At 33.9% G+C, this 72,089-nt stretch overlaps 1 protein-coding gene and 2 long non-coding RNA genes across 4 annotated transcripts; all 3 read right to left on the bottom strand.

Moving 5' to 3' along the window:
- Positions 1–187: 187 nt before the first annotated feature.
- On the bottom strand, positions 188–11,437 carry LOC103101544 (uncharacterized). Its single transcript, XR_008911060.1, has 4 exons — positions 10,923–11,437; positions 1,954–2,953; positions 1,602–1,739; positions 188–358 (listed from the first exon to the last, which is right to left on the bottom strand). It is a non-coding gene; the product is annotated as an uncharacterized LOC103101544 (long non-coding RNA).
- Positions 11,438–22,177: 10,740 nt separating this feature from the next.
- Positions 22,178–57,752, bottom strand: LOC130453618 (uncharacterized). The gene is made up of 11 exons (XM_056793266.1): positions 55,780–57,752; positions 53,940–54,047; positions 53,368–53,473; positions 51,484–51,566; positions 44,260–44,347; positions 42,046–42,256; positions 38,775–38,864; positions 38,528–38,639; positions 37,630–37,726; positions 34,656–34,835; positions 22,178–23,461 (listed from the first exon to the last, which is right to left on the bottom strand). Exons 2-11 carry the CDS (start codon positions 53,957–53,959, stop codon positions 23,360–23,362), a joined length of 1,089 nt encoding a protein of 362 aa, XP_056649244.1. The 5' UTR covers positions 53,960–54,047; positions 55,780–57,752; the 3' UTR covers positions 22,178–23,359.
- Positions 57,753–68,574: 10,822 nt separating this feature from the next.
- Positions 68,575–70,426, bottom strand: LOC130453619 (uncharacterized). 2 transcript variants are annotated; one of them, XR_008911059.1, is made up of 3 exons: positions 70,339–70,426; positions 69,987–70,124; positions 68,575–68,745 (listed from the first exon to the last, which is right to left on the bottom strand). It is a non-coding gene; the product is annotated as an uncharacterized LOC130453619 (long non-coding RNA). The 2 variants fall into 2 exon arrangements; XR_008911058.1 differs by lacking the exon at positions 70,339–70,426 and having other exon boundaries at positions 69,987–70,296.
- Between the last annotated feature and the right edge of the window lie 1,663 nt (positions 70,427–72,089).

The raw sequence follows: 72,089 nt of genomic DNA, 5'->3' as shown, positions 1-72,089 counted from the left end.
TATTCCTTCAGTTGTACTGAGGAAATTCCATATCCATTTCCTACAAAAATGAGAGCATATGTGTATATTATAATCAGTTTATTCAGAAATACAGTATAATATGTGTAATGCTTATTATGGATGATATTAATAATTTTTCAACAATGAAAAATTATTCTATATCAAAATAATATGTTGAAGTAGTAGATTAAAGGTAAATATCATGTAATTATATTTTTCTCATTTTTGCTGTATCTTCCAGAATTATCTTTTTGATATATTTAATTGTTAGATTGTATTAATTTTTTTCTGTCTGTTGAATTTTCTTAATTCCCTTAAGGATTTTCTTGCGATCTCTCTTCTTAGTGATTCCAATGCACTTTGGAAAAAAAATGAAAGCTGTTACTTTACATGCATGCATTCAAATGAATATATTTTATAACTCTTTACATAATGAACCTGAACATTAAATTAAGTATCCTTTCTGAAGAACTCAGATTTTACAACACTAGGAAAATATTCAATATCTCTGAATGAAGTAAAAAAATTACATTGTAGAACTCTAAAATGCATTAAGGAATTCACATAAAAACTATCTTTTATAGGAAGAGTGTTGGTACTTCTTATTGGTATCATAATTATACTTGAAGCTACATTTCTCATCTATTAATTTTTATTTGCTTAACTGGTTGGGAGCCCAGAGATGGTTGCATTTGAAACACTATGCATTTTTTTATTATTTTTAATTGCATAATTTTCATTTGTCTTCAAATTGAAGAACCCAGAATATCAGAAATTTATAGCTTAGAGATACTTAAATAGAATACATTAGGAACATTTTAGAAATAATTGTGAAAGAAGCTATATTTTAAAAAATCCTCCTAATATTTTCTTATGTGGCAAATGAATCCAAGTAGAATATATTTCAGGGTTTTTTGTAGTCAATTATCATATTCCTCTAGTACCTCTAGTCAATGACAAAGATGTTATACTAACCAATATTTGATATTTAAAGCTTAAAATATTGATATTGTATTTACTATAAATGAAATGAAAGCTTGCCATTTCCCATGATTACTGTTTTTTAATCTGTTTCAGTGAAGTTAATCTGCCTGGTCAAAAATTAAAATATTGCTTTTCTGCTTTCCAGTGTTTGTTAATAAATAGAATTCTTAAAAAAAAAAGAATGGTGGCTCAATAGATTGAGAACCAAACCTAGAGAAAAGAGGTCTTGGTTTCAAATGTGACCCCCTAGAAGTATGATGCTTAGACAGTCACTTGCCTCACATTGCCCACCCCTTAAAATTCTTTTTCTTTGGAAATTTATATGTTATATATTCTAAGACGGAAGGTATAAGGTTTCAATAAATAAATAGAAATAAAAAGGAATGACCATATGGCAGGAATACTAAAAATAAGGGGGAGCAAATCACATTAAAAACATTTCTTGAAACTACATTCAAAAAAGTAGTTAACATGTTTTCTTTAAAACCATAAGGTTGTCAAATAGGCCATATATAGGAATCCCATTATTTGTACTGTTTTTCATCCAATGCCCACCATAAAATAAGTTAATATATAATTGTATGTAGCATATATAAAAAGCCAATTCTGAAGCTTACTTTTAATGCATCATTGTCTAATTCAAGAAGTTCTTGACTGCTTACTCTTTTATAATCAAATTTCAGAATATATTTTTTCATTCCAATACTCTTTAACCAATGGCCAACTTGAGTTTCTGTCCAGTCAGACACCAGCAGCTTTGGGGTATAAAAGAAGCAGAGGCGTCATCAAATAGCTAGAGATCAAGAGAGACAATATTTAAAAGCTTAGATTGGCCTATGCTAATATAACCCTTGACAGTGAAAACTGCGAAAGGGTCTTAGAGATTATTTTAAAAGCTCATTCCCTAGTAATTAAAATGGAGATACGCACATAAATCTTTATGACAAATTTCACATAATGAAAATTTACCTTTAGGTCAGTTTCTTCCTGCTTGCGCACATTCTGTACTTGTTTATCATGTTTTTTAAAACAAAAGAAACTCCGCCAATTGTATCCTTGGACATTGCTAGAATCATCCAAGATTTGAGAGGGAAATAATTAAAGCATAAAATATATTCTATTATGATGCAAAAAGTTACCTAAAGAGAAACACACTATAAAAATTCATAAATTTCAATTCCATAAGAAAGATAAAGCCATATGTTAAAGGAACTTTGGTTTTTTATGGGGCACATGTCTATGTTGGCATATATCGAAGACAATAGGTATAACCTAACTTGACTTTTATGTTAAAAAAAAGAAACAAACAAGAAATGGAAGTCAATTAAGTTAAAAGTTTTGTGCATGTGGCATGGTATCATCTCTCTCTACCGCTTCCTCCTCTACATTAAACACAACTAATACATGATTTGTCTTGTAAGGAGTTGAAGTTTCCCTGATGTAGATTTGGAAGTAACACTGGATGCCAACTTGTGCCATCCCCTCATTTTATATAGATGAGAAATCTCAAACGTATTGATCAGAAATCACATAACCTCAATCACACAAGTTGAAGTGACAAAGCTCCAATTTGACCCTAGATACACTCTATGTCCTATATTTTTTCCTCTATGTTGGTGTTGTCAAACTCAAAAAGAAATGGATCTCTTGGGGCCACATCCATAGGTTGTGAGTTGGATACCTCTATGCCAGAGTCCATTTGAGGAAGATGTGAACAACTGAGAAACCATACAGAAATAATGAGGTTCTTTTATATAAAGGAAAAACACAGCAAAATGGTAGCCAATTGGGGTAAAATCCAGCAGAAATAAATCATTTTGTCTGTTAAGAATTTTGTTATCCATTTATAAAATGCACATCTCTTAACAAAACCAGGAAAACTGCATTGGAGCTTTTCCCATTGCAGGTTTGCCACTGCTGATCTCCTGTTCTAGTAATTCTTCTACTTGTTCTTTTTTAATTGTGATATCTAAGAATATGAATAATTCAATGAGTAGAACAGTATAAGTTTCTTCTTAGGTTTAACCAGAGGCAACAGCAACCTTTAATTGCTTCCTATTGCTAATGACCCTCTATATTATCATGCAGAGGTAAGAACATAGAGCATTGGATTTAGAGGCAAGACACTTGAAGTCTTAGCAGGGGAGCTAGTCATCTATATGTATTCTCTGGGCTTCATTTTCCTCACCTACAAAATGAGTGGATTAAATAGATAATTTTTGAGCTTTCTCCTGAAAAACTGATCATTTGGAATCTACAAGAAAATATTAGCCAGCTGCAAGGGCAGTTTAAAACAAAGCTAGATTTAAGAAGATAAAAGGATGATTCAGTCAATAAAAAATATGTTCCATCAATTGGTGGTGGTGGTGGTGATCCTTCATTTCAAAGAATACCAGTGACATCACAGGGTAATATCTTAACTTATGTGTGAATTGGATTTAAGTGAGTTGCCCAGAGTTGTCAGCCTCACTCTTTCTTCCAGAGTCATCTAAATCCTGTGGCAAGACAAAAGTCAGGATAATTAAAAATCACCTGAATGATGTCAGTGTCTCTAATAGCCGTCCAAGTTTTAAGCACTCGAAAGTGTTTGCTTCAGCCACCTTCATGGCTTCTGAAACAAATTTTGCCTCATCAATCTGTTCTGGCAGGAGAGGTCTTCACAAGCCTAGAGTTAGACATAAACCCAAGCTTAACCCATCTGCCTGGACAGTTTTAACAGGCTGCTGCTGAAAACTATAGCTTGGAGCCACAGGTAAGAGCTGGGAAAGAGGTAGACACCAAATGGGGATAAGCAGCCCTGAAAAGCATTCAGCAAGCTCTCACAGTAGAGGTTCTAACCCTCCCTGAACACCAACTGAACATATCACCATAATAATGGTACTCAGCAGCCAAAAAAATAACAGCCCCTGAAGTGCATCATCCACTTCCCACTGTGACTCATTCACCCCAGACTCAAAAGGCTGAACCAGATTGCCTACTGTTAGCAATGGCAATGATGCTCCAAAAGTTGTCATATTCACAATACCAGACAAATTCAGGTAAATGATGACACCCAACAAAGTGATTTCTAATGAACCTTCTATATAGATAGGTTGTCTAACATCTATATAGGTTGTCTAACATCTATAGCTAAGAAAGGAAGCCATCTCTAACTTATTTGCCAACAGTTAAATTTAGATGGACAGTCATATAGATCTAAAGAGATAGATACAGATATATCTAAAATAATATTCATTTAAAACATTCAAAAATATATTTTCCATAGTACTAGGTTTGGGAAAATTATAGCTAAAACAAATTATTTGCAAATTTCATATGGAATCTATTATTTCATCTATGTCAGTGATTAAAATGTTTATTAATATCAAACACTGATGCTTATAACATCATCTCTGTTCTATAATATCCTCTCTGTTCCATTCCAACCACTTTTTCATGATCTTTTCCTCTTGGCACCTGGGCATTCGTTGTTCCAAATTCACCAGTACTTTTAAGCCTTTGCCAGAGTCAAAATAGGATCCATTTCTCTTTTCTCTATTGTGTCATTTTTGTTCTGAAAGAACTGTATTCTTTAAAAAACTTCACTGGTTGGTATGTGGAACTCATTCTTTTCAGAATATGTATATATGTATATGTATATGTAAATGTATATATAATACTTCTTTATTTAATTTGTCCAATATCTTTTCCAAGCATTTCTCCTTTGAAACTATGTACACCGAAAGGTCAGATTGGTCTTCTCACAGTACTACTTTTCATATGAGATTTAAAGAACATGAGTAGTTAAGTAAGTTGTTCAAAGTTCCAAACAGCTAGTAAATGGTATAGTTAAATCTGCAGAAGGTGAAATAGACTGAATCTTCCCCCCACCTCACTTTTCTCAAAAGAATCTTGACCTGCCTCACTTTCTGCATAACTCTGACAAAGGTCTCTGACAAAGGTGAGTCTCATTAGAAAGGCAGCTAGAGACTCAAGCTAGAGTTTACACATTCATTTTAAGTAGGGAATTAGAGTGAGTCCCACGCTTAATAAAATCTTAGGGTGACACAGATTAACTAGGGAGAGAATGTATTCCATTCCTTCTTACAATTTGGATTCTGTAATATATCTTTAAAGTGACAATGCATTCTTTCTACAGAATCTTGGCTTGTCCATTTACTAGCTGGGTGTACTTGAACAAGTACTGTCTTATTTCCAGAATCTTCCTGTTTTTGTTTTCCATAAAATCTGGAAAATGATATTTATGTAACCTCCTCCACAGCGTTGTCATGAAGATAAAACAAGATAATAAGCCTTACAGAGAGTATTTTACATTAAAAGAAATCAGATGCATGTGACATTTTATAATGCACATCTCTTAAGAGTATGGCAGCGTTGATCTTAACTATAAGTAATTTATAAATTCATGAGTAATTTTCTGTTTTTGCAATCTTTTCCCCACTCACTAGCTTCAGTTTTTGCACCAACCTAGATACCATTTATATGTGTATTTGTGTTTTGTCTGTATGTGTGTGTATGTCTATATGTTTCTTTTTCCCAGAAAATTTACTTATAATCAGGCAGAGTATAAACTTGGTGGTAAGGCACATGGGATTATTCTTGGCACAGAAACATATAAGCCAAAGGTAATCATCATCTCTGATTCTTAGGTTCTTCTTGTAGTAATAGGGATAATAAAGTGTTCTATCTCATCCTTGAGTGTTATAGTTCAAAAACTTGAAAGTCTTTGAAAAATGCACATTCTTCTTTTTATAGATAATATATCTTAAAAAAAACAAATCCTAGGTTTTGAATAAGTCAGCAATCATTAGTAAGTGCCTCAAGTGTTCCAGGTACAGCACCAAGGATACAGAAAAAGACAAAAAAGTCAATCTCTGCTCTCAAGGAGTTCTTGGTAAAAAAAAACATTTTCAATGTCTATGAAAAAAATCTTTAAAATGCGGAAGGCATTCTATGCTCACACATGCATATACGTACAGACATATAGATATGTGTATGTATATATGGATGTATATATGGGTACATATGTGTTTATGTACATTTATGTGTATAGATACCTCAGCAGCTTCCTTTCTTTAGAACTGCCCTCTTCACTTTTATTCAGATTTTGCATGAAGACAAAAGTTGCATGCTGAAAGATAAGATGTAGGAAGAAAAGGCACTCCATTTCCTCAATGCAAAAACAAAACAAAACAAATTGCCTCAAAACAAAGAAAAGTTGGAGCAACATCTCACTGTAGGTAAGAGAAGAGAGCAATCTGATAGTACTGGCAGATCCTGGAACCCAGCTGGAGTCACTCTATACAGGTAGAGAAGGTAAGGAACCTTCAAACTCTCATGTGACATCAGAGCCTTGGGACTCCAAAGGAGTAAAGATGGAACTAGAATTAACAATGAACTATCCACTTCCAAATGGCAAAAGAATCTTGAGGTTACAGGGATGCAAGAAGGGGGAATTAGAACTACAGTGAAGTAATTTGCTTACTTACATGTGGTGGGGGAAAGCCTGGGGCAGTAGAAATCAAAACAGGGAGCCTTCTCCACCCAGGCTACTTGGTAGGGGCAGTGAAGCAACATAGTGGGGACCAGACTAACCCACAAAACAATGGGGGAACTGGTAAGTCATTATGCTAAATATAGTTGGATGAAACAGTTGCCAACCTCCCCAGAACATGCCAGTACTGCTGTCTCCGTGACAGGCAAACCACGAGGAACAAGGGCAGCTAGTCCTACACCAAATACCAGAGAAGAGTACTCTGTAATCTTAGAACAATATACCCTTTTACTCCAGGAACAGAGAAGGATCTCAAAAGATAAATATGGTTACAAAGGAAAGAAAAAAATGGAAAAACAAGTAAAAAAAGAAAAAACTGACCTGGGAAATGTACTTTAGTGACAAGGAAGATCAATATATGGGCTCAGAAGAGGACAACAATGCCATAAATTAAACATGTGAAGCCTCAAAAGAAAGTGGGCAAGGAGTTTAGATCTTAAAAAGAATCCCTGGAAGAAGTTAAAAAATATAAGGGAATTAATTGAAAAACTCAACAGCTGGGGGAAAAAAATCATTGAAGAAAAAAACTTCCTAATTAATTGAATCCACCAAATGGGAATAGAGACCAAACAACAACAATAAACAAACAAACAAAACAAAAAAACAAACCCAAAACAAAAAAAAAAACAAAACAGAACCTGAAGGAAACAACCCTTTAAAGAAAAGACAGTCAAGTGGAAAAGGAAACCCAAGAACTCAAGGAAGAAAACTCCTTAAAATTAGAATTGGACTGATAGAAGTTAATGAAACCATAAGCAAGAAACAATAAAACAAAATCCAAAATTAAAAAAAAATAGAAGAAAGTCTGAAATACTTCAATTGTAAATATGACCAGCCTAGAAAATAGACCCAGGAGAAATCATCTGAAGATCATCAGAATACCTGAAAACCATGATCAATAGAAAATCCTGAATTCCATATTTTAAGAAGTCCTCAGGGAATATTACGATATCCTCAAACAAGAGGGGGAAATAGAAATAGACAGAATCCACCATTCTCTTCCTGAAAGAAAACCCAAAATAAAATACCCCAGTACTACTATAACCAAATTCCAGAACTTTCAGGCCACAGAAAAAGTAGTAGAAGCTGCCAGAAGGAAACATTTTAAATATTGAGGAGCCATAGTCAGGATTCTCCAGGACATAGCAGTTTTTACATTAAAGGACTGGAAGGCACAGAATATGGCATTCTGAAAAGCAAAGATTCAAAGGACTGCAACCTAGAATTATACACCGAGTAAAACCAAGATTAAACTTCCAAAAGGTAACAACTGCTCTTTAATGAAATAGAGAAATTTGGACTTTTCTCATGCAAAAAAGTTGAAAACAAAATTTGATGACTAAATTCAAAACTCAAGAGAGGAATAATACATGATAGTTTTGCGAAAGTTGAATTGAGTTCATTCATACCTGGCAAGATGATCATTGAAATAATTAAGACATCTATAATATTTCAAAGGCAAGCTAAAGCTAAAGAATCTAAAATACTTAATATTGAAAATAATACTTAAGATTAAAGTATCTAAAATACTTAATATTGGAGCAATAAAAGGGGTATGCATCAAAGAAAGGAAGCTAAATAAGATGGGATGATATTAAATGGGAGGGAATGGGAAAGAAGAATAAATGGAGAAGAGAGAAAAGGAGATCTAGAAGGAGGCAAACTATTTCTCATTAACAGGCACATAAACAGCAAATCCAGTGGAGGAGATGTGCTTTAACTCTGATTGGACCTTACTCTCATCAGAACTAGCTCAAAAAGGAAATAACAGCCATATTCATCTGTAGAAACTTATCTTACCCTATAGGGAAGTAGGAGGTTAGAGAGAAGAAGGTGTTGAGGGTGAACAAAAAAGGAGGGTTGAATTGGGGGAGGTGATAGTCAATAACAAAACATCTATGAACATGGAAAGGCTGAAAAGAGAGAAAGAGAAGAATAAACAAGGAAAATAAGATGCATGAAAACACAATTAGTAATATGGAATGTGGATGTGAATGGACTGAACTTACACATAAAACAGAAAAGGATAGCAGAGTTGTTTAAACACCAGAACACCACATTATTCTGCCCACAAGAAACACATTTAAAACATGGAGACAACACACACAGAATAAAAGAGGCTCGAGTAGCATATACTATGCCTCAAATAAAGTAATAAAAGCCAGGATAGCAAATCTGATTTCAGACAAATCAAAAGCAAAGACTGATCTGATCAAAGGAAATAAGGAAAGAAATATCATAATGATAAAAGGTTTGATAGATAATGAAAATTATATCATTATTAAACATTTATGCATCAAATGGCATAGCATCCATATTCATAAAGGAAGAATTAAAGAAGTTACAGAAGGAAAAATAAAATAAGAATATTACTAGTGGGGAATATCTCAACCTTCCCCTGTCAAAAGTAGATAAATCCAACCAGAAAATAAACAAGAAAGAAGTTAAGAAGGTAAAGAGAACTTTAGAAAACCCAGACATGATAGACCTCTGGAGAAAACTGAAGGGAAATAGAAAGGAATGCACATTTTCTCAGCAATATGTGTGACTTTCACAAAAATCAACCACATAAGTGGTCATAAAAGCCTCACATCCAAATGTATAGAAACAGAAATATTAAATCCATACTTTTCAGACCAGAATGCTAGAAAAGTGACACAAAATGCAGAAGACTAAAAATAAATTAGAAACTAATTTTTAGAATTAGAAACAATCTTTTCCTAAAGAGCAAATGGATCAAAGATTAAATCATAGAAACAAATAACAATTTCATTAACAACATTTATGGAATGCAAACAAAATTTATGGGATGTAACCAAGCACTACTTAGAAGGAAATTCATATCTCATAGCTTATATTAATAAAATAGAGAAACAGAACATCAATTAATTGGTTAGGCAAGTAAAAAAACTATAAAAAAACAAATTAAAAACCCATAATTAAACGGCAATTTGGAAATCCTGAAAATCAAGGGAGATATGAATAAATTGAAATAAAACTATAGAACTAACAAATAAGAAAAAAATTTGGTTTTCTGAAAAAATAAATCAAATATATAAATCATGGCTTACTTAATTTAAAAAAGTATTTTAATTTAATTAAATTTAAAAGATTTTACTGAAATAAAACCAATGAGAAAGGAAACAACAAATCTAGGAAACAACCAATGGGGGGGGGTATATAAAGTATCTGACTAAAGCATCATTTCTCAAATATATAGAGAACCAAGTCAAATTTATAAGAATACAAAACATTCCCCAATCAAGAAATAGATATCAACAGGCAGTTCTCAGAGGAAGAGATTAAAATTATTCAGTTATAGGAACAAATGCTCCAAATCACTACTGATGAGAGAAAGTTAAATTAAAACAATTCTGAGATATGTCTTCTTAACTTTCATATTAGCTAAACTGACTTAAATGATAAATGTTGGAGGAGACATGGGAAAAATGAAACACTGATATGCTGTTGGTGGAACTATGAACTGATACAACCATTCTTGAGAGCTATAGGGAACCATACCCAAAGACAACTATGCATACCCTTTGAGCCGGTAGTCTCATTACAGGCTTAGTATCCCAAATGGATCAAAGATAGAATAAAAGGAATTAACTGTACCAAAATATTATTGGCACCTTTTTTTGTAGTGGCAAAGAATTGGTAACTATGGGGTTATTCATCATGTGGGAGAAGAATGAACAAGTTGTTCTATATAGTTATAATGAAATACTATTGTACCATAAAAAAACAGTGAAAGAGTGAGTTCAGAAAAAAGTGAACAGAACCAGAAGAACAATGTATATAGTAACAGAAGTATTTTGCCATGATCAACTGTGAAGGACTAAAACCATTATCAGTAAAGTAAGTCTCCAAGATAACTGCAAGGGATTCATGAAGAAAATAGTGTCTGTAGCCAAAGACAGAATTTTAGAAGCTAAGGACAGATCAAAACCTGACATCTGCTCCTATAATATAACCTTCATGAGATTTATATTGTAAGAGTGATAGGTGTCTTCTATCATCTATGGACAGAAATAACATGGAAGTATGTATAACATGAAAGTATGGGTATATGCTCCTCTCTCCTATTAATCATCTTGTCTGGGAGCGGGAGGAGGGTAAGTAGCAAATCTGAATTTTAAAATGGTAAAAAAAAAAACTTGTCCAAAATTGTTTCTCCATGTAACATTTAAATTTTTTTTTATTTTAAAAAATTTTTTAATTTAAAATTAAAATTGTACAATTAAAAAATTAAAAATATTTGTGTTAATAGACCAACAGAATGTTTATCAGCTAAAATTCCATATTTACATTATAACCTCTGCTGCCTCTTTTCTTGACACTAATTGATTCCTTTCAGCCTAATCAAGAATCAAACTCTTACCTAAACTGATATCCTCTGCGGCCAATAATTGCCCTGTTGTTATATCTTCTTTTACTGTCTCCTCAGGCTGATTTCTGATATTCACTTCAGATATGTTCACGTATTTTTTAAGTTTCTCTATCAAGTTGTTAGTCTGGAATTTGTGCAATCATAATAATTCTATTAATTTCAATTTATTCAATCCTTTTTTTCTCCAGCATTCATAACTATTCCATAAATAACTCATTTGTACCTGCTAGCCACTTATCTGGCCTCTCTGCTCTCCAATTAACCCCTTAATACTATACATGAAAAATACTTATACACAAATTCCATGAATAGGTTGTCAGGGAATAATAATCAAAATAGATTTAAGGATTAACATGAAGTTAGGGATAGGGATAGACATTCTTATAGAGGTCGAAATGGGGATGGGAAAGGGAAAGGGGATAGGAATAGACATAGTAGATGAGGTTAGGGATATAATTCAAAGGCAAAAAGATCTCCCAGTGAAGAATTAACTTTTTGAAGGAAAGTGTCACTTCCATTGCTCTCTAGTTGCAGAGAGTTTCCCAGAGCATTAAGATGTTACCAACTTGGTGAGGTTTAGACATCCAGGATGGACATTAGAAGGAGGACTTCATTGTAGGTCTTCCTTCTTAATATTATAAAATGAAACCACTCTCTGTGTGTAGTATTGTATATGAAAGGGAAAAGACAGATTCTGTCTCCAGGGAGATTATAATTTTGTAGAATGGACTAGTAAAGATGTTCAAAGACAAAATTAGTGAAAGTGCCATAAGAACTGGGAAATTACAGGGACCAGACCATTTGCAGTTAGAATGATGTTAGGAGAGTTTTGATAAAAATGTATCCTGTTCTTTGATAGAGGTGTATATATAGATGTAAGTTACACACACAGAGACACATATATAAATGTGTGTATGTATATATTTATACATCTTGTCATGTGTATATAGAAAGAAAAAAATGACCTTTATTAAATGCTTTTTATGTGTCTGGTCCTTTGCTAAGCTGTGAGTATATGAGATTTATATGCATATATGTATATATAATAAGATTTATTTCAAGGTACACTGGATATTAATTGTAGAACCCTCTGGTTTCAGTTTGGAAGTCACAGAATTTAGATTTTATTCACAAAGAAGAGGGAAAATATGTGAGCCAGACACTGGGTTTTTAATCATAGATACAGTTCATATATATATATATATATATATATATATATATATGAACTGTACTCTCACACTTTCATCAATTTCCTTGAGGTCTTTTTTATATTTCTGACCTTCTTCTTCTATTATTCTTTTCAATTCCATCTCTTCATTTTTTAATTCCAGTTCTCTGCAGAAGAAAAAGGGATCGTTGGGAAAAAAGACCTAAAAAATAGATCCAGAAGAGACAATTTAAGAAACATTGGACTACCAGAAAATTATGACCAAAGAAAAAAGTCTGGATATCATTCTACAGGAAATTATTCAAGAAAACTGCTCAGGCATTCTTGAACAAGAGGATAAAGTAGAGATTGAAAGAATCCACAGACCACCTGCTGCATTTAATAGCTAATTGACAACACCAAGGAATGTTATAGCCAAGTTCAAGAACTTCCAGATTAAGGAAAAGATGCTACAAAGAAACCATTCAGATATCATGGATGCACAGTTAGGATACACAGGAACTGGCTGCATCCACTCTGATGGACTGCAAGGCAAAAAATATGATATTACAGAATATGAAGAAACTGGGTCTACAACCAAGAATCAACTACCCAGCAATATTGATTATAGTCATGCACTGGAAATTTTGGTAATTTAATTTTAAAAAGACTTCCAAGCATTCCTAAAGGAAAGACCTGACTTATACAGAAAATGTCATACCCCAAAACAGAACTCAAGAGAATCACCAAAAGGTAAGAAAGAAAAAAGAAAGAAAACCAAACTTTTTAAGGGACCCAATGAGGTAAAAATGATTTGTATTTCTATAAGAAAAGATATTGATAACACTTAAAAAATGTTATTTTCATCAGGTTAGCTAGAAAGAGGGTACAGTGACAAACTGTATAGGATGATATGTCAAAATGTATTTAAAAAACTAGGTGTAAACATAGGTTAATACTAAGAGAAATTGGAAAGAGATAAAATGGGGTAAATATATTTTTCATAAAGAAGCTCATGGGGGAGGGGGAGAAGATCAATTCAATGGAAGAATGGAAGAGTTTGGCAACATGTAATACTTAAATCTTATACACACTGAAATTGACTCAGAGAGAGAACAATCAGATCCATTGGGGCAGAGAATTGTATTGTTTCTTATGGAGAAGTAGAAGGATAATAAATGGGCATGTGGGGAGGGGAGCTACACAAGAGAGGGAGAGGTTGGGGGGTCATTTAAAAGGCACTATAGTAAGAGGGGAATAAATAAGAGGGGAGGACATTGGAAAAGGAGTAACATTAGGGAGGGGAAAAGAGAGAGACTGACTAAAATCAAAAAGTTAGGGGGAAGGGTAAGAAGGCTATTTGGAAAGGAAACAAGACTGATAGTTGGTGGGGGAAGGGGCAACTGGGAGTGGCAGTTGGGTCTTGTGACTAGCCCTTATTCCTGCCTGGTTGTTACTTCCTTCCTGGTGTTGGAGGTGGGAGGAGTGTTGGCTTCCCAATCCTGATTCCGAGTGCCTCTTCTCAATTCAGCCCAAAGACACAGGCCCAACCAGTTTCTGAAAGTTAGAACTGTTCTTGTTTGCTTTCTATCTACTGCTAAGATTCTGAAATCAACAAAACTAGCACAGAAGATGGGAGTGGGAGAAACCCTCTGCCAGCCATATTTCCAACAACAATTCAGCAGCAAGACTTAGAAAAAGAAATTTCATTTTAATTGCCCTAGACAATATAAAATATTTAGCAATCTACTTGCCAAGACAAGCAGGAATTATATGAACCCAATTACAAAACACACAATTAAAACTAGATCTAAATAATTGGGAAAGTACAATGACTCATGGCTAGGATGAATTAACATAATAAAATGATACTTCCTACCTAAAAATTAATTTACTTTTTCAGTACCATATTAATAAAACTACTAAAAAAACTATTTTATTGAACTCGAAAAAATAATTACAAAATTCATCTGGAAGTACAAAGGAATATCAAGGGGACTAATGGGGGAAAAATGTGAATGGTGGGAGCCTACCAGTACCAGATCTTAAACTGTACTATAAAGCAGTGATCATCTCAACATTATGGTACTGTCTAAGAGACATTGGAGACTCAGTGGTATAGATTTGGGGTAATTGATCAAATATTGGGTTCTTATAAAAAAAAAAAAAACCTAGGATCTCCATAAAAGATAACAGAAGGAAGCCTAGAATTAACCTTTTTATAAACCATAGAAACAGGATAAATTTGAAAGAAACATTTTGAATGTATTATATACCAATAAAAATAATTCTAGCTCCATATGGTAGAGATTCTTAATTCTATATACAAACCACTTTTCTACTTTGAGACATGCTCACTTTATGTAATGCTTAAGTTCAGAATAAAGAAATATTTTCAATCATTCTATGACACACTAGATGAATAATTTTAAATAAAAAACTAAATAATTGAATTTTTCACTTAAAATGCCCAACATTAGATCTTGTGACAGAGGCAGGCACTAAACAAAAAGTGCCAGGCTGAAGAGTGTGTGGATCTGATCACTTCATTGGGGAAGGGGCACCAGGAACAGGAGGTTGGAATCTTGAGGAAGAGAAGGTTATCTTCAGAAGAGCAATTGGTCTTTCAGTGGGGAGAAGCTGAAGAGAGAAGGTGGAATAAGACTTTATCCTGAGGGTTACCCACTTTTTCCTGCTTGTGACAGGAAATTTCCCCCCAACACTTCTCAATTGAAGGGACTGAGAGAAGAGAAACCTGAAAAAAGGCATTTTGATTCTGTCAGGCTTTACCTCAGCTCCTATTGCCCTGTTTCTGAACTGTGGCCAAGGGGCCAAACCCAGGGTCAGTCAACTTGACTAGCAGGGGGCTCAGGCTGCCAAAGCCTGAGTTCCCCCAAACTTGAGTAGGGAGAGAAAAGGGTTTTATTTTTATTTATTTTTTAATTTTTATTTGGTCATTTCCAAACATTATTCATTGGAAACAAAGATCATTTTCTTTTCTTACCTCCCCCACTCCCACCACCTCTCCCACAGCCAACACGCAATTCCACTGGGTATCACATGTGTTCTTGATTCAAACCAATTTCCATGTTGTTGGTATTTGCATTAGAGTGTTCATATAGAGTCTCTCCTCAGTCATATCCCCTCCACCCCTGTAGTCAAGCAGTTGCTTTTCATCTGTATTTTTACAACCACAGTTTATCTTCTGCTTGTGGATAGTGTTTTTTAGATCCCTGCAGATTGTTCAGGGACATTGCATCTCCACTAATGGAGAAGTCCATTACCTTCGATTGTACCACAATGTATCAGTCTCTGTGTACAATGTTCTCCTGGTTCTGCTCCTTTCCTTCTGCATCACTTCCTGGAGGTTGTTCCAGTCACTATGGAATTCCTCTACTTTATTATTCCTTTTAGCACAATAGTATTCCATCACCAACATATACACAATTTGTTCAGCCATTCCCCAATTGAAGGGCATCCCTTCATTTTCCAATTTTTGGCCACCACAAAGAGTGCAGCTATGAATATTCTTGTACAAGTCTTTTTCCTTATAATCTCTTTGGGGTACAAGCCCAGTAGTGCTATGGCTGGATCACAGGGCAGACATTCTTTTATCGCCCTTTGGGCATAGTTCCAAATTGCCCTCCAGAATGGTTGGATTAATTCTCAACTCCACCAGCAATGAATTAGTGTACCTACTTTGCCACATCCACTCCAGCATTCACTATTTTTCATAGCTGTTATGTTAGCCAATCAGCTAGGTGTGACGTGATACCTCAGAGTTGTTTTGATTTGCATCTCTCTGATTATAAGAGATGTAGAAAACTTTTTCATGTGCTTATTAATAGTTTTGATTTCTTTGGCTGAGAACTGCCTGTTCATGTCCCTTGCCCATTCATCAATTGGAGAATGGCTTGGGTTTTTGTACAATTGATTTAGCTCTTTGTAAATTTGAGTAATTAAACCTTTGTCAGAGTTTTTATGAAGATTGTTTCCCAATTTGTTGTTACCCTTCTGATTTTAGTTACATTGGTGTTCTTTGTACAAAAACTTTTTAATTTGATGTAGACAAAATTATTTATTTTATATTTTGTGACTCTTTCTATGTCCTGCTTGGTTTTAAAATCTTTCCCTTCCAAAAGGTCTACCAGGTATACTATTCTGTGTTCACCTAATTTACTTATTGTTTCCTTCTTTATATTAAAGTCCAGAAGTCTGTGAGGAAGGGATCTTGGAGTTTGGACTTCCCTGACCTCTGAACACTTTTGATGGGATTAAATTCAGCTGGGTTGTACTGGATATGTCCTGAGGCCAAAACCTCCTGGAAGGCTAGAGCAATATGTGGAGTCTTTGTAGCTCTGTCCAGGTTGCCCGCTCGGTGCTGTAAACCTTAGAAATTCTCAGAACCTACTTCATAAGGTTAGGATTGTAAACCTTAAAAAATTCCCAGAAACTACTTCATTTAAATGTTATACTGTCCGAGTTTATTTGAGCAAAATTTGAGCCAAGACACAGGCAATATAACATTTAAGCGATTTGCCTAGGATATGAGTAACTGAAACTAGATCTGAACTTGTGTCTTCTGACACCATGCCCGGCATGCTAACCACTTCTTCCCCTAATTGCCTCCAACAACATAAAGGGTATAATGAATATTTAGATGTCAGGGGGAACTTTTTAGTTTTTTTGTTTCTTGGGAATGTATGCTTGAGAGTAAAATATTCAAAGGGGATAGACATTTTAAGTCACTTTTTCAAAATTATAATTCCAAATTGTTTTCCCAAATGGATATGCCATGTCAAAGGTAGAACAACTCATTGTGCTAATTTTTATATATCCTCTCCAAAATTGGCAGTTCTGACCTTTTGTAATGCTACCTCCTGAGGTAGAGCCCCCATTCTGTTAATGCATACAATTTTATTAACGATTTGCAATCATGTTTAATAAAGTTGATGATAACTTACAATTTTTCTTTTGAGAACTGTAGTTTCAGTCCCTTGATGAAGGATTTTCCATCATGAAATAGTGGTTAATCTTAGGCATTTGGGGTACTTTTCTTATTTCAGAAACATTTATTGTGATCATAATGGAAAGCCAACCAAACAGATCCATCTATGAACTGGCATAGGTTGATCTCCCTGCAGGCTGTGGAGTATTTGCAAGGTATTTGTTTTGAGTCCTCTGACAATGTGGTGAAGAGGAGCCTTTTTGATGGGCTGTAGAACTGGGGTATACTCAAAAGTATCCAATGGGAAACATGGTCAAGGCCCTTCCCTTCCTGTAGAGTGTGTGAGGATGGCCAGTTGCCATAGGGCTCTCAGATCATGTGATACCTGGATTTGAGCTAAAGTTGGGAGTACATGCCATGCTGTGACTTTTGTCATTTTGTGTCTTTTTTGCCTTCTTTTAGGTGAAAGAGAATGCAGATGGCCAGGCCTTGTGCATTTTAAAAGTTCAGAAGCTCTAGCCACTTACAGAAAGTCTGGGGCCTGGGGTCCAGGCTGGGCTATGCTTAAAAGCAAAAAAAAAAAAAAAAAAAAAAAGAGAGAGAGAGAGAGTCTTCCATTGTTCAGTGAGAGATTTGTAAGTAAATTTGGTGGATCAAATCCAAGTTAAGTATGATCTCATCCTTGCCTGTGATTGTGTTGAAATAGGAGAAAACGTGTTGGGGTAATATTTGGAATTCTTTTCTTACTATATTGTTGAAGCAAATATCTCTTACCAAAGTCTAATTGATGTTCATAGTGTTAAAGTAACCAGCTCCTAATCACCTAATAGGGTAAACGTAACACACTGATATGATGGCTGAAGACTTTATTATTAAGGGATCATACCAGGACAGCTGGGTTTTTCAATGGTTAGAGAGCCAGACCTACAGACAGGTCCTGCATTCAAATTTGGCAACTTTGCCTAGACCTTACTGTTCTTCTGCCTTGGAACTTTTTACTTAGTATTGGTACTAAGATATAAGGTAAAAGTTTAAAAAGTATAAAAAAGGATACTACCCCCTTAGAACTCATAGTGAGAGATGTAGCTGGCCTTACTGTGGGAAAATGGGGTAATGAGAGGGAGGCCAGAGGAAGGGAGTGATAGTCATATACATCAGGATATTATATATCACATATATGTATTTGCATACATATTTTAAAATATATTATATACCTTTTTAATGTGGCTAGGGATAGAAATTTGAAGGCAAGCCCACAAATTGGGGAATGGCTGAAAGTTATGTGATGGAAATATGATAGAATGGTATTGTATTTCAATAAATAATGGAAGAAGGTTTGAGAAAATAATGGGAAGACTTGTAAAGTGTGAAGGAGAGACAAGTAAACAGAGCCAAGGAGAACAATATGGTAATGACAAAAACATTGAACAAATTAGGAATTCTAATCAGTGTAATGACCAACCATCATTCAAGATGCTTAATGAAAAAGCATACTATTTGCCTCCTGATAAATCAAAGACTCAAGAGTACAGAATAAGACATTCGTATTTTTTCAACATGGCCAATATAGAAATTTGATTGACAATATAAATTCATAAAAGAGTTTATTATTCATTTCCCACATTTTATAGGAAAAAGAAAAGACAATTTAAAAAATTTGAAATAACATAAAACAATTTTAAGAGACATAACTTGGAAAACCAACATGACTTTTTAATTGATAAACTTTTAGGTAAAACAGGAAATGCAATTGGAAATTGTAAGGATGAAATAACATACTAAAATATCTGAAACGCAGCTAATAAATAGAAAATATAGAAAAATGAACTATGAAAAATTAGAGAAAACTAAGTAAAAAATCCACTTTGCAAATGATGAAAATAATGCATAAAACTACAAGTTGATTTTTTGAAAAAGATGAACAAATTTGACAAATCATCAACATGATTAGAAAGATGGAAGAAAATCCAATTAAGAATCTAGAAAATATAATAAAACACAAAACTGGAATCAAATAATTTCCAACTTTATATGATTTTATGATGATAAAACTGAAAATACAAAATAGAGAAAAATCTTCGAGCATGTTAAATATCCAAACTAACAGAATCCCATATAAAGTTCTTTAATAATCCAATTGAGAGAAAGAAATCAAAGTATAAATGAAATGCCATGCCAAAGTGGGAATTCAGGGGATATTGGTGAAAAATTCCTAGTCCTGAATTGAGTCAAACTTTCAAAGAATAATTATAGTATTACTATACACATAAAATATTTTCAAAACATTGAGAAAGCACTATTAAATTTCACTGAATAATTATAATCCTAACACCTAAACAAGGGAAGGAAAAATTACAGAAGTCCAGACATTTAATGAAACTTAATTTAACAATTTTTAGTAAAATTCTGTCAACAAAATACAGTGATTGATCCAAAAACCAATCTGTGGTTAAAAAAATTAGATTTATGGGGGGAATACAAAAGATAGTTTAACATAAGGAAAAGAGTAAAGACAATCATATAGAAAAGAAAAACGACCTAAACCACATAATTTTTTGATATAGAAAAAAGCCTTTGTCACAATAGAACAAACATTTATGCTAAACCACCCTTCACTGACTATATATACAAAATTTAATTTTCAGTTTTTTAATCGTTAGAGTATGGCTTTGGTGATTGCTTCCATATAACAGTATGAAGTCTGGACTCAGTATTTAATTTACAGACTTTATATTTCCCAGTCTTCATTCATTATTTCCCTTTATATATATTTTTTTAATTTGAGTTGTTATAATTCTATTGAATTTCATAATGTAACCTTTAAAAATCTGATTGACATAGCACTAGAAATTAGTTAAGTAGAGTAGCACTGACACTTGCCCTAAATTATGATCACCAGTCATGAATAATGAATATTCCCTCCAGCTATTTACAGTTTTCTTTTCTTCCTGAAGGATCACTTTATAATGTTGTTTATACAATTAGTTTGTATATTTCAGTAGTTTGATCCTAACATGTTATTTGCAGCTATTTATAGTTATTTACAATGTGATTTTTATCTCTTTTACTTCCCATTGAATCTTTTTGGCTATTATATAGAAATAGAATTGATTTTTGAGGGTTTACTTTGTAGAATGGAAATTTGCTATAAATTCTCATCTCAGTTACAATATCTCCTGATTTTTTAGGATTGTCTAAGACATCTGTCAGTTATAAGCAAATAAGAATAACTAGATATACTCCTGTTTTCATCCCTTTAGGTCCTGGATTTGTCTTTCTTCTTACTATTGTATTTCCAGAAAAATTTCAAATAGTATTGGGGAGAATTGGTATTTTTTCATTACTCTTATATTTATTGGGATAGCTGCTAGTGTTTCTCAGTTTCATATGATGCTTATTTATTAGTATAGATTATTGTATATATGTGTATACACACTTAAATGGAAATACATATGTGTGTGCAAGTATCCATATTAAAATATTCCCTATCAGGAGGAAGGGTCCTGTCCAGTCAGTTTTATGATTACATCTAGGCTGCTCACTTAACATCAATGGATGCCTTACATGTTACAATGTCCTTAATGAGGATAGTTTTGGGATATCTCTTAGCTCTAATTTCATTGCCCTCCAACGTGTTCTGTTCACCCATGTCCCAAAGCATAAGTGCTGCCTGTGCCTATGTATGAATCCTATAGAGGTATCCTTATTCCACTGAGCTTTTATACCTTTATGAGAGAATGAACTGAAATTTTAAGGGGGAAAGTTTTATGAAGTTATTTTCATTGTTATTTAAAATATTTTGATAGAAATTTAAACTAAATTCTATAAGAGAGTGATGAATATAAAACTATACTTTGTAGCTCTTAAAATATGATTTGGAGAGGATTATGACAAAAAAGTAAGGTAATAAGGAGATTCTCATGAACAATATGAATCCTTACAGGAAATCTATAACATGTACTGATTTTTATATGCATTTCTTTTGTTTATATATAGATTCTGAAACAAAAGTAACAGAGCATCATGAGGGCTTGACTAAAGCCTATTGAGTTCTCTGGGATTATGAACTAATAAAGAGTACTTGAGACAGATTATTTAAAGCTGGTGGCAGTGGCAATGAAAAGTTGAAAAGGAAAAATAACTAAATATTTTGTTAGATTAGAATGATTGCTTTTTACATTATGGTCATATGGAGGAAATTCCATATTGGTTCTTATAAAAAAGTATACGTGCATATTATGACCATTTTTTCATATGTTATATGTATGATACTAACAATTATTAACCTGTGCAAAAATTATCCTCTATCAAAATAATACTTACTTAAAAATGAAATAATTAAAAGTTAATAATGAAACAAAAGAAACATAGAAGTGAAATGATTAAAAGTTAATAATAACAAAAGTAATGGTAATAAAATGATTAAAAGTTCATATAACAAAAGTAACATGGAAGTAAAATTCCTTAAAAGTTCATATAACAAAAGTTACATGGAAGTAAAATCCATTAAAAGTTCATATAACAAAAGTTACTTGGAAGCAAAATCCGTTAAAAGTTCATATAACAAAAGTAACATGGAAGAAAAATCCTTAAAAGTTCATATAACAAAAGTAACATGGATGTAAAATCCCTTAAAAGTTCATATAACAAAAGTAACATGGAATTGAAACAATTAAAAGTTAATAATAACAAAAGTAACGTGCATATAACAAAAGTAACATGGAAGTAAAATCCCTAAAGGTTCATATAACAAAAGTAAAATGAAAGTGAAATGATTAAAAGTTAATAATAGCAAAAGTAATAGTAATAAAATGATTAAAAGTTCATATAACAAAAGTAACATAGAAGTAAATTCCTTAAAAGATCATATAATAAAAGTAAAATGTATATAAAATCCCTTAAAAGTTCATATAACAAAAGTAACATGGAAGTAAAATCCCTTAAAGGTTCATATAACTAATGTAACATGAAAGTGAAATGATTAAAAGTTAATAATAACAAAAGTAACAGTAATAAAATGATTAAAAGTTCATATAACAAAAGTAACATGGACGTAAAATCCCTTAAAAGTTCATATAACAAAAGAAACATGGAAGTAAATTCCTTAAAAGTTTATATAACAAAAGTAATATGGAAGTAAAATACCTTAAACGTTCATATAACAAAAGTTACATGGAAGTAAAATCCATTAAAAGTTCATATAACAAAAGTAACATAGAAGTAAATTCCTTAAAAGTTCATATAACAAAAGTAACATGGATGTAAAATCCCTTAAAAGTTGATATAACAAAAGTAACATAGAAGTGAAATAATTAAAAGTTAATAATAACAAAAGTAACGTGCATATAACAAAAGTAACATGGAAGTAAAATCCCTAAAGGTTCATGAAACAAAAGTAACAAGGAAGTAAAATCCCTTACAAGTTCATATAACAAAAGTAACATGGACGTAAAATCCTTAAAACTTCATATAACAAAAGTAACATGGATGTAAAATCCCTTAAAAGTTCATATAACAAAAGTAACATAGAAGTGAAAAGATTAAAAGTTAATAATAACAAAAGTAACAGTAATAAAATGCTTAAAAGTTCATATAAAAAAGTAGCATAGAAGTGAAATGATTAAAAGTTAACAATAACAAAAGTAACGTGCATATAACAAAAGTAAAATGGAAGTAAAATCCCTAAAGGTTCATATAACAAAAGTAACATGAAAGTGAAATGATTAAAAGTTAATAATAGCAAAAGTAACAGTAATAAAATGATTAAAAGTTCATATAACAAAAGTAACATGGAAGTAAAATCCCTTAAAAGTTCATATAACAAAAGTAACATGGAAGTAAAATCCTTTAAAAGTTCATATAACAAAAGTAACATGGAAGTAAAATCCCTTAAAGGTTCATATAACAAATGTAACACGAAAGTGAAATGATTAAAAATTAATAAAAAAAGTAACAGTAATAAAATGATTAAAAGTTCATATAACAAGTAACATGGAAGTGAAATGATTAAAAGTTAGTAATAACAAAAATAACATGGAAGTAAAATCCCTTGAAAGTTCATATAACAAATGTAACATGAAAGTGAAATAATTAAAAGTTAATAATAACAAAAGTAACAGTAATAAAATGATTAAAAGTTCATATAACAAAAGTAACATGGAACTAAAATCCCTTAAAAGTTCATATAACAAAAGTAACATGGAAGTAAAATCCCTTAAAAGTTCATATAACAAAAGTAACAGAAGTAAAATGATGAAAAGTCAATATAACAAAAGTAATTGCATTTTCCATTTTTGCCATCTTTCAGGTTCTGTGTCTTCTTTCCATCAATTTCTATAATAAGACGAAATGATGATTTTTTTCCCAAAAATCTCTAACTTTCTTAATAGCCTTAAGTATTTTCCGGCGGTCTTTCTTCTTGTTGACTTCGATTTCCTTTGGAAAGAAAAATTAAAAGTGTAATTTTGCATCTACTTATTCAGATGAATAGATTTTCTAATTCTTTACATAATGAACCTGAAAATGATGCTGCTATAGGATCATTTCTAAAGAACAAAGATTTTCCAAGAATAGAAAAATATTCCCTAGGTCTGGATGAAGTAAAAAATTACATCGTACAATCCTAAAATTCATTAAGGAACTACCGTAATAGTTCGCCGTTGTGAAATGTTTTGGGATTTCATGTATTAATTGTTATTCATCTGGATGGGAGTCCAATGATGCTTGTGCTATTGAAACAATCCCAAATTGAAAAAAAATTAAATGGAAAACTAAATTAAATTAATTAAAACATACCTGTTTACTTAAGTAAAAGAATGAATAATAAAATCAATCAATACTTAAATGTATTATTAATTTATTTTTAAAATTAAAAATTAAATAAAAATTGAAAGGTCAGAATATCAGACATTTACAGCTTAAAGGAACTTAAATCAAATACTATATTTTAGGAAGATCCTAGAAACATGTTATGAGAGAAAGTAGACTTTAAAAACCCTCAAAATTCTATTCTCTTTGGAAATAAATGAATCTAAGTAGAATTTTTTTTTTGTCTAATAAGTTATCATATTTCATGGATCAAGTATCTCTAGTCAAAGACAAAGGTATCATACTAACGAGGATTTGCAATTTAGGCCTTATAAAATATGAGATTCTATTTACTATAAATGAAATGAAATTTTGCCATTTTCCATGATTAATATTTTTTAATCTGTTTCAGTGAAATTAATCTGACTGTTCAAAAACTACAAAACTGCTTTCCTGGTTACCAGTGGGTTTTTTTTTTTTTTTTAATGCACAGAGTTCTAAAAAAGAATGACAGGTGGCTTAGCAAATTGAGAGCTAGGCCTAGAAACAAGAGGTCCTTAACTCAGATATGGCTGGGGAGGTAGACTCTAAATGATCATCATAATGCAAACACCAACAACATAGAAATTGGTTCTGATCAAGGATACATGTAATACCCAATGAAATTGAGCAACAGATTCAGGAAGGGTAGGGAGAGGGCAGGGAGGGAAAGAATATAATTCTTGTAACCAAGGAATAATGTTCTAAAAATTGACTAAATAAATTAAATTTTTTAAAAAGTCCTTAATTCAAATGTGGCCTCACATACTCTTTTTTCTTTTTTTCATTTCATTTCATTTCATTTATTTTTTAATTTGGTCAATTTCAAACATTAATCCTTGGTTACAAAAATCATATACTATCCCTCCCTCCCCTCACCCTGCCCACCCTTCCCATTGCTGATGCGCAATTCCACTGGGTATTACATGTGTTCTTGATCATAACCTGTTTCCATGCTGCTGTTGTTTGCACTAGGATGTTCCTTTATGGTCTACATCCCCAAACATATCCCCCTAGACCCATGTAATCAAGCAGTTGTTTTTCTTCGGTGTTTCTACTCCCACAGTTTTTCTTCTGAATGCGAATAGTGTTCTTTCTCATAGATCCCTCTGGGTTCTTCAGGATCACTGCATTGCCACTAATGGAAAAATCCATTACATTCAATTGTACCACAGTGTATCAGTCTCTGTGTACAATGTTCTCCTGGTTCTGCTCCTTTCACTCTGCATTACTTCTTGGAGGCTCTTCCAGTTCCCATGGAATTCCTCTATTTTATTATTCCTTTGAGCAGAATAGTAATTCCATCACCAACATATACCATAATTTGTTCAGCCATTCCCCAACTGAAGGGCATCCCCTCATTTTCCAATTTTTTGCCACCAAAAAGAGTGCAGCTACGAATATTCGTGTACATGTCTTTTTCCTTATTATCTCTTTGAGGTACAAACCCAGCAGTGTTATGGCTGGATCAAAGGGCAGACAGTCTTTTAGCCCCTTTTGGGCATAGTTCCAAATGGCCCTCCAGAATGGTTGGATCAATTCACAAGTCTACCAGCAATGCAAATATCCCAACTTTTCCACACCCCCTCTCCCCATCATTCATTACTTTCTTTTGCTGTCATGTTAGCCAATCTTCTAGGTATGAGGTGAGTTGTTTTGATTTGCATTTCTCTGATTATTAGAGATTTAGAACACTGTTTCATGTGCTTATTAATAGTTTTGATTCCTTTGACTGAAAATTGCCTATTCATGTCCCTTGCTCATTTATTACTTATAGAATGGCTTGATTTTTTTGTACAATTGATTTAGTTCTTTGTCAATTTGGGTAATTAGACCTTTGTCAGAGATTTTGTTATGAAGATTGTTTCCCAATTTGTTACTTCCCTTCTAATTTTGTTTGCATTGGTTTTGTTTGTACAAAACTTTTTTAATTTGATGTAATCAAAATTATTTATTTTACATTTTGTCCCAAAAGCTATGATGTTTGGGCTTGTCATAGACTTTCTTGCTGTGGTCACTTATCCCCAGTCTATTCCACTGATCCTCCTTTCTGCCTCTTAGCCATTACCAAATTGTTTTGATGACCACTGCTTTATAGTATAGTTTGAGATCTGGTACTACAAAGGCCACCATAATTTGAGATCTGGTACTACAAAGGCCACCTTCCTTTGTGATTTTTTTTTTTCATTTTTTCCCTGGATATCCTTGATCTTTTGTTCTTCTCCAAATGAACTTTGAAATTTTCTTTGATGTTTGATAGAATTCCCTTGTTAATTCATCAGGCCCTGGGGATGTTTTTCTTAAGGAGATCTTTGATGGCTTGTTCAATTTCTTTTTCTGATATGGGATTATTTTAGAATTCTATTTCTTCTTATGTTAATCTAGGCAATTTATATTTTCGTAAACATTCATCTATATCACCTAGATTAGCATATTTTTTGCCATATAATTGGGCAATAGAGTTTTTAATGATTGCCTTCATTTCCTCTTCACTGGAGGTGTGGTCTCCCTTTTCATCTCCACTATTACCTTGTTTTTCTTCTTTCCTTTTTTTTTATTAGATTGACCAGTAGTTTGTCTATTTTGTTTGTTTTTTTTTCAAAATAGCAGTTTCTAGTTTTACATTAGTACAATAGTTCTTTCACTTTCACTTTTATTATTTCTCCCTTAATTTTTAGGATCTCGAATTTAGTTTTGTTCTAGGGATTTTTAATTTGTTCACTTTCAAGTTTTTTGATTTGCATGTCCAATTCATTGACCTCTACCCTCCTTAATTTGTTAACATATGAACTCAAAGATATAAATTTCCCCCTGAATCCTGATTTGGCTGCATCCCATAGATTTTTAAAGGATATCTCATCATTGTCATTTTCTTCAATGAAATTATTGTTTTGATGATTTATTCTCTAGCCAATTTTGGAGAATGATATTATGTAATTTCCAAATAATTTTTGATTTGGCTCTCCACATACCTTTACTGATCATTATTTTTTTAAAATATATTTTATTTGATCATTTCCAAGCATTATTCGTTAAAGACATAGATCATTTTCTTTTACTCCCCCCCAACCCCCCCATCCCCCATAGCCGACGCGTAAGTCCACTGGGCATTAGATGTTTTCTTGATTTGAACCCATTCCTTTGTTGATAGTATTTGCATTAGAGTGTTCATTTAGAGTCTCTCCTCTGTCATGTCCCCTCAACCTCTGTATTCAGGCAGTTGCTTTTCCTCGTTGTTTCCACTCCCATAGTTTATCCTTTGCTTATGAATGGTGTTTTTTTCTCCTGGATCCCTGCAAATTGTTCAGGGACATTACACCACCATTTATGGAGAAGTCCATTACGTTCGATTATACCACAGTGTATTAGTCTCTGTGTACAATGTTCTCCTGGTTCTGCTCCTCTCGCTCTGCATCACTTCCTGGAGGTTGTTCCAGTCTCCATGGAACTCCTCCACTTTATTATTCCTTTTAGCACAATAGTATTCCATCACCATAATTGGGCAAAGTAATTTCTAATGATTGCCTTAATTTCCTCTTCATTGAAGGTGCTGTCCCCCTTTTCATCTTTAATGCTGTTTATTTGCTTTTCTTCCTTCCTTTTTTTAATTAGATTGACCAGTACTTTGTCTATTTTGTTTGTTTTTTCAAAGTACCAGCTTCTTGTCTTATTTATTAAATCAATAGTTCTATCACTTTAGATTTTATTAATTTCTCCCTTAATTTTTAGGATTTCTAGTTTGGTTTTCTGCTGGGGGGTTTTAATTTGATCGCTTTCGAGTTTTTTCATTTGCATTTCCAATTGATTGATCTCTGCTCTCCCTTGTTTGTTAATATAAGCATTCAGGGATATGAATTTACCTCTGATTACCGCTTTGGCTGCATCCCCAAAGGTTTGAAAGGATGTTTCGCCATTGTCATTTTCCTCGATGAAATTATTAATTGTTTCTATGATTTCTTCTTTAACTAAAGGGTTTTGGAGTATCATATTGTTTAATTTCCAATTGGTTTTAGATTTGGTTTTCCATGTACCATTACTAATCATTATTTTTATTGCCTTGTGATCTGAGAAGGCTGCATTCATTATTTCTGCTTTTCTGCATTTGTGTGCTATGTTTCTGTGACCTAATGTATGGTCAATTTTTGTGAATGTGCCATGTGGTGCTGAGAAGAAGGTGTATTCCTTTTTATCCCTATTTATTTTTCTCCATATGTCTATTAATTCTAATTTTTCTAAGATTTCATTCACTTCTTTTACCTCTTTCTTATTTATTTTTGGATTTGATTTATCTAAATTTGATAATGGTTGGTTTAAATCTCCCACTAGTATGGTTTTATTGTCTATTTCTTCCTTCAATTCTCCTAGTTTCTCCATTAGAAATTTGGGTGCTATATTATTTGGTGCATACATGTTGATTAATGATATTTCCTCATTGTCTAGAGTCCCTTTTAACAAAATATAATTACCTTCCCTATCCCTTTTGATCAGGTCTATTTTTGCTTTGGCTTTATCAGATATCATGATTACCAATCCTGCCTTCTTTCTATCAGTTGAGGCCCAGAAGGTCTTACTCCATCCTTTAATTCTGACCTTGTGGGTGTCAACCCGCCTCATGTGTGTTTCTTGAAGACAACATATGGTAGGGTTTTGAATTCTAATCCATTCTGCTAATCATCTACATTTTATGGCTGAGTTCATCCCATTCATGTTCAAAGTTATGATTGTCATTTGTGGACTCCCTGGCATTTTGATTGCCTTCCCTAATTCTAACCTTTTCTTCTTCGGCTCTACCTTTTAGTCCAGTGATTTACTTTGAATCAGTCCCCCTTGTCCCCTCCCTTGATGTTTCCCTTTTTAGTCCCTCACTTTTTGTTCCCTCCCCTCCCCCCTCTCTTTCCTTCCCTTTTTGTTCTCCCTCTCTCCCTCCCCCCCTTGGTTTTCCCTTCTCCCTACCCTTGTTGGGTAAGATAGAATTCAAGATCCTAATGGATCTGGATGTTTTTCCCTCTCAGAGTTGATTTCCCTGAGATTGAGGTTTAAGTAACCCCCCCCTCCCTCTCCTTCTTATAGGAGTTTTCTTCCCCTCCCCTTCCCATGTGAATCTTTGTGTGAGAATGATTATTCTATTTGGACTTTCTTTACCCCCTATTTATACATTACATTTTCCCCACATATTAGTATACCTAGATTGATATAAATGTAGTCCTTACAGAAGAGAGTTTGCGTAAAAGAAGAAGATAACATTTTCCCCTTTCCTTAATATTTACCTTTTCAGGTATTCCTTGCTCTTTGATTTTCGGTATCAAACTTTCCACAGAGCTCTGGTCTTTTCTTTGCAAAAAGTTGGAAGTCTTCTATTTTGTTGAATGCCCATACTTTCCCTTGGAAGTATATAGTCAGTTTTGCTGGGTAGCTGATTCTTGGTTGGAGACCCAGCTCTCTTGCCTTTATGAAGATCATGTTCCATGCCTTACGATCATTCAGAGTAGAACTTGCAAGGTCTTGTGTGACTCTGATTGGCATTCCTTTATATCTAAATTGTCTTTTTCTGGCGATTTTTTCTTTTGCTTGATAGCTTTGGAATTTGGCAATTACATTCCTGGGAATTGTCTTTTGGGGGTTTAGTTTAGAAGGTGTTCTGTGAGCTCTGTCAGTGGCTGTATTGCCCCCTTGTTCTAGAATCTCTGGGCAATTTTCTTTGATTATATCTTGTATCACCATGTCCAGTTTAGTGTTTATTTCTGGCTTTTCTGGGAGTCCGATTATTTTTAAATTATCTCTTCTCCTTCTATTTTCCAGATCTGTCATCTTGTTGGTGAGATATTTTATGTTCTCTTCTAATTTCTTGGTATTTTGGCTTTGCTTTATTAATTCTTGCTCTTTTACATGATCGTTGTCTTCCAGCTGCCTGATTCTGGCCTTTAAAGCCTGGTTTTCCTTTTCAGTTTCATCACACTGGTTTTGTAGATGCTTGAGTTTCTTTTGCATTATTTCCAACTTTTCCTCCCAGAAGGCTTCCATCTTTTTGGTCATTTCTGATTCAAATTCTTCATGGGTTTGTGGAGAGTTTCCATTTCCTTTGGAAGATTTTGGAGCATTTTCTTGTATATCATCTTCTATCTGCTCTGTATTTTGTATTTTGGCTCCATAGAATGTTTCCAAAGTTGCCCCTTTCTTCTTATTTTTCTTGGTATTTTGGGCCTTCTGTGCTTCTGTGGAGTTTGCCATCTCTGAATGTGGAGGATTAGTTTTTCTTATCTCTGTCTGGTGTTCAGAGGCTTTAGTCCTGGGCAGATTGTCGGTTCTATGAGCTTTCCCTGGGTTAAAATGAATATGCCTCACTGGAACTGGAATGGAAAGGTCGGACCAGGAGGCCACACTCTCCCCCGGCTCTCAGGGTTGGGTTGCTTTCCGGAAGTTGCCTTCAGAATAGCTGGCCGTGAGGCTGTTTCGTCGGCCTGTGGAGGGATGGGCTGCAGCTTCCCCGGAGCTCCGAGGGCAGTAACTTTCACTGAGACTTGGATAGGAGGATCCAGCCCGTGAGGCTGTCTTGCCCACCCTGAGGGTTGCTGTTGTTTCAGACAAGCCTGCTCTCTGCGGGGGGAGCTCCGAGGGCAGTGACTTTCACTGGGACTTGGATAGAAGGCCCTGAGGGTTGTTGTTCAGACGACCCTGCTCTCTGATAGGGGCGGGGCTGCGGCTTCCCGGAGTCTTGGACTCTGCGCTCCTACCACTTAGGTCCAAGTGATCTCGGGTTCTGGCTTTTGAGGGGGGCTGTACCTTTTGATCCAGGTCCAGGTCCAGGAGGAGGAGTCCCAGGGTCTATGCTGTTGATCGTTTTGAATTTCGGCGCCTTAGGAGCTTATAGTTTCAGATCGGTCGGGAAGGGTTTTCTGGAGATCTGAACTTTAGCTTTCTCTAAGCAGCCATCTTGACTGGAAGTCCCTGATCATTATTTTTATTTCATTATGGTCTGAAAAGGTTGCATTTATTATTTCTGCTTTTCTGCTTTTGTTTGCCATGTTTTTATAATCTAGTATATGGTCAATCTTTGTGAATGTACCATGTGCTTCTGAAAAGAAGATGTATTCCTTTCTGTACCTATTTATTTTTCTCCATAGACATATTAACCCTAATTTTTCTAAGATTTCATCCACATCTTTTATCTCTTTCTTATTTATTTTTTATTTGGTTTATCTAAATTTGATAGTGGTAGATTCAAGTCTCCCACTAGTACAGTTTTACTATCTATTACCTCCTTCAATTCCACTAGTTTCTCCTTTGGAAATTTGGATGCTATACCATTTGGTGCATACTTGTTGATTAGTGATATTTCCTCATTGTCTATACTCCCTTTTATCAGGATGTATTTACCTTCCTTATCCCTTTTAATCAGATCTATTTTTACTTTGGCTTTGTCAGATATCATGATTGCAACTCCTGCCTTCTTTCTATCACTTGAGGCCCAACAGGTTTTGCTCCAATCTTTGATTCTAACCTTGTGAGTATCTACTCGCCTCAGGTGTGTTTCTTGTAGACAACATATGGTAGGATTTTGGATCCTAATCCACTCTCCTATTTGCTTTCATTTTATGGGTGATTTCATCCCATTCACATTCAATGTTAGGATTGTCACTTTTGTATTCTCCAGCATTTTGATATCCTCTCCTAGTTCTGTCCTTTCTTCTTTTGCTACATCCTTTTAAACTGGTGGTTTCCTTTTAATCAATTCCCCTAATCCCCTCCCTTAATATGCCTCCCTTTCTGGCCCCTCCCTTTTTGTTCCCTTCTTTTTTTTAGGATCTGTTATGTTCCCTCCCCCCTCTCTTTACCTCCCTTTTTGTACTTTTCCCCAACCTACCCACCTTAGTTTTCCCTTCTCACTTTCCCTGTCAGATAAGATAGAATTCAAGACCCCGGTGGTCTAGATTCTCTTCCCTCTCAGAATTGATTTCACTGAGAGTAAGGTTTATGTATTACCTATTAGCATTCTCTTTCTCTCCTTCTAATAAGAGTATTCTTCCTCTCCCCTGCCCATTTGTATCTTTGTGTGATAAAGATTATACTATTTATTTTATTTCTTGAAGTATCTCTTGGTGCCATTTTTGATTCCCCCCCCTTTTTGCATATCATCTCATAGCCCCTTAATGCCCCAGTCTCTTCCTGTGAATGATTCTTCTAATTACCATGATATTGAATATAATTTTTGAGAGTTACAAATAACATTTCCCCCATATATTAATACATAGAATTTGATCTAATTTTAGCCCTTAAAAAAGAAAGTTTGAATAAAATTTTTTTTTTCACTTTTCCCTCTCTTATTTACCATTTCATGTTTCTCTTGATCTTGTGTTTGGATATCAAACTTTCCACTTATAGTTCTGTTTTTTTCTTTACAAATACTGGGAAATCTTCTATTTTGTTGAATGCCCATACTTTCCCCTGCAAGTATATAGTCAATTTTGATGGATAGGTGATCCTTGGTTGAAGACCCAATTCTCTTGCCTATCATGTTCTAGGTTTTGTGGTCCTTTAGTGTGGAAGCTGCCACTTGTATTTCCTTTGTAGCTTGAGTTTTTCCTCTGTAAAAATTTTCCAGGGTCAATAACTTCTTTTTGTTTTCCTTGGAGGGAGGTTGTTGCTCTTGGTCACAATTTACCATCACTGTAGAGATTTTTCCTTCCCATTTTAGTCAGAAATCTGAGTGAGATGGGAAGGAACTCTGTGTATGGAGCTAAGGAGCAAGGATTTTGCCCGAGGCAAGCTCCCGAATCTCCGCAGCTTCTGCTGTTTGCTGCCCTTCTCTGTGATATCTTCCCAGGAGCACCCATGGTCTGTGCTTTTCAGGCTGCTGGGGTTTCACATGTAGCTGCTCTCAGGGGTAGGCCTTTTGTGGTCTTAGTCCATTCCCAAGGACCTAGAGTTGCTTCTTACTCATTCGCTGATTCAAGAGCAAGCTGGCTCTGACTGGTTGCATAGGTGGAGTGGGGCAGCTTAGATCAGCTCACATTTTGAAGGGAGCTTTTTCACCCCCTTATAGTGTGGAAATACCCAAATTCCACATACATTTAATGCTGGGCCCTACTGTAGAGTCTCTTCATTCTTATGAATTTGGTTTTTTTGGTCTTTTGAAGTAGTCTATTATGAGTGGGTACTGAGAAGAGGAAGTCGTGCGTCTAGACTACCACCATGTTTACCCTGAATCCCAACCACTCTTTTTTTAAAAAACCCTCATCTTCCACTTTAGAATCAATACTATGTATTGGTTATAAGGCAGAAGAGCAGTAAAGGCTAGGCAATGGGCATTAAGTGACTTACACATGGTCACACATGTAAACCTTAACATTTCTTAGACTTATAAATGTTGGAAATTTCACCATTGGGAAATTTCATACTTGGAAAATTTCTTACTGATAGTCTATTGGAATGTGAATCCCATTGGCATGGGAGGTTCCTCCTCCTCCCTTCTTAAGATTACTTTAGGACAGAAACCTTTTGCTGAACAATGGAAAGGGCTTTGACCAATGCTTAAGTATAGAACAGGAAGTTCTTTGAGCCATGATTGATTTTAGAATTGATACAATAGAGATACTTGGAATTACAGAACCAGGTCTTGGAAATTACAATCTCCACCCTACTCAGTCCTAACAGGATCTAGGAAGGGCTGCAGCATAGATCAAAATTTAATTATTCCAATCTCCACCCTACTCAGGGTAACAGGATTTAGGAAGAGCTGCAGCAAAGGATCAAAATTTAATTATTTGAGAATATGACCTTCAACAGACATGTGTAAAGCCACAGACCTCTGGGAGGTCCTGGGTTAAGCTAGAGCCACCATTGGCACAGGGAAGACATGGACAGTGATTGGTAGATGTTAGAACTGAGGGGAGGGAACTTGGATGGTTTCCTTAAAGATAGCGGGGTCTGAGGACTAGGGGGGGTTGGTTGGAGAGGTTTTGCTCTGAGAGGTGGTGCTCTGAGAAACTTGCTCGGAAGGAAGCTGGAGGTGGAGGCCCCTGAGACTCTTTCTCCATTTTGGTCACGTGAGTGATAGGGACTGATCTCTTTTCTTTGCCTCTAGCTATCTAAGGGCTTGGGCCTTTTGGCCCAGCCTAAACAGAAGAGGTATTTAAGCCCTATTCCCTTCTCTCCCCTTTCTCTCTCCTTCTCTATGTCTCTATCTCTATTATCTTTCTTCCTCCTGTTTGTAATTAAACTCCATAAAAGTTTGACTGCTGACTTGAGTTTTCATTTAGGAATTACATAGCTGAATTCCTTGGCTACCTTAAATTAATATATATAAGTCTTTTAAGGTGATTTACTTGTCACACACAGCTGGGAAATGTCTGATGTCAAATTTGAACCCAGGATCTCCCATCTACAGGCCTGGCTTTCAATCCACTGAGCTACCCAGTGCCCCCCTCACATACTCTTGATACTCTTGTTAGCAGTGTGAACCTTGGCAAGTCACTCACTACCCACTCCTTGCCTAGATCCTACTCCTCTTCTTCCTTGGAATTAATACATGGGGAATTTAACAAATCACTATCAAAAAGAAATCCCCTTGATACTACATTCAAAAGGAGGTTAACATGATTTCCTTAAAACCATAAGATTGGCAAATAGATCATACATAGGATTTCCCATTTTTGTATTATGTTTTAAATACTCTCTCCATAAAATTAGTGATTATATATATATATATATATATATATATATATATATATATATATATATGTTGACTAATGGATTGTAAAAAAAAAAAGTCAATTCTTGAACTTACTTTTAGCGAGCGATTGTCCAGTGTAAGGAGTTTTTCACCACTTATTCCTTTACAATAAAATTTTACAACATACTCCTCCATTCCAATGCTCCATAACCAATTACCAACTTCAATATTTGTCCACTCTGTTGGCAATGTTTTAGGGGCTTCAGTAGAATAAGGACAGTAATCTTTCAATACCTAGAGGTCAAGAGACACAATATTTAAAAAGCTTCCATGGCTATATGTTAATATAACCATAGACAGCAAAACCTCAAAGGAGCTTTAGAGACCATTTGTTCCAAAATCATCCCTCATTTCACAGTTCATTTTTTAAATAAATTTTGCTTTTCAAGGCTGCTGTATTTCTTATCCCCACCACCCTTTTCTTTCATCTGTATGTCAAAAATTCACAGAACAACAAGAGATCTGAAGTGAGTTTTGTAAACCAGGAAAAAAACTTTATTTTTTGCAATGAAAATACTTTAGAGCCTTTTTAAAAATAGCAGTATTCTAAAACAGGCAAAATACTTGATATATTTTCACTTAAGGAGTGATGACTTTGTAAGGGAATGTATTAATACTAAAATGTTTCCACCTATTCCAAGTTAAGACAAGATGAGAGGAAAATTATCTATATCCAAAGTGTATTCAGTTATGCTCCATGGCCAAAATAAATTGAACTAAAATCTACCTTTACCCAGGTAGTTTTGTCTCTTCTTTGGCCAGGAACACAGGCCACTTTACCCAATATCCACCCAGGAAGGAAGTTGAGGCAATTTGGCCTGGTGGGAGCTGCTGGGGTTTCTGGGTCATGGGAGACAGAGGAGGAGTTATCATCAGGTTCTAAGACTAGAAGTTAGATTAGCTAGGTGTTAGCTAACTTTAGAATCTAGTGATGGTTCTTATAAAGGCAAAGAACCCTCAAGTCCCCAATTCCATCTTCCAGTGTCTGATATCCATAACTTTCCAATTACCATATCAGTTGAGAAACTGGTCAGGAACTATTAAAGTGCATCCTAGTTTTTTGTCTATTTCTACTGATGGGTAATATTTCTAGAAAGTAAATGGAAACAAATCTTACTTTTTTTTTTAACAAGATTTTGGCAAGTTGACCATCATGATTACAAATGCTAAATATATTCGATGTTGTCACCTTTAGGTTTGGAGGAAAGCTTGTATTTTATTGCCATTTATTATTTTATAAGTAAAAGAAAATTGAAAAAAATATGCCCATCTCCATTAGACAGTGTTGTGGGGGTCCTTTTTCAGTATCTATTAAGAGATGGGGCCATCCTTGGAGGATTCAAAAGAATTCCTAATGTGAGGCAATTCAGAATTTTATTCTTGCTAGCTAGAGCACAAACAAAATTGGGCAGGTCAGAAATACCTCCTAATGCCTGGTGGGTGATGAAATCTTTAGTTGGACTTACTCATATGTACATGTGTATCTATTTATTTATGTATGTGTAAAAATATGTGTGTGAAGATCAATAGATATTTTCCCAATTGACCTCATACCTCATATTCTTTTTTTATTTTTAATATTTTTTCAAGTTTATATGATTAATTTTCTTTCCCTTTTCCCCTCCCAGAAGCAATAAGCAATTCTACTGGATTGTACAAATTTTACCCCTTGATATCTAATTTTATATTATTCATTTTTACCATAGAGCTCAAACCCCAAATCATATATTCATATAAACAAGTTCTAAGTGTTAAGTCTTAAGTTTTTCTTTTTCATTTCTATTGCCATAGTTCTCTCTCTCAATATAGATAGGATTCTTTCTCATAAGTCCTTCAGGAATGTCCTGGACTATTGTATGCTGCTAGTAGTAAAGTTCATTATGTTGGATAGTTCTACAATGTTTCACTTTCAGTGTATATCATTCGATTGGTTCTGCTCATTTCACTCTGCTTCAGTTCATGGAGGTCTTTCCAGTTCATATAGAAATCAAGTAGGTCATCATTCCTTATAACACAATAGTATTCCATCACCAACATATACCACAATTTGTTTAGTCATTCCCTAATTGAGGAACATGCCCTCATTTTCCAATTTTTGCCACCACAAAGAGCTCAGCTATGAATATTTTGTATACGCATTTTTCCTTATTATCTCTTTGGAGTACAAACCCAGCAGTGGTGTTGCTGGATCAAAGGATCAAATGTGTTCTTTTAGAGCCCTTTTCTCATAATTCCAAATTTCCCTCCAGAATGCTTGTATTAATTCACAACTTCACTAGCAATGCATTAGTGTCCCAATTCTGCCATATCCCCTTCAACATTTATTATTTTCCTTCATTGTCATATTGGCCCATCTGTGGCTCTCATGTTCTTTTTTTTGCTCAGTAACACAGGCACAGTAAATCAGGACATACACATGCAATCTCTCCTCTTATTTTGCCAACAACCGACAGAGGTATTTCTTGGTAAACTTTTACCATTTTACCTACCTGTTATTTTTTAAATATTGTACAGCCCCTTCAGAGACCCCTTCTGTCTCATGGAGGGAAAATTATCCTAATATGTTATCACTTCCTACCTGCAACAGCCCATAACAATTCAACTTGCACTTTTCTCTAGGTTAAGTGTATTTCAATACTCTGTGCCATCATTTTAGAAAATTTTCAGCCAACAATATTCTGAGGCCAAAAGTTGAATCAATTATCCTTTGTCCTTAAAACATCCAAATACAGACAATTGAAATGTTTTAAGACTTCTTAATCATTCCCTTTTCTTGAGAGAGGTTCTTGAATGATCTCTGGGAACAAAAAAGAGACTTCAAGGCCAAACAGTTGCCGCTATGGTACTTTTGCTCCTTACTCAGGTAATTTTATTCCTATGCATACTGATTAATAATTATGACAGAATGTTAACTCCTCAATCCAAGGTAAATTATAGTTTTCTAATTCAAGAGAAAGCTCACTCTCTAGTAATTTAAATGGGGAAACAAACTTAAATCTTTGATAAATTTAACATAATGAAAATTTACCTCTTGATCAATTTCTTCCCACTTGTGCACATTCTTTACTTGTTTGTCATGTTTTTTAAAATGAAAGAAGTTCCACAGCTTGCGTTCTTTGATATTGCTAGAATCATACAACATTTGAAAGGGAAATAATTATTAAAACACAAAATACATTCTACTATGACACAAAAAAGATCTTAAATAGATGCACACTATAAAAATTTCATGAATTTCAATTCTGAAAAAAAGACAAAGCTACATGTTAAAAGAGTTTGGAGTTACACTTTTTGTAGGATACGTGCTATGTCAGCACAGGTATTAGAGAAGGGGCAAGATCAAATTTGGCGCTATCGGTAAAAATATAAAACTAGATATGGAAGCCAGTTAAGTTAAATATGTGTGCATATGGCACAATATCATTTCTCTACTTCTTCTTCCTCCACATTAAACACAACTAATACATGATTTGTCTTGTAAGGAGTGATGGGGTCACTGATTTAGATCTGAAGTAACGCTAGAAGTCAACTTGTAATATTTTATAGATGGGAATTCTGTAACCTATTGATCAGAAAATACTTGTATTTGATCACATGACTAGGTGATAAAACTCCAGTCTGAATGCAGATAACTCAGATTCCATGTCCTATACTTTTCCCACTAAGTTGTTATTATCAGACTCAAAAAGAAATGGATCTCTCTGGGTCACATCCATAAACTGTGAATTTGACACCTTTACTCTATGCCAGCACCCTTTTGAGGAAGATGTGAACAACTGAGAAAATTCATATAAATAATGAATTTCTTTTGTAGAAAGGGGCAAAAAACATAGCAAACAGTAGCCAAAGAGGTAAATTCCAGGAGAAATAAAATGTTTTGTTTATTAAGAATATTGTTATCCATATATAAAAGGTACATCTCTTACCGGAACCAGGAAAATCTCTTTTTAGCCTTCCCCTCTGTAGGTTTTCCAGTGCTAATAATCTCTTCCTCCACTACTATTTCATCTTCTTCTTTTTCTTTTTTTATTGGGGTCTCTAAGAAAAATAAATAATTCAATGAGTACAACAGTACACAAATATTTTACTAGGATTAGCAAGGGAAAATAGCAATCTTTAATTGGTACCTATTGCTGACCAAGGCTTAGACAACTTATAAAGTGAAGAACTTACCTATGTTCTTCATTTTAGAGCCAGAAGCCATGAAGTTACAGCTGGGAAGGTAACTATCTGAATATCTTCTCTGAGCCTCATTTTTCTCACCTACAAAATGAAGGGATTAAAGTGGGTGGTCTTTGAGGTTCCTTCTAAGACTGATGATCTAGGATATCTAACAAGTAAATACTAGTCCCGCTGCAAGGGCAGTTAAAAACAAAAAAAGCTGGATTTAAGAAGACTTAAAAGGATGAGACAGTCAAAAATGTTGATTAATCAGTTGGCAGTGGTGGTGGTGATCCTTATGTTTGAAAAGTACCAGTGACATCACAGAGTAATATTTTAACTTGTGTATGAATTGGATTTAAGTGAGTTGCACAAAATTGTCAGCCTCACTCTTTCTTCCAGAGTCATCTAAATCCTGTGGCAAGACTAAAGTCTGCATGACTGACACTGAACCTAGATGATTGACACTGAACCTAAATGACTTTAGTGTCTTAGATGTCCAACCAAACTCTACACACTCCACAGTGCTTACTTCAGCTACATTCACGGCTACTGAAGCAAATTTTCTCATCCACCTATTCCAGGAGGAGGTCTTCACAAGCCTGGAGTAGATATCAACCTAACTTAACCAATCTGTTCAGTTTTAACAGGCTGCTCCACATGCTACAGCTTCTTGGAACCACAGGTGAGAGCTGGGTGACAAGTAGACACCAAAGGCAGATGAGCAGCCCTGAAAAGTGTTCAGCAAGCCCTCACACCAGAGGTTCTAATATTCTCTGAACAACAATCATATTAATGGTACTTGGCAGCCAAAAAAAAGTCAGCCCCTGAAGTACAGCATTCATTTTCCAACTGTTGCTCAATTCACCAGTATTCATTCTTCCAGATCTCAGATTCATAAGGCTGAACCAGATTTCCTTCTGTTAGCAATGACAGTGATACTCCAAATGTTCACAGTTTCACAATGCAAAAGGAATGCAAGTAATTGATGGTACCCAGGAAAAAGGTGTTTTCTAATGAACCATTTATACAAGTGATATTTATAGCTGAAATAGGAAGCCTTCTCTATTTGCCAATAAATAAATTTATATGTATATGGCATATACATAGATGATAGATATAAACAAATTTTTGCCTAAAGAATAAATGGGTCAAAGAATGAATCATAGAAACAATCAATAATTTCATTAAAGACAATGATTATAAGGAGACAACATATCAAAATTTATAGGATGTAGCCAGAGCAGTACTTAGAGGAAAATTCACATCTCTTATTGCTTATATCAGTTAAAGAAGAGAAAAAGCAGGTCATAAGCGAATTGGTGATACAACTAAAAATCCTAGAAAAGGACAAATTTAAAAATCCTCAATTAAACAGCAAATTGGAAATCATGAAAATCAAGCAAGGGATGAATGGATTGAAAGTAAGAAAACCATAGAACTAATAAAATAAGACAAATAGTTTGTTTTATGAAAAAATAAAATAAATAAACCATCGGCATACTTGATTAAAAGGGAATTTTGATTTCATTAAATTAAAAAGGTTTTGCACAAATAAAACAAATGTACTTAAGATTAGAAATGAAAAAAATTCTGAGGAAAAATTTATAGTAAGTATTTGACAAAAGTCTCATTTCTTAAATATAAAGAGAACTGAGTCAAATTTATAATACACAACATTCCTCAATTGAGAAATGGTCAAAGGATTTGAATAGGCATTTCTCAGAAGAAATTAAAACTATACATAGTCATATTTTAAAAAATATCAAATCACTATTGATGAAAGAAATGAAAATTAAGCCAACTCTGAAAAATGATCTCACCCACTTCAGATTAGCTAACACGACCAAAATGGAAAATGATAAATGTTGAAGGGGAAGTGGGAAAATTGGAACACTAATAAACTTCATTGGTGATAGTGTGAATCGATACAACCATTCTAGAGACTTATATGAAACAATACCCAAAGGTCTATACAACAATCTCACTAAAGGTTCAGGATCCCAAATGGATCAAAGATAGAATAAAAGGAATTAACTGTGCCAAAATATTATCAGCTCTTTTTATAGTGGTAAAGAATTGGAAACTGCGGGGTTGTCCATTATTTAGTGGTTGAATGATCAAGCTGTGGAATATGGTTGTAATGGATTACTATTATGCCATAAGCAACAATGAACAGGATGAATTCAGAAAAAGTGAGCAGAACCACCATAACTAGAGACTATAACAGAAATATTATACAATGATCAACTGTGAAGGACTAAACCATTATCATAAAGCTTCCAAGGTAACACATGAAGAACATACTATCAATGGTCAAGGAAGCTACAAAAAAAAATCTGAGTGTAGATCAAAACTTGACATCTTCTACTATAATAGTTATATTATAAATTATAAGTTATATTATAAATCTTTATGAGATTTCTAGTGAATATGTGTGTTATGTGTCTTTATCATGATGGGAACAATATGGAAATATGTATTACATGATAGTATGAGTATAACCTATATCAGATTCTTCACCCCCTCAGGTAGGGAAAGGGAGATGGGGGTATCTGAATTTTAAAATGTCAAAAGAAATGGCCAAAAATATTCCTATAAGTAATTGAATTAAAAAAAGATTTTGTTGCAATGAGACCAACAGAATGTTGATAAACTAAAATGGATGTCATTAAAGTAGGATGGATAATAGACTCTAAACAAAACCATGTCCCAAGGATGTAATAAGAAATCATATAAAGATTGTTTTCAGGCTAAACATGATCATGACTTAGGTGGAAAATAAGTTGATTTTATAGGTCAAATGGATAGTAATCGGGAAAGAGGAACAAGATCTTTTTCTGTATTATTTCAAAAGAAGGGAAAAGGACTAAATTATAAAAAAAAGCCTTAGGAAAAACATTGTACTGAAATATTTTCTAAAAGCTTAAGTAATTTAGCAATAGTGTGGCCTAGATGTTGAGAAAATGAGTTTCTTATCACTGCATATTTTGAGGCAGAATCTAAATGACATTCTGACTTACATATAGGATAGATTTCTATAGCAATTAAAATGTTATAGTAGAATATTTCCAATGTCCCTTATAGTTCAATCACCAAGAGAGGGATCACCAATAGTTGAGAAAGCCTTATAAAGCAGCTAACATTCTCATTATTAGAGATATGAAGGGAAAAGAAATAGAGACCAGATATTCGGTGAGTGATGGAAACATTTGTTCCAAATTTCTCTTTTCTATCAGAAAACTTTAGGGTCAAATGTTTTGAGCAAGGATATATGTCTTACCTGAATTGAAATCCCCTTGGGCTAATAATTGCTCTGGTGATAAATCTTCATTTTTTATCTCTTTAGGCTTTATTTTAAATTGTCCTAGTAAAAATTCTTCTTCTGGGGCCAATGGTAAAAATGTGCCTTCTTTATCTGATTCATCAGGTTTCTGTTCCATATTCACATTGTATGTGTTCATGTCTTTATAATTGTCTTGAAAAATGTTAGCCTGAAATTTACCAAATTAACCAAAATAAATCTATTAATTACACCTTATTCAATCCCTTTCCTCTCCAACAGTCACAACCATCTCATTTATTCCTGCTAGCCACTTATCTGACCTCTTTATTCTCAAATGACCCCTTAAGATCTATTACATTCAAAAACATATGCACAAATTCCATGATTAGTAGCTATTGAGTAAAACTAATCAGGATAGGACGAGAGATTTACATGAGATTAGAGACAGGGATAGGTTTGGGAACTGAGATGGGGACATGGATGGGAATGGGAAGAGGGAAAGAGATAGGCATGTAGATAGGAATGAGGTTAGGGATAGAATCCAAAGCTTAAAAGCTCTCCCAGCTAAGAATTGTGTTTTTCAAGGCAAGGTGACACCTTCACTGCCATTTAGGTGCAGGAAGCTGCCAAAAGCAGTAAGATGTTACTGACCTGGTGAGCTTCAGACATCCAGGATGGACATCAGGGGGACCACTTCAATACATATCACTTCCTAACACTACAAAATGAAGCTTCTCTTCCTGCATAGTTCTGTATATACAGGGGGAAAGACAGTTTCTGCTTCTAGGAGGATTGTAATTTAGTAAAATGGACTCCAAGAGATGTTCAAAAACAAAGTCAGTGGAAATACCATAATAGCTAAGAAATTACAGTGACAAGCCCTTTTGCAAACTAGAAGAATGTTAGGGCAGGTCTGATGAGTAAGTAACCTGGCCTTAGATAGAGGTATAGATATTGACACATACACACATACACATATATAAATAAATGTGTGCATGCATTTATGTGCATATATATGTATATACTGACACACAGATTTACATGTGTATAGAAAAAAGGAAAAATGATATTCACTACTAAGAGCTTCTTCCATGTCTGGTCTTCTGGTCCTCAGCTAAGCTCTGGGTATATAAGATTTATATGACTACAAAGATATAGATATAGATATATGCATATATATATAATAAAAAATTTATGTCATGGTACTCTGGGAATTAAGTATGGAACCCTCTGGTGTCAGAGTATGGAAGGTACTGGGTTTAGACTTTATCCAATAAAAACAGGAAAGCCTTGATAATATGTGACCGAGACACTGGGTTTAATCCTTAAATACAAAAAGAATTTACTGATGTGATAGATGGCAGAACCAGTCTAACTAATCTTTGTGAAATCATTGCCAAATGGCGCTTGCTATCCATTCCATCCATTCTACCACTGAGACCCCAGGACTTCTGAAGCATTCCATCTTGTGCTTCAGCTGAACCTTATTTTAAATGTACTTTCCACTTAGAGTATCGAGTAAGAGTGTCTCAAGATCAGGAAATGTTTCATTTTTTCTCTTTATGTCTCCAGCGCTTAGCAGCATTTTGCACACATCCAGAGGTACTTCAATTAGTAGTTACAATGATAGCATAAAAGTAGGGGAAATAGATTGTAAAGAAATAGATTTCTAGCAGACTTCAGAGGCATATTCACAGAGAAAATAATAATAAAAAAGCCTGGTGGGCCTTCTTCACTTCAGAAGGAAGAAAGTTACTGATTCACATCTTAAGACCTAAGAGTAGTTATTAGCTGCAAGGGAGTAAGGGAAGCAAGGAAGAAGGATACCCCAGCCAATGATCCTTTCTCTTGATCAAGTAGACACAATTCATGGATTAGTAGTAGTAGTAGGCTGGGGTTCCCAAATGATTTCCATACTGGATTTTCTAAAGAGTCATAAGTAGAACTAGGCAGAGAGTAGTGATATGGGAGTTTTGGTCAATTCACCTTTCATAAAGCAGTCCTCTTAGGCCAAGAAGAGTTTTAGTAAGATTGAAAAGTTTTGTTTGGACTGATCAAAAGAATGGATGAATGAAATAGGAAGCATTTATTTCATGCATTATTATGGGCACCATTCTCACTGACTGCTTTGCTTTCCACCACTTTTATCACTGTGAACACAACTAACATTCAATAAAACTTGATTAATGGGGAGGAACTGTGCTGTCTTACCTGCTCAAAGATAGCTTGGAAGTCTTTTCTACATCCCTGATCTTCTTCTATTAATATTTTCAGTACCCCAATAACAAATTTCAGGTCACTGTGGACAAAAAGGTAGCAGTTTCATACAACTGGAAATCAAACTATCTTGGAATTAAAGAGATTTAGACTCAAGTTCTAGTTCTGGAACCTAGTTGTAAGTTTCCACTAATTAGTTGTATTAACTTGGGCAAATCACTTAGCCTTTCTGACTTTCCATTTACTACACTGATCAAATGTAAAACTTAAACCATGAGGCATCTTCCAATTAAATGACAATCAAAAAAAGTCAAAGGCTATGGAAACAAATGCACTTTTTTCAAGGGGGTAATCAATCCTAAATGGTCCAAAATCACTAGTAACTCGAGAAATGTAAATTTAAGCAGTTCTAAGCTTTTACTTCATATCAGATTGACAAAGATGATTACAACTAAAATGACAATTATTGGGGTATGAGAAACAAGAGTATTCATGGTCGTGGAACTTTAGGTTGTTCTAGATATTCAAGAAAGTAATTTGGTCCTAGGCCTCATTAAAATGTCATTAAACTTTGACCAATATCCCAAAGACATTAAAAAATGCAAATGAAAAGGTAGGACCCAAAGGTACCAAAACAATTATTGGAGACTTCTTTTCTTATTCTGCAGAGGCAAGGAACTGGGGACTAATAGGATGTTTTGTTTTGTTTTGTTTTTACTGGGAAATGGCTGAACAAATTATGCACAAAAAGAAATAATTTCCAGAATGGAACTAGAGTAACCTGGCCAGATTTCTATGAACTGATACAAAGAGAACAGAGCCAAACTATTATGAACCAGAAAAAAAAATTATCATATTTGCATGAAGAAATTTGACACTATCATGAGGGTTTTTTCATATTCACACCATGAAGAAATACAAATCTGAAAGATTTAAGAACTCTGATAATCAGACACAATTCCAGAGTAAACTCTAATTATTTAATGATCAATCACAATTTTAGAGGATATAAAATGAGCAATGCTACAAATTACAATACAAATACAAATGAACATCACCAAGAAATCTCTATATTTCTGGTAGAATTAGATTAAACTGCAGATTATAATTTATTATGCATGTACAGAAGTTCTTTTTGGCTTCCTGCTTTATACTTTAGGTAGGAACATCTATTTGGTTCTCTACCTTTTAGTTCAACATTTAAAAAAAATATATAATGTATACATATATATTTTAAATACCATTCCAGAAGTCTCCTAGATATCTAAAGTAATTTCTGAAAACCTCTTAAAATTGCAATTGAAATTCTTAGCTCATTAAATTCTCTAAATGTAGTATACAAGTTGTAACCAGTTTTGATGAAGTCCATCCATCAATATCTATGTGACAAATGCAGCAAACACCTCCTAATGAGTTATGATTTTGCCACAGAAAAAGGTGTATATGGGCTTTCATAATGATATTCTTCAGTACAGTCAGAGGGGAAAGGTACAAATACAAAAATCAATGTAATAGAATATATCTAATAGGCAAAAACATTAGCTTGAAATGATTCAGTATATCAGAAAGATATTGATTAGATTAACATATGAACCTTAAAAAAATTAACTCTTATCACAAGCAATCAGCAAATAAAATAAGCATAACAAAGACATAGGAAGGGACGTCAAAAATCCTTTTCTCCAATTCCAATAGACTTCTTTTACTCTTATGGAGGGTAATAAATTAAAAGTAGTTAGGAAACAATAAACTTCCAGATCTCTTTTAATGTTCATTCCCCTCCCCACTATTTATTAACTATTTGCACTTCATTTGTCAGAACTCTGAAATTTCTGATAGAAGCAATGGGCAGGAATCTCTACTCTGTGTTTTGAGAATATTTAAGAATATCAAAACTTTTGACATGGGCACTATACCCCCAGAAACTCAGGCAAACTATTATGGACAGAGAGACGCACCTCCAGGCTACACCTAGATCCTATCAGGATACATCTCAAGATATCTGTTTGTTAAGGAATCTTTATGCCTCCAGGCAGACCCAAGTCAGATGACCACCTCATTGACCCCACCAAATGCCTGAGTGATTATTAACACTCTAAGTCATGTCCACACCATGACATAGCATCTGTTGTAAAGAGTATAAAATCCCCAGAACTGATGTCGTCTGGGGAGACAGCTTTTCCATCCATGCTGTCCTCATGGGGAGCAGCCTTTCTATTCATGCTGTCCTCCCAAGGAACTGCTCCCCATCTTGCTGCTCCACCTTGCTATCCTCCTGGCCATTCTCAACATTACCTCCTAAACTAATAAATTTCTCTTTTTGTTTTTAAGCTAAGTATTGGAGTCTTGCGTTCTTGCCAAAGGTATCCTTCCTGAACCCCAGGGGTACACAGCTGAACCCCATAACACTTTGTCAGAATATTTCAGTTTGGTCTCTAATTTAAGCAGTCTAGCCTGCTGCATATTCTTGAGAAGCAAACAAAATGGGAAATATGCAGTGTAAATACAAACTGCTAGTAAAAAAAAAAAAAGAACTAGTATGCACTAGTTAGAGGTCAAGCAATTCAAACTGTTCTGTGAGAGTTCCTAGCATGCTTTGTAAAAGCATTTTTCCTCCAAAAAAAAAAAAAAATGAAGGGAAGACTGAATGGATTTTATTTAAAGAGAAAACTCAAAGAAGGGCAAAATTTCAAGGGAGAGCAATAGCATATTTTCATATGAAAGAAAGATTAGTCCTCAATGTTTTGGGTAGGAGGGAGAAAAATAAAATCTAAAGCCCATTGATTTGGGTTAATGTGCACTCAAAAAAAATAAAAAACAAACCAGCAGAGTGGTCCCCCTTCCTGTGAAAAAAATCCTGAGTTGCAAGCCCGGTGCCAAGGGTCAGTTTAAGAAATTCAGTTTATAAACTAGAAGGGGGTGGGGCTGAATAGCATGGTGTCACTTTTCCTCACTGAAAAATGGCTAGCACAGGCTCAAAAACCCACCTGGAGTGGGGAAAAGACTGGCCAAAAATTGGGGAATCTCACCCTCTGTGCAGACACTTGAATCAGAAATAGCAGTGGGAGACTGCAGCTGAGCACTCTTCCCAAGAGCATGCAGGGGGAGGAGAAACCACTCCCAAGCTCTGGTGTTTGCTGGCAGCAGCAGTAGTGGGAGGAGAGCTGGTTCAAGCAGATGGTGGGGAAAGCAGGTGGGCAGGCAGAAAAGCATGCTTGAAAAAATTTATGTATTCTATCTTAAAAAATTATTGAGAATTCTCTTTGTGGTAAACCAAAATGTAAAGATTAAAATTAATATTCTATAACTTTTATTTTAAAAGTTTTATTAATTAATAACTAAAAGAACTACTGATACCCAGGACCAGTCATGAAAGAAGAGAGCGATTGGGAGGAGCTACAGAACTTATAAACAGTTATGTGAATTGACTCAAATGTGCACAAAGGGAAAAGTATTCTGGGTAATGTAGTAGGGTTTCAAGATTTTCTAACTATACACATGAGTATTCCCTATTTCAATGAAATTATACATCTATCCTATATCTCTACTTACTCAAATATTATTTAATGAGCTCTAAAGATAAAATAAAAACACACAACTCCAAAATTATGCCACATGATTCTCCCAATCATTGTAACAGAAGTAATCACAGCTCTCTTGAATTGTGATTTTTCTCATATTAGAGGTTCAAGAAAGGCCTAAACTTGCATTTAGAACAAATGTGAATAATGAATTATGCACTATGTCTGCCTGTCTATCTGCCTGTCTTCTCATATAAATGTCATGATAATGGAGATGGAACATGCTCAGAGCTGTCCCAGCCCTGTGACAGGAGGAGGTATGTGTATGTGGGGTGTTATCGCATCTCCTCCTTTGATTTTCCAGGGCAGTGATGGCAAAACTTTTAGAGAGCAAGTGACCAAACTGAAACCCTCATGATGCATGTAAGAACACCTGACTTTACTCCAGACAGGGGAGGGAGGAAATGTTCCCATTTGACTGCTAGGCTGAGGGGCAGGTGATATAAGAATTGTCCTTGTGCACATGGAGAGGGGAAGGGAGCAGCCCCTCCAGCACACCTGCTATAGGTTCACCAAAAAGGCTCTAGGATAGTGATGGCAAACCTTTTAGATCCTTTTAGAGACCATGCCACCCATCAACCAAGTGTCCTCTGCCCTTACTCAGACAGGGGAGGGAGAAAGAGAGGAGAGTAGCCTGAGCACTCCACTCAGGAAAGGGAGTGAGTACTGAGGGTTAAGAATGCACAGTGGAGAGGGGGGAAGGGAGCAGTCCCCCTACCCCAAGTTCTTCTACCTTTCTAGTAATTAACTCTGCCATGGAAGGTATATGTGAGTCCACAGAGAGGTCTCTCTGTGCCATTTTTGGCACATGTGCCAGAGGTTTACCATCATGACTCTAGGGCATGTGGCAAATAATTCTCTCCTGAAAGAAGGAGGATGGGCTGTCCTCCCCACTCTAAGAGTCTGGCAGCTTTTTCCATGTGGACACAAGATCTTTAGTGCTCAATTCAGCAACCTTGAACCTCTAACTGCCTGTCCTACATAAATGATCCAACATCAGTCTTGAGGTTATTGTGTTCTACATAAAATCGACATTATGAATTTCAGAGGTTCAGAGAGCCTGAGTTGAATTCAGACCCTGTGTTTATTAAGCCTATGTTTTATGAAGAGGAAATACATAGCTGTCTCACAGAGTAGATCAAGTACTTTTGCACTTCCTTATTTGTCCAAATTTTTCTGTTCAAAATTTTCCTTGCAGCTACTGGGTAGAGGCAAAAAGAAGCAAAGACTGAGATAAATGCCGGATCTTTCCTTCAAGAGGTCTGGTCTTCCCAAGACTAAAGTAGTCATTACATGCTTAGGTCGAAAACAGGAAAGTCCTTAATGGAATGGGAGAGGACACAGCATCATCCCAATCCTCTGAACCCCAGTATCCTGTGAAAAGGGAATTCTTTACTGTCTATCCTGAGTTAACACTATTAAGTACCCCTATTTAGTACCCTCACTAGACGGAAAAAGAGGATTAACTCTCCTTTGTCTCCTTTTAAATTGAACCAACAAAAGATTAAACACCATACTTAGTAGTAGATGAGAATCTAGCAAGGTGCTTAGAGAATTCACACCTCAGTCAGCCAGGAATCTGTGAATCTTTTTGATGAGAATTTAACCTTCAGAAGGTGAAAAGTTGATCCTACCCAAACTGCCTCATGGGCAGTGGTAGACAATTAGGAAACTGTGACTGACCCCTGAGAAGAGGGGAGGGGACAAGAAGTCACCATTAAAAGCAAACCCTGAACTTCTTTAGGGCAGATTGATTGTCTTTGAGAAGATAGTCTGAAGAGATTGTCTTCTGGAGATAGTCTTAGATAGTCTTCAAGGGAGCTTTGCTGGAGACTTGCTTGGATCATGGGTTTGGAACTACACTTCTAATTGGACTCTGACTTTGGATTATTCCCTTGGGTGAGTAAAAGGCTGATCCCTCTCCTAGATTTTGGAGAGACTAACTTCCATCTTGGAGGAGGCTGCAAGGTTCCTGGTTAAGAGCTAATTAATCTCTTTCTGGATTAAGCAGAACCAGAGAAAAGCATTTAGATTGATAGTATAGATAACTTCTCCATCCCCCTTACATTTCTCTTCTTTATTGTTTCCTCTCTATTTGTAAATAAATTCTGACTCAACTTGGAATACGTCCTGGCAATCACATAATTTCATATAATCATCGTCCAACCACTAATTTTAAACTTTACAATCCTTTGTCACTGTTATACTTCTTTGGGAAATTCCTATCCCTATTTAATATCACAGGCACACAGCTGAGTTATATTTTACTGTTTTCTCTAGGTAATCTAACTCAAAATGTGAATATTAGTGGCAGCAAGGATAGGTAGGTGGCACACTGGATGTGTCAAGCCTAGAGTAAGGAAAGTCTCATCTTTTAAAAAATTAAAATTCAGTCATCAAATCAAATACTTATTAACTGTGTAACACTAGGCAAGTCACTTAATCATGTTTGCCTCAGTTTCCTCACCTGTTAAATGAGCTAAAGAAGGAAATAGCAAACCACTCTAGTATTTTTGCCAAGAAAACTCCGAAGAATGTCCTAGGAAGAATTATACAACTGAACAACAATATGACAATAAGTTGTGACTCCAGGAAACTTCACTGTCTTAACTTTGCATCTATCTTGGAGTGACCATAGTTATTTGAAAAAATTCATCCTTCTATATGTTCAATAATTCTAGAAAGCAATGAGTGCAAAAAACTCTGAATTTTTCACTAAAACGGTGTCAATATTTAAGAAGTTCTGGAGAGATACAATCAGAATTGGACATTATCACTAGATGTATGAAGAGTCTAAAATATATTGTGCATTTGAAGAAACCTAGGGAGTTTCATGCTTGATTCCACACTTTTAGTAACCTAAGGAACAATCATCATGCTTAGGAGACTCTAGCCTTTTTATGCTATTTATTTTGCACATGAATTTACATAATAGGGAGTCAGTGAAACACTCTAAAATAACATTTTTAAATCTATTCTTCTGCCTAACATTTTTTGCTTATCCATTGCTCTCTCTAGACCTTTTTTGTCTTAATTCACAAAAAATATATTCTCATGAACAGCTAATTGGATGAGTAGATAGAGAGATCCTGGAGATGGGAGGTCCTGTACTCAAATCTGTCCTCAGGTACTTCTTTGCTATGTGACCCTGGCCTGGTCATTTGACCCCAATGCCTAGCTCTTACTGCTCTTATGCTTTGGAACTGACACTTAGCTTCAATTATAGGACAGAAGGTAAAGTTTAAAAAAACATTCTTTTTGTTTTTGTTTTTATCTGTTCTATTTGCTTTACATCAAAGTTTATCAAGATGTCTCCAGATTTCTTCTATTCCTGATATTTACTTATTTTAATGCATTATATTATTTCATTCTATATATTTATAAGCCAGAAATGATGAGGCCATTCCTCATCAGGAAAATATTATCCAAAAAACGCACTGAATATAAACATTTTTTAAATTGAGTATCCAATTTGGAAATCTTCCCAGTAAATGGAATTTAGAGGCAAAACCATATAGTTATTTTATTATTAATCTTTCACTAAGTTTTGTCTAAAAAAACTACTGGTTTACATACACAATAAAAGCTTATATATATATATACCTATATATATATATATACACATATATATATATACCTGGCCATCCAGAACCATGGTACTCTTGGACTTCTACAAATACTTGCTTGTCCTCTCACAATAGTGATATCTCCAATTTTTTCCTTTAAATGGAGAAAATGTTTAGAAAGTGTAATTACAATATAGGCCTAAAGCTAAGAAATCTCAAGAACATGCTTAAAATAAACAAACAAAATCCACTCTCCTAATGTGCTAATGTTTAAAGATTTCATAATTGGATAGGAAAGAGGTTTTAAGGAGGCAGTAGTAAATACTTTTATACTTTTTGCAAAATGAAATATATACCAATATACCCATATACACACTTTGAAAGATTAAATATATTCTTTGATCTTTCTTCCAAAGACATTATCATTATTAGAGGAAGGATGGGCATTTCAAAATTATAGTAAAACATTTTAAAGAGTTTGCCAAAACATCTAGCTAAATAGCACAGAATAAAAAGCAAGAGCCTGCTTATGCATCAGCATAACAACATGAGCAACTTATTCAATCATAATTTCGTAAGCATCTAAAAAGTGCAAGCCCGTGTGTTGTCCTGGGGATATAAAGATAAAACATTCCTTCACCTCCAGGGGCTTACAGATTTGTAGACCAGCATTTTGGGGAAAGCCTTAGAGATAGGATCCAGAAAGACATAAAAAAAAAAAAAACATTGTTGGTCAGAGATTGTTGTGAAAAGGAATCTTAGTGGAAATGTTAAAAACAAGAATAATAAAAGAGGTCTAAAATTAACAGGTCCTCAAACTGAACCTTCAAAATTAATAAAATTATTCAAGATTACTTGACAATAATTAAGAGTTCATAAAATATTCTACATAAGGAAGTCCCAGAAGATAATTAACTCAGCAATCCAGGGGTTCAAAAACCCAAAAACAAAAATGAGAGAAGAAGGATTCTGTATTCTGGAAGGCCTGAGAAAAACTGGAAATCATGTGATACAAATGAAAGTTTGAATACAAAAGGGTATATAATTTACCATAATGAATTCAAGTTGCATATACAACCTTAATATCAACCAATATCCATATAGCATTCAAAATTAGAAAAACAACAGGAATAAGACCTCTTAGACCTATATTTGTGAGGCATATTGATGGTAAAAAACGAGGGGGTTAGTGATCATTATAAAAGAAAAAATAGAAAATTTGCACTACTGAGAAAGATTTAACATGAAAAAAATCAATGCAACTAGAATAGAAGAGAAAACCCAAAGTCATCAAAGGCAGGAAATCAAGGGAATATGGATACACTCACATATTCTTTGTCTGAATACAAAGTGTCTGTTAATTTGGGAAGACCTGAACAAATGCTGTGATATATTATATAATGAGATATTATTAAGTTTTTGAAATTAACAATAAGAATTCTATGAGACATTAAAAAACCCCACATTAAATAATGTAAAGTAAGCAGAAACAGAAGGCTCTTTAATACTAAGGTAAATTAAAGCAGCATTAAAAGATTGCCATCCTCTGACTAATTGTAATGGAAAATCTTAGTCTGGGACAAAAGCTAGAGATATAAAAATATACATACACATACACACAAATATATCTCCTTTGTTCAGAAAGGAGCAAAAACTATCAGATTCAGTTGCTGTATTTATTGTTCAGTTTTGCTTAATTCTTTCTCTATACTACAAATGATAATTCAGTGGTGAAGGTTGGAGTGCATCAGAGAAGATTAGAATGTAAATCTCAGAGACATTGATAAAATTGCATAAAAGAGCAACAATAAAAAAGTATGTAATAAATTAAGATGAAGTTACTCAAGAGTAGGAAAGGAAATTTTTTAAAGAACAAAATTTTTATTTTAATATTGTTATGATAAAAAAGAAAGAATTTTGCGTTTCTGCATTTTTTTATTTGGTTCACATAATACCTGTACTATGAGCGAATCCATAAAATATTTCTTCCTTTCCTCTGACAACTCAAGGAGTTCGATAAGTTCTGACTTGACTTCAGGTGGTTCGCGGCCAATTTCAATCCTAGGTACAAAATATCCACATTTAATTTATGTACTTTGGATAAAGACATAGCCATGCAAAGAGCAGAATGGGGAAATTCAGCTAAGCTTTCATTCTTACAAAAACAAAACAAAACAAAACAAAACAACCTCCTCAGGTTCAAGGATCATTATTTGCCAAGAAAATAAAAATTCATTAACCAAAAATAAATGCAAATGAAAATCAAGGGTTTGCTTGAGATGTGATAGAGTATTCAGAAAGGAAGGTGCAAATGGGTCCTAAAATATCTTGTGAACTGCTGAACAGAAAAAAAGAGGGTCATTTCCTAGCAAAAGAAGACAAAAAGAGAAATTATTTAAACATGTTAATTAGGCTTTCTTTCTCCCCAATTTTTCTGTTTGAACACATTGCTAAAGAAATTTCCAAATCAAAAACAATGATCTAGCAATCTCTGCATCTTAAAAGAAATATGGGAAAATTTACTTACTGGAAAGGAGAATCGTCCATTTTTTTAAAAGTAGAGACGATTTCTGCTTCATCCAATCCAATTAGATTGATGTCACCTATTTTAATAATCTGGTCAAATACACGGATACTGAAAAATAGAATTGCATAGTAATTAAAATTACATTGAAGATATTTATGACCTAAAAGCCCAATGCATGTGTATGATTAGAAGATGTGGTACTAATTTAAGAGATAGACTTCAATGACTCATCATACCATTACTATAATGGTTGCCACTTACAAATTTTTCAGTCACCACTTCTCTACAAATTAATCAGAAGACTTAGAGGGCTGGTGTGTCTCAATAATTTCATTACCCTGCAGCCTGTCTGGGGATTCTTCCCTGGATTTTTTTTAAGTGGGCTTCAAAGATGATTAGTGTTCATAACTGGGTCTGTACTCCAAGCCTTTCCAGCTGGCTAAGTCTCAATAATGAAATGAGATTGAAAAAGGAAGGGACTTTGGCAGATCTTGGAAAACACAGTGAGGAGGATCCAAGAGAAATCATCCACAAACACAGATGCCCTCCTCCAAACAATTATCAGAGTATTGTTTCAATTTTAATATTCTTCAGAAAGTCAATAGGATCTGCAGAAACTAAAACAAATGATTCTTCTGAGGTATCAGACAATGCCCCCACTGACTGAAGACTGAGTAAGGAGACGATAATTCAGAAGGAAACTTCTAGTTGATACTTTTATTGTAGAGACCTTGGGTGATAATAAACAGATACATGCCATCATTGAAACTGAGGAAAAGAAAACAACTTTGGGAGGTTAAGAGGAGAAAATTTCCACCATTTATCTGGGATATTCAGGATGGGCAGCTAATGAAATCAATTCTGTTACAATCTAGGAAGCAAGAAAAAATTCTAAAACCATCTGGGCTAAGTGAGTTGGAGATGAAGAAGTAATGAGCCTCAGGCTTAGAAACAGAATGCCTGATGGCGTTTTTTTGCTTTCAGTTCTATGTAACAGAGTGTCATCTCAGGAAGAATTCCATTTTAAAGTCCAAAATTACATCATGAGCAAGGACATAGAGGGTACCATTTGACCTCAGTTACATAGTAAATTCTTACAAGGTTAAATTTATGATTTGGCAACCTATTAGCATTTCTTATTTTTTTCCTTTCTCAAGGATTCACTTTGGGCAGTTTATAGTAATATTTTAAATGTATATTCCTACATTCCTATATCTAGGAAGCCCTCTCTCAATTCAGGAATTATTTTATTGTATAGTCAAATTTCAATAATCTCTGAAGATAGTTGCCAGTGTCTCATGGATACCATTTTTTCTAATACAACCAAACTATCCCCCACACCCAGATTTTCTCACATTTATTTATTATAGATCTTTTCTGCACACAATAGTAACTTGTTTGTTGCCTAGTCAATTCAATTTTTCTGTTCTCCAAATCAAGAACTATTTTCCCACTTTTTTATATCCCTTCATGGAGAGCACAGGTTCTGGAATGGTATAGATTTATAAATACTTGTTAATTTGACCTGATTTGGAAATAGCTGGGCACATGTTTACAATGGGCTCATTATGGCAATTATTAAAGACCTTCTCAATGATCAAGAATAAAGTCACGGTTTACAGACCAAGTTGGAGTGGAATTATAGAATCTTTGTTTCCAAGCCAATTCCATTTCCTTACTAGCTTGGTCATGACAATATTTTTAAAGTTGATATTTCTGTATTTTTCAGAGATTTTATTTGTGTAGTCACTTTCCATGTTTACAATATTAACCCTTTTTAGAATGAAGTTAAATCCTCCCTACAAAGTCAATTCTTATAAAATTACAAAACCAAACTCACCATCCAAGTTTGTGAACTGCACCTCCTTCAATAATTTCAGTTATAAAAACCCCTGGTTCCTTTCCATCCTCATCTGCTGGATCAAAGAAGATACAAGTACAAAGCCCCAGTTCGTTGTCACCTATAAATACAAAAATAATAATAGTAATAATAATGAAAGCCTAAAACATCTGAAGCAACAGTAAGAATAAAATTTCCTCCCAGTACAGTTGGCCTGGTCAGTCTAGCTTTGCACTGGAATTATAAGCCATCCACCTATACTTTACCGGTATCTTTTCCTTAATAATTAGCAATATATATCTGACTGTGTTACAGTCTCCCCTAGACCAATGATTTTGCTGAACTTTCTACCTTTCAGTATATAAGCACATTAAGACATTTTTAATAATTAAAATTTTTTCTAAGGACATATAAAATCTATTTTAAGTTCCAAATTCTTTCCTACTCACCCTGGTCTCCAACCTCATTAAAAAGGTAAGCAATTTGATAAAGATTATACATATGCAGTCATGTAAAACATATTTCCTTCCTTATTCATCATGTTGAGAAATAAAACATACCAGGTAAAAAGGAAAATAAAGTAAAATAAATATGTTTTGCTCTGCATTTAGATTCCATCACCTTTTCCACTGTAAGTGGATAACATTTTTCAGTTCTTCAGAACTGTCTTTCAATCTTTGTATTTCTGGGCATAGCAAAGTCATTTACAATTGATTATTGCATAGTATTGCTGTTCATGCACCCAGTGTTCTGCTTCTGCTCCCTTCATTATGCATCAGTTCATATAAGTCTTCCAGGTTTTTTGAAAGCATCTTAATCATCATTTCATGTCACAATAATATTATTACAATCATATACCACAAAATTTTCAGCCATTTCACAATTGAATGTTATCCCTGAAATTTTAAGTTCTTCAACACGAAAAAGAACTGCCATGAATTATTTTGTACATATAGGGACATTTTCTTTTCATTTTTTTAAAATTTATAATCTCTTTGGGATACTGTCTTAGTCGTGATATTGCCAAGTCAAAGAATATGCACAATTGCATAGCTCCTTGAGCATATATCCACAATGTTCTCTAGAATAGATGAATCAGTTCACAATTCCACGATCTGTACATTAGTGTCTCAAATATTCCCCCATCACCTCCAACATTTTTCATTTTCCTTTCCTGTCTCGTTAAGAAAATTTGATAGGCATGAAAAGGTAAGTAAGAGTTGTTTAAATTTGTATTCTTCATAGTGATTCAGTGCTTTTTTATGTGGCTAGAGACAGTTTTTATTTCTTCATCTGAAAACTGATTATTCATATAATTTTAGGATCTATGAATTGGGGAACAACCTGTATTCTTTATAAAGTTGATCCAGTGCTCTATATCTTTGAGAAATGAGGCCTTAATCAGATCTTTAAATTTTTTCCCATTTTTCTTCTTTCTCTCTGGTTTTGTGTGGAAAACTTTTAAAGGTAATGAATATGATCCATTGCACCTCCTATCATGTTCTCTGTCCTTTATTTGATAATTCTTTTCCCCCTAATTTAAATCTGGCATTACCCTGAATGCATAAATCAAATGCCACTTTGACCTTATCTTGATACATGATGTGCGGCATTGGTCTACATCTAGTTTCTGGCAAAATGCTTTCTGGTTTTCCCAGCAGTTTTTGACCCAGTGAGTTCTTGACCCTAAAATATGGATTTTTGCATGTAAGAAACACAACATTACTAAAGTCATTTCTACTGTGCATATTGTGTGTACCTACTCTATTCCACGGATTCACTACTCTTTCTTCATCAATAATAGATTAGTTTGAAGATAAGTACTTTATAATAATACACTTTGATATCTGGTATGGTTAGATCATCTTCCATCATATTATTTTTCACTAAACAAGGTCAAGATTATCAATGGAAATAGTGAAAAATAATATGATGGAAGATGATCTAACCATACCAGATATCAAAGTGTATTATAAAAATTGTTATTGGAATTTGTTAAATTTGAATGAAATGTTATTGAAAAAAACATGCATTTTTTTCTCCCTTCCAAGATCACAGAACCCCAAAGTTTATTTATGGATCATTTGTGGGTTCACATATTCACAATAAAAGACAACTTATATAAAAAGTCGTCTCAAAGCATTTCCAATTTTCCCAGCAGTTTTAAAAATAATTCCTAATTCTAGCACAGTCTAAGGACTTTGAGTTTATCAAAGGTACATTTTACAAGGCCCTTTTTTATTCAGCATTTTCTACACCTAATCTGTTCCTCTAATTGACCATTGATCCTTCTTTTTTTGTCAGTCAGTTGTATCTGACTCTTTATGACTTGATTTGGAATTTTCCTCGTGAAGCTAATGTTCCAGTTTCTTCTCCAGCTATCTCTTCATTACAGAAGAGGAAACTGGGGCAAACAGGATTAAGTGACTTGTCCATCATTTCACAACTAGCAAGTGTCAGAGACATGTTTCTTAAACTACACTAAATAATTTAGACAATTTCTGCTTTGTAGACTATTTTGAGTTGTGAAATAGCTAATATCTTTTCTTCCTTCTAAGCTTTGGATGCAGCACTATTTTCTTCTGATTTTAAGTCTTCCCGGGCAACAAAATTTCTTTCTATGGTTGAGGGTTTTTTGTTATTGTTGTTTGCTCATTTTCTGTAACTATGTAGAAAGAAGTATGTTCCAAGATTCAGGTTCTTTGTGCAGCTTCATTGAGAGTTCTTAGTGACCAATTTTTTTTTTAATTCTTTCAACATTGTATAATGTAATGACAAGTGTGTTTAATACTCTCCTGGCCTGTGGTCAGGTCAATGAGTAACCATGTGAATTCTTTTCCATCTGGTAACTGTGACCAGGGTCCTCTTGTCCTCTGAGGTTGCAAGAATTGGGATGTGCTAAGTGCTCCCAATAAGGTCTGCCACAACTGCTGCCTGGATCTGTGTATGGGCACTCCGTCAAGGCAGCAAAGGGCTGTGCCTGGGAGCTCTGGCAGCCCCTGTTGATGATTCAGGAGTGTCCAAGGACTCTTTAATTATCGGAACCTGCCTCGTTCTGTTGTTTTTGCACTCCTCTTCAATCAAAGAACTTTTCTAATGGCTTTCTAAGTAGTTTTAAATAGAAAAATTATTTCACTCCATTTTTCTGTAGATTATGGTGCTCCAATATTTCTTTTTAGGCATTTTATCCTATTTTAATTTGGTACGTAGAGGAGAGATGAGTCTGTGTAGCTTCTCCACCATCTTAGTTCTGCCCTCCCTACATCCACCTTTTGTATTGATGAATAGAATTCTAAATAAACTATCATATTATCCATAAAAGGCAACGATTTTATTCTTACTATGCTTTTACAGATTATTCCTTAAAATTTTTTGCCTTATTGCTATAACTCACCTTTTTGACACTATTTTAAAAGTCATGATATCAAAAATATTTATCAGTTAAAAATACACTCTTTAATCTTCACTTGGGAGTTATTCCTAATATTTTTAATATTCTCTAGATTTGATGTTTATTGATATGAAAAACAATCTTAATTAAAATAAAACTGATGAAGAATGGCATACATGTATGAAATAAGCAATTTTATAGTTAAAGCTTACCTTTGTCTATTTGACAAGAAAATAAATCGAGGTTCTGGACTCTTCTTTGCATCATTTTTTCACAGAGATGATTAAAAGCTATCAACAAGCTTCTTGAACAAGAAAAATTTCTATCTTTATTTGAAAAAAATAAAAAAAAATTTAAAGTGCATGGTCAACAAAATATAAATAATTTCAAAGTGCAGTGGTGTATTAATTTTATTAAGAAAAATTAGTTTTCTTGATCAGTCTTTTGACATTAATTGATATCCTCCTTAAAAATTCCTTTTATCTTAGTGTTCAACCCCAATATACACAAGAATAATATTTCCTCACACAATGTATCTCATATCTTCAAATTTACTCCTATATATTCATTAAATTTGAGGGGGAAAAATCAGCATTATACCTAATGGAAGGGGAGGAATTCTAAAGGTATATACAATTTTGCTATAGCCTAAGTAATGTTTATGGTAAGTGGTACAAGGCACATTGACTAACATTCTTTTCTTTATATTCTTTATATTTAAAACAATCCTTTAACATTAATTAAATATTAATATTAGTTAATGAATTAAATTATTAATGATCATTAATTAATTATTATTTTCAATTAATCAGAATTTATAATAAAATAATTATGTTATACGTATACTAATACAATATAACATACTGTATTATAATAATTTAATTATTATATAATCAAATACTAATTAATCATCATTAATAATTGGTATTAATTGACTATTAATTCACAATATTAATTAATGATTGATATTGATTACTTATCATCATTAATTATTATAAAGCAATTATTGATTAATTATCATTACTTAATAACCAGTTAATTAATAATTAATACTAAAGATTAAAGTGATGGTCACTAATTAATAATTAATATCAATCAATATTTAATGATTAATACTTTAATATTTTAATAATTTAATAAATAATTTATATAAATTGATTTAAAAGTTACATTAAATAAATTTATAAATAAATAAATTTAAATTTAAAAATAAAAAATTTAGTAAAGAAAATATATTTATGTATACATATATAAAAATAAAATTTATTTAAAAATAAATTAATTAATTAAATAAACACTAAACTACAAAAATTAAATAATCAATAATCAATAATTAATGTTAATCAATTATTAATTAAGGATAATTACCATTTGATGATCATTAATTAATCAATTTATTAGTGACAATTATTAATTGATGATCATTATTAATTATTATTTAACCATCATTATTAATTAATATTAAACAATTATTTATTAAAGATTAATTGATGATTATCAATAATCTGTTAATAGTAATTATTAATCATTATCACATAATAATTGGTTAATATTTGTTCACCAAATAAATCAATAATTGTTTGATGTTATTAATAATAATGAGTATAAAATAATTAATATCAATTATCATTAATAAAAATAACCTAATATTACTTAATAATTATTATAAATAATAACCATTATCAATTATTAATTAATGATCATCCATTAAAAATCAATTAATTTAATTATTAATCAATGACCAGGAATAGATCCATTAATGTTCATTAATTACTAATTGATTAAGATTAATTATTAATCAATCCTGATTAATCAATAATTGTCTAATATTAATTAATGGTGTTTAAAATAATAATTATTATCAATTATTAATTAATGATCATCAATTAGTAATTGTCATTAGTTAATAATCGATTAATTAATGATCATCAATTGGTGGTTGTCACTAATTAATAATTAATATTAAGTAGTATTTTAATATTTTAATAATTTAATTAATTTCAATTAATTTTAAAAATTAAATTAAATTAATTCATAAATAATTAAATTTAATTAAAAATAAAAAATTTAATAAATAAAATATATGTATATAAATAAATAAAAATAAAATGTATTAAAATAAATAAATATATTAAACATATATAAATAAAAATAAAATAATTCACTTATTTAGTGATTTATAATAAATAATTGATTTTAACCAATTATTAATTAAAGATAATTACCAATTGTTGATCAATAATAAATCAATTAATTAGTGACAACTACTAATTGATGATCATTAATTAATAATTCATTTTAATTGTATATACTATTTATATTCAGACATATATATTTATTTAAATGTAGTACATATAGATAGATAGATAGATAGATAGATAGATAGATAGATAGATAGATAGATAGATAGATAGATATATAGATAGATAGATTGGTTTATGTGTCTAAATATTTATATAAAGAAGAATTTCCTCCATTTATCCCACTCCTTCTTTCCCCAATATTCTTAGATTTGTTCACTAGAGGACTGACCAAAATTGTGAAAATCATATGAAACAGAAAACTTGAAATGATGTTTAAAAGTTAAAAAGAAAAATAATTAAAATAAAAAAGAAAACACGTTAGAAGATATTGGTTAGGATATATTTTCCCCCTGGAACCTGCTATAGTATTTTATAATATTTATAGATTCCTCAATATTCTTAAATTCCTTTGAAAATGGACAAAATCTCTGAGGTCCCCTTTAGAATTCTGTTTATCAATATTTTTTAAAAATGTATACATCAAAAATCACCAATTCCATATCAAACCATTCCACAACAAAAAGAAATCCCCAGCAACTACTCTAAAACAAATAATTCCACAATTTATCAAACTGCCACCCTTCCAACCCTTAACACATCCTACCTCCTTGGTTTCCTTTGCAGGAATGACCTCCCCAGTCTCCTCCCTTTATTTATAATCCTCCTGATTCCTTGGTAACCTGACAGTTGTTCTATGTTCTATGATCTCTTATTGGCTGTTGAGTGTTTGGCCCTCTTAAGGGAACCACCAGTCATTTCTTTTGAATCAACTCTTCAGTTGCCTTGAAACTCAGAATGGTCAGCCAGCAGTCAAAAAGCAGCAGTAAAAGTTAACAGATACCTCAGCTTAGGCCTACCAATCTTTCCATTTTACCACCTTTATACATTTAATATTTAGACTTCTTTTTCTTTCTTGAGACTTACATAATTTTACTTCCTAAGTTTCAAAACAAGCTCCCCTAGCAACGAGTGTGTAAACAATTCCATTTATCAATCCAGTTAGCCAACAAGTATTTATGGTGGGCACCGAGCTTGAGAGAAACAACCAGCCCTCAAGGAGGATAATATGGCTTAGCCCAGAGGTAGCAAGTACAGAACTGTCTCTGCTTCCTCAGACATATCATATATATAGAAATATGTGTTCTTACAAATTCATGGACTCCTTTTTCTGGCATTCTTTAGAATCTGCTGTTATTGTTTCCCCACAGGTGACAGGGTAAGTTTCTAGGGAACATTTTTCTCATGTTAGCTTCAGTTCCTCAGAAACCATCTAAAAGAATTTATGAGTTTCAGGGATACTTGGATGACTGGAATCATTCATGTAACTCATCAAAAGAAAAGTAACTTTTTTCAATTTTCTTTCAAGAATGAACCACTTTGGAGGCAGTTGGGTGACTCGGTGAATTGAGAGCCAAGTCCTGGGTTCAAATATGGCCGCAGACACTTCCTAGCTTGGTGACCCTGGGCAAGTCGCTTAAACCCCATTGACTAGCCCTTACCATTCTACTGCTGTGGAAACTATACACAGCATTGATTCTAAGTGAGAAGGCAAGGGTTTTTTGTTTGTTTTATTTTTTAAGTGAACCAGGGCTTTTAAACTAAGGCTCTTGTAACTATGTAAAATTAAAAAGAATAAAAACCTTTTATGTAAATGTGAAAAGTGTTGAGAAAAAGATTTTTTAAAGGAATTTTTTAATGTAATCAACTCAGGATCCCAAACCACTCTCACGTTTCCACATAGCTCCACTCCCAACAGCTAATGTGAATTATTGCTGACATCAAAAAGCATGTTTTCTCTAGCTCTATGACAGCAGCAGTAGGCAGAGTGGTGAAGGAAGATCAGTCCTGATCAGAGGACAGTGAAAAAGAAGTATATTGGGGTGGGTTGTTTTTTTTTTTTTTTTTGGTTCTCCAAATATTTGGGCTTTAATCTTTGGGTGTTGAGATTGTGGTAAGCTTTCCAGATCCCAGTCTGGAATTTTTGGTAGGTAATGCCTCTCTAAATTATACCATTGTCCTATAAACATCTGATATTCAGTATTTCCAAAGCTGAAATTCTTATTTTCTAATCAGAAAATCTCCCCTCTTCCTCTTCTCTCTCTCACTATTTCATCACCCTGCCTCACCAAATATTGTCTTCTTCACAGGCTCAGTCCATCATTCCTCTCCATCCAGCCAGTTGCCAAAGCTTATCTGTGGAGACGTTTCCAACATTTCTCTCTAACATGGCCTGCCCTTCTGTCACACAAAACTTCTTAGCAGGTCTTTCTCCCCAGAAGCCTGCATTATTGCTGCAAAATCTGCCATATCCTTCCCTAATCCAGTGCTTCCAGCATTGAGCTTTCAAAGAAAGGTATAACTATGTCACCTTATGTCTGTCTTTCTACACAGTAGTCTGTAAAGATTTCCTATCTCCTCCTAGATTTAGTATTAAATATTGTTTGCAATTGAAAATGATTCAAAACACACACACACACACACACACACACACACACACACAAAGCTGCCACCTTAACTTCTTATTAAACTTACCTTTGTGACAGAATTTATTCACATACAAAAGGGAATCAGGCATTCATGAATCTCCTATTGTTTTAGTCCTGTTGAACTGAAATTTGATTCTTCTTCCTAGGCCACATCATGCCTACAGAAGTCGGTCCCTTTAGAAATACACAAGTCCCTATCTCTGGCTTTAGCCTTTAGAATAAAACTGTCATTGTGTTCTCAGGTTTGTCCTTACTTTCAGCAGCAGCAGTCAATGGAGATCTTCCCGTGGATTATTATTCTCATGGACATTCTCAGATCCCAAGAAATTATCTTGGATCATTTATATTTCCATATGCACTAGGGAAACTTAGATGATACATATGATCCTCTAAACCAAGTAACTTTTCCTATTTTCTTTCCTAGTGCACATGGCTCCTTCAGGCCACAGGTCTAAAAACAAAACTAAAACAAATGATCCTTGTGTCTATTAAAAGCTTATAGTAAGAATTAAAAAACAAAAAGATTCTAAAGCTAAATAGCTCAAGGGTGCTATAGCGTATAGTCCATGCATGTTTCTATAGTTCTTCACTCTTTACAACTATTGCTTCATGTTGTCGATGTCCTAAAGCACGGTTTTCTTTTATCTCTTTGGGAGCAGAAGTGGGCAGAGTTGTTAAAGAGTATTGTCCTGGGAGAGGACAACAAAAGAACCTCGTTGGCCATTGGTTTTCAAAGTGGCTCCAGTGAAAGTGGGATAGTTTTTAACTTTTTTTCTTGTTTCCATTTGGGAATTTTTGGTTGGTCCCATATATATCGGAAACTCAATATTTATAAAAACAGAACATGTCTTCCTCTCCTTTCAGTCCTCCCTCTCAATAAATAATCTAAATTATTCCCTCTTTCTAAATTCTCTCATTGTTGAGGGCACTGCCATGCTCCCAGTGCCCCAGAATCACAACCTAACCCAGCCTGCACTCCTCATATCCAATCAGTTGCCAAGCATGCCAGTTGATTTGTCCTTTGTAACATATCTCCTTCATGCCTTTTCCTTTTCTGACACACTGCCCAAACCCTGGAGCAAGTCTTCTACTGCTCCAGTAGGCTGCTGGTTGTTCTACCTGCCACAAGCCTCTCTTCCTCTCCAGTGCATCCTAGTAATCCTGCAGAGTACCCTTCTCCTCATGTCTGCCTTTCTTCATAAGCCCCAGAGATTCCCTAATTCCTCCAAGGTTATCTGTGAAATATTATTGGATGTAGAAAAGACTTGTAGCATCCTACCCATGTGTACCTTTACAGACTTACTTTTCTTAGATCCTAACTCTCCAGTCCTACCCAAAAGCTCTTATCACTCAAATGTTTTTGTCTTCTAGTGATTCTGGTCCATTTCTTGTCCTTAAAAGATGATTCATCAACTGACTAAGCATTTTTCTTGGCTGTCTCCTCATGCCTAGAATGATTTCCCCCTCATCTCTGCTGCAGATCTCCCCAAATTCAGCATGCAGCTTCACAAACCCACTTTGAAATGCACCTTCTGCAGGATCCCTTCTTTCTATCTGTTGATTGAATTCAAACTTATGCTCTCAACAGCTTGTTTATGTGAAATTTTTACATATTGTGTCCCCCGATAATCTTTGAGCACTTCACCTCTAGGAACTGTCTTTGACCTTCCTTCCTGGCCACAGTGTTTATCACTGTTCCTGTCAAGTTAGTGACTTAATAAAGGTTTATTGGCTGGCTGACTGATTGACAAATAGAACTATTAAATCTATTTCGTAGCTTGAAATCTTACTGGAAATACTGCCTCAGTTGCTTGGTTGATTTGCCTGTACTTTTTAAAGTAAGTATCATCAAGAAATGGATCTAATATTTTCTCCTCTACAATTTATTTAATATCCTTAAATCTTTTTATCTCTCCTTAAGGCATTAATAACTCATATGGAATTATGTAAGATAAAATATACTAGATCAACTTCACCTTTGCATTCCACATACTGAACAACTAATTTTCTAGTATTTTCTTATGTCAAACCCGCCAACTCCTATTAAGATACTGTTTAACCGTTTTTTTCCAAAAATTGTAAACTTTTGCTCCATAGAGTTTTTTTACTTTGCCAAAGACTTAAAATATTGGTTGAGATAAATGTGATTTGGGTGTCTCATTTTAAATATTTTAATCATATAAATTGTTTTCCAAATGTCAAATTTTTACATCTCAGGTACATATCCAAATCAAATCATTTTCAATGCTTTTGGGGGTTAAATTGATATAGCTTTCCCCCCAAGAATTTAATTGAAATTTTTAAAAATCAGTATGTATGAATAGGAAGTGATGCAGAGCGAGAGGAGCAGAACCAGGAGAACATTGTACACAGAGACTAATACACTGTGGTATAATTGAATGTAATGGAGGTCTCCATTGCTGGTGGTGTAATGGCCCGAAACAATCTGCAGGGATCTAGGAGAAAAAACACTATTCATAAGCAAAGGATAAACTATGGGAGTGGAAACACCGAGGAAAAGCAAATTCCTGACTACAGCAGTTGAGGGGACATGACAGAGGACAGACTCTAAACGAAACTCTAATGGAAATATTGACAATATGGAAATGGGTTCGAATCAAGAACACATGTGACACCCACTGGAATCACGTGTCGGCTATGGCGGGTGCGGGGAGGAAAAGAAAATGATCTTTGTCTTTAATGAATAATGCTTGGAAAGGATCAAATAAAATATTATTTTTAAAAAATCAGTATGTATGAATAGCATTAATTAGTCTATAACTTACTTGCTTCATAATTCCTAAAGTTACCTGGAAAAACTATATTTTCTGAAAAAAATTCATATGGAAAAAATGATCTCTTTTTGAAATAATAATTTTTTGTTACTTTCTCCAGAGATCAGTTCTCTTTTCTGAGTTAGTTTGTTTCAGATTTGTAAAGAGTATTACATACATTTGGATCATTTATGTGGTTACTGGTAGGTAATGTGTCTCTTGGGTTTTCATTTGTTTTGGCAGGAAACAAAGGTAATCTGGGATACAACCAAGTAATATCAAGGAGATATAGGGATGATTTTTATGGCTTCTGACATTCCTGTTCTTGTTTCTTATTCAATTTCACATTTTATTCCACATCACTTTTGGTTTGTTAGGGCTCAAGATCTAACCTTTTTTCTGGCACTTTTGAAGAATCAGTTTTTCATTTTGTTTACCACTTTGTGGAACATTTTGTTTCTCTGTGTCTTTTCTAATTAAAAGTTTTTGTACATGTTAGGTTTAGCTAACATGTGTATTGATTTTCTATTTTTAATGTGCTGTCCACTTACTTCATCTTAACTCTCTGTCAATTTTAGGACATAATTTTTTCAGTGAGAATCATCCAAGCATCATCAATGCAGAAATTTTGCTATGCTATTTTATTATCATCATTATCCATCACCCTATACTTAAATCATATAATTTGTTGTTTGAGGGGCCTCCCTTTATTGTGTACTTTGCTTATAGTCCTTTAATTATTATTTTGATTGTGTTATGGTGTCATAAAGGAAGTTATGTTAGAAATTGCTGAATCCCAACTACAAAAACAATGCTTTCAATTCACATATGAAGAAACTAAAAACCAAGGAGATAGTTCATTGTAACAGATAGTAAACAAGCTTCAGATACAACATTTGGACCCAGGCATACAGTACATAGAACAATCATTGTTTTCAATATGTCCTGTTCCTTTGTTGTTTTCATTATTGAATTATTCTAAGAAACAGAGAAAGGCAGAAGTAAAAATAGATACTGAGAGAGGCATGGAGACATTCTTGATAAGATGAGAGCTAGAAACAACCATAGAGCTAGAAACAATCAACTAATGTAGTTGCTTTCATTTTAGAGATGACTTTACTGACTCTCAGAGGTATTCACTAAAATGTATAAAATTGCATAAACTTAAAACAAATTGCAGACCTCTTAATTACTTGTCAAAGAATTATTCTATACGGTTACTGTCCTCTATGTATATTTAACAATTTAGTTGTAGTTCCTGAAAATTTCTTATAATTTGAACCATTTTTCTGAAAAAAAAAACAAGATATAATGTCAATGAGTCATGAAAGTTTTATGAGATTGCAGCTCTTTTTTTCTTTTTCTATGATTATAATTTCTACTGATTGATTTTTGTTATTTGGGCAACAAACGTTGATATTCTTTTTTCTGACCCAATTCTATGTGGATTGGGGTAAATCAACTTTCTCTCCTAATGGAAGGTAGGCATCAAAGAGCAGACAGAGTTTTTATTTTCAAAATTGCATAGTGAATTAATTGGGGATATACATCATGGTAATTATTCTCTAAGGTATACACAACATAAGAATTGGTAGACAAAGGCTGAAAAGCCTAGGACCAAAGATAAAAAAGGAATCCAGAGTGCAACAAACAGGATGCTCTTTTTCAGGCTAAGGCAGAAATGAGTGAATGAATGATCATCTTTGGAACACCTTGATCAGTGGTCCACCAAAATCTCTTGGCTTATATGGTCATTCCATCCATCACTGCTCCTCAGTAAATGTGTGCTAGATTCATGGCAGAAGAATCAGAAGGTTTCAATAATATGTTGAAGTAGTAGATTAAAGGTAAATATCATGTAATTATATTTTTCTCATTTTTGCTGTATCTTCCAGAATTATCTTTTTGATATATTTAATTGTTAGATTGTATTAATTTTTTTCTGTCTGTTGAATTTTCTTAATTCCCTTAAGGATTTTCTTGCGATCTCTCTTCTTAGTGATGCCAATGCACTTTGGAAAAAAAATTAAAGCTGTTACTTTACATGCATGCATTCAAATGAATATATTTTATAACTCTTTACATAATGAACCTGAACATTAAATTAAGTATCATTTCTGAAGAACTCAGATTTTACAACATTAGGAAAATATTCCATATCTCTGAATGAAGTAAAAAAATTACATTGTAGAACTCTAAAAGGCATTAAGGAATTCACATAAAAACTATCTTTTCTAAGAAGAGTGTTGGTACTTCTTATTGGTATCATAATTATACTTGAAGCTACATTTCTCATCTATTAATTTTTATTTGCTTAACTGGTTGGGAGCCCAGAGATGGTAGCATTTGAAACACTATACATTTTTTTATTATTTTAATTGCATAATTTTCATTTGTCTTCAAATTGAAGAACCCAGAATATCAGAAATTTACAGCTTAGAGGTACTTAAATAGAATACATTAGGAACATTTTAGAAATAATTGTGAAAGAAGCTACATTTTAAAAAATCCTCCTAATATTTTCTTATGTGGCAAATGAATCCAAGTAGAATATATTTCAGGGTTTTGTGTAGTCAATTATCATATTCCTCTAGTACCTCTAGTCAATGACAAAGATGTTATTCTAACCAATATTTGCTATTTAAAGCTTAAAATATTGATATTTTATTTACTATAAATGAAATGAAAGCTTGCCATTTCCCATGATTACTGTTTTTTAATCTGTTTCAGTGAAGTTAATCTGCCTGGTACAAAATTAAAATATTGCTTTTCTGCTTTCCAGTGTTTGTTAATAGATAGAATTCTAAAAAAAGAAAAAAAAGAATGGTGGCTCAATAGATTGAGAACCAGACCTAGAGAAAAGAGGACCTGGTTTCAAATGTGACCCCCTAGAAGTATGATGCTGAGACAGTCACTTGCCTCACATTGCCCACCCCTTAAAATTCTTTTTCTTTGGAAACTTACATGTTATATATTCTAAGATGGAAGGTATAAGGTTTCAATAAATAAATAGAAATGAAAAGGAATATGGCCTGAATACTAAAAAAAGGGGGAGCAAATCACATTAAAAAACATTTCTTGAAACTACATTCAAAAAGGTAGTTAACATGTTTTCCTTAAAACCATAAGGTTGTCAAATGGGCCATATATAGGAATCCCATTATTTGTACTGTTTTTCATCCAATGCCCACCATAAAAGAAGTTAATATATAATTGTATGTAGCATATATAAAGAGCCAATTCTGAAGCTTACTTTTAATGCATCATTGTCTAATTCAAGAAGTTCTTGACCTCTTATTCTTTTATAATCAAATTTCAGGATATATTTTTTCATTCCAATACTCTTTAACCAATGGCCAACTTGAGTTTCTGTCCAGTCAGACACCAGCAGCTTTGGGGTATAAAAGAAGCAGAGGCGTCATCAAATAGCTAGAGATCAAGAGAGACAATATTTAAAAGCTTAGATTGGCCTATGTTAATATAACCCTTGACAGTGAAAACTGCGAAAGGGTCTTAGAGATTGTTTTACAAGCTCATTCCCTAGTAATTAAAATGGAGATACGCACATAAATCTTTATGACAAATTTCACATAAAGAAAATTTACCTTTAGGTCAGTTTCTTCCTGCTTGCGCACATTCTGTACTTGTTTATCATGTTTTTTAAAACAAAAGAAACTCCGCCAATTGTATCCTTGGACATTGCTAGAATCATCCAAGATTTGAGAGGGAAATAATTAAAGCACAAAATACATTCTATTATGATGCAAAAAGTTACCTAAAGAGAAACACACTATAAAAATTCATAAATTTCAATTCCATAAGAAAGATAAAGCCATATGTTAAAGGAACTTTGGTTTTTTATAGGGCACATGTCTATGTTGGAATATATCGAAGAGAATAGGTATAACCTAACCTGACTTTTATGTTAAAAAAAAGAAACAAACAAGAAATGGAAGTCAATTAAGTTAAAAGTTTTGTGCATGTGGCATGGTATCATCTCTCTACCGCTTCCTCCTCTACATTAAACACAACTAATACATGATTTGTCTTGTAAGGAGTTGAAGTTTCCCTGATGTAGATTTGGAAGTAACACTGGATGTCAACTTGTGCCATCCCCTCATTTTATATAGATGAGAAATCTCAAACGTATTGATCAGAAATCACATAACCTCAATCACACAAGTTGAAGTGACAAAGCTCCAATTTGACCCTAGATACACTCTATGTCCTATATTTTTTCCTCTATGTTGGTGTTATCAAACTCAAAAAGAAATGGATCTCTTGGGGCCACATCCATAGGTTGTGAGTTGGATACCTCTATGCCAGAGTCCATTTGAGGAAGATGTGAACAACTGAGAAACCATATAGAAATAATGAGGTTCTTTTATATAAAGGAAAAACACTGCAAAATGGTAGCCAATGGGGTAAAATCCAGCAGAATTAAATTATTTTGTCTGTTAAGAACTTTGTTATCCATTTATAAAATGCACATCTCTTACCAAAACCAGGAAAACTGCATTATAGCTTTTCCCATTGCAGGTTTGCCACTGCTGATCTCCTCTTCTACTAATTCTTCTACTGGTTCTTTTTTAATTGTGATATCTAAGAATATGAATAATTCAATGAGTAGAACAGTATAAGTTTCTTCCTAGGTTTAACCAGAGGCAACAGCAACCTTTAATTGCTTCCTATTGCTAATGACCCTCTATATTATCATGCAGAGGTAAGAACATAGAGCATTGGATTTAGAGGCAAGACACTTGAAGTCTTAGCAGGGGAGCTAGTCATCTATATGTATTCTCTGGGCTTCATTTTCCTCACCTACAAAATGAGTGGATTAAATAGATAATTTTTGAGCTTCCTCCTGAAAAACTGATCATTTGGAATCTACAAGAAAATATTAGCCAGCTGCAAGGGCAGTTTAAAACAAAGCTAGATTTAAGAAGATAAAAGGATGATTCAGTCAATAAAAAATATGTTCCATCAATTGGTGGTGGTGGTGGTGACCCTTCATTTCAAAGAATACCAGTGACATCACAGGGTAATATCTTAACTTATGTGTGAATTGGATTTAAGTGAGTTGCCCAGAGTTGTCAGCCTCACTCTTTCTTCCAGAGTCATCTAAATCCTGTGGCAAGACAAAAGTCAGGATGACTGAAAATGCACCTAAATGATGTCAGTGTCTCTAATAGCCGTCCAAGTTTTAAGCACTCGAAAGTGTTTGCTTCAGCCACCTTCATGGCTACTGAAACAAATTGCCTCATCCATCTGTTCTCGCAGGAGAGGTCTTCACAAGCCTAGAGTTAGACATAAATCCAAGCTTAAAACCTCTGCCTGGACAGTTTTAACAGGCTGC

The sequence above is a fragment of the Monodelphis domestica genome, chromosome 4 (assembly GCF_027887165.1).
Source record: "Monodelphis domestica isolate mMonDom1 chromosome 4, mMonDom1.pri, whole genome shotgun sequence".
Lineage (NCBI taxonomy): Eukaryota > Metazoa > Chordata > Mammalia > Didelphimorphia > Didelphidae > Monodelphis > Monodelphis domestica.
Note: the sequence above shows the minus strand (reverse complement) of the source record. Positions and strands in the feature narration are given on the sequence as shown.

Excerpts from the sequence above, each read along its gene's own strand:
- LOC130453618 (XM_056793266.1), bottom strand. The coding sequence starts at position 53,959 with ATGGACGATTCTCCTTTCCA. Across the intron at positions 53,474-53,939 it reads ATGGACGATTCTCCTTTCCA|GATTGAAATTGGCCGCGAAC; the intron begins GTAAGTAAATTT and ends TTTTGTACCTAG. Across the intron at positions 51,567-53,367 it reads TGGATTCGCTCATAGTACAG|GAAAAAATTGGAGATATCAC; the intron begins GTATTATGTGAA and ends CTCCATTTAAAG.